The 71,866-nt window shown below is 46.5% G+C and overlaps 1 protein-coding gene across 3 annotated transcripts; it reads right to left on the reverse strand.

The window, feature by feature from the left end:
• Positions 1-24,174: 24,174 nt before the first annotated feature.
• CSRNP1 (cysteine and serine rich nuclear protein 1) lies at positions 24,175-43,416 on the reverse strand. Of its 3 annotated transcripts, none has more exons than XM_067542788.1 (5): positions 43,189-43,416; positions 33,835-34,033; positions 30,742-31,001; positions 29,791-30,087; positions 24,175-28,285 (listed from the first exon to the last, which is right to left on the reverse strand). In XM_067542788.1, the coding sequence occupies exons 2-5, from the start codon at positions 34,007-34,009 to the stop codon at positions 27,275-27,277; spliced, it is 1,743 nt and encodes a 580-aa protein (XP_067398889.1). In that variant the 5' UTR covers positions 34,010-34,033; positions 43,189-43,416; the 3' UTR covers positions 24,175-27,274. The 3 variants fall into 3 exon arrangements, with proteins under 3 accessions (XP_067398889.1, XP_067398890.1, XP_067398888.1); XM_067542789.1 differs by lacking the exon at positions 43,189-43,416 and adding an exon at positions 42,515-42,618; XM_067542787.1 differs by lacking the exon at positions 43,189-43,416 and adding an exon at positions 34,736-42,504.
• Between the last annotated feature and the right edge of the window lie 28,450 nt (positions 43,417-71,866).

The raw sequence follows: 71,866 nt of genomic DNA on the forward strand, positions 1-71,866 counted from the left end.
GTGCCATTTTAAACCAGTTCTCACAAGTTGCTTTGGAAGGGGAGCAAGATGCTGCTTCTTGAACCCAGACGATCAGATTCTAATCTGAGTCATGCCGGTGTCAGTGATTGAAGTCAGTGGAGTTATTCCAGGCAGACTGAGAGCGGAATCAGTCCCTAGGACAGCCAGGAGCAAAGGCACGAGGATCACAATGCAAGTTTCGTGGCAGAAGAATCAAATGTTATGAGAAAGTAAACCCTAATTCAGGGTCATTATCTTGTCATCATTACAAAGGGGAGCATTGCTTCTCAGGCTCCTGTGACAGGAACATATTGTGCTACTCCACAGCACCTTTGTAAGATGCACATTATTCTTCATATTATACTCTTGAGATGTCTCTCAATACTCAAGAGTTTTGTTGGAGCTACAAACCCCTCACCTTTTCTAGAAGCCCAAACCACAAACCTGTAATCATGTTACTCACATAAGCACAGGTAAGAAAGGCTGTAGAAGAAGCTCATCTAAAGTTACCCTTCTAATCACACTGTGGGATGATACTATGACCCAGTGGGGATATACTGCACCTTTTCTAAAGGTGGCAGGCAGTGGGTTGAGTTAAAACAGGGGATCCCATTAGATTTTGGAAAGTCTGCACTCCAGGGCTCCCATCTTGGAGTGGTGCGGCAAGAAAATGGCTGGCTTTAAAGAGATTGATCTCCAAGTGTTTGATCTGGCCAGATATTTGAAATATCTGCAAGGAGTTGAACACCCTCAACTGCTATTGATGTTATTGGGAGCTGAAGACATTCAGCAAGTCAAAGGAGTGCCCAGTATTGCTCAGCATAACCCCCTAATTACACAGAACTGTGACAAGAACAATGTCTGGCTGCACTGTCTGAAATGCAGCCCCCTAAAGTGTATGAGGAATATCCTGTACCGCCTTGGCTCTCGTCCCATCTGTCCCTGCAGTGTTGTGACTGATTAACTAGCCTTCTGGGTAGGGAGTGGTCTCCAAAGGCTCTAATAAAGTTTGCCTCTTCCTGTTCACCCAACGTCCACTGACCAGCAGGCAAAAATGATGGGCATCAGGAGGAATGACAATAACGGATTCTGTTGTCCCATGACAGCAATTCAGCCTTCATTACTGGAAAGCATTTTGGGATACTTTGAGTATGAAAAGCACATACGCTTCATTAGGTTCTATTTGCTATTAGTCCAAGGAGGTATAATAGTAAATAGTTTGCAGTGCATTGCAGTCTATTGCACCAGACCTAGCTATAATCTAGGCCAGTCTACATTATCCATCATCATTGTTATGTTCAGGGCATACGCACAGGGAAGTTAGCTAAAGACGTAAGTACCTTGCTGGAATCTTTGAATGCAACACTATTTTCTTTCTTAGAATTCAGAACTATACATACACAAGAAACGAAAACCAGAGCGAGACAAAGCAGGCTGCTCCCTAAAAACGTTGAGGCACAACTCACCCAACCCTACTCTAGGCTGGCTGACTGTAGACTGACTCTTACTAGGCCCAGATTGTACGGCATCCCCCACCCAGCAAGCAGCATCAGAACCCCCCCTGAAATTTAAAGTGATAGCTTACAATGTTAACAGTTTTCAATACACCTCAATCACTGTTTTACTTATAATGCTTTAGGTCCTGATCTCATTGAAGCCATTGGCAAAAGCCTATTCACTCGTGGTGCAGGATCAGGTGCTTAGGCAAGGTTTATACTAAATGATTCATTGAGCCCTCTTTAGCCAGGCTGAATTTATTTCAGGTTCTTCCTGTGCCCAGACTAGCTGCAATACCCTGTGAGCACCTATTTCACAATTCTTGGCTCAACTCCTGGTTTAGGAGATCTCACTGGCCCACTGGTAAACTGTTGGATGGTCACAGGAGGATGAGTTGAACCATTTCAGCTAGTCTGCGGCCAATGAACTGGTTGAACCTTTAACCGTTATTAAATATGCTGAAAGACAGGCTGCTCTAACTGGTCACTAGACCATACGGGGGCCTTACATGTGTAGATAAAGTGTTCTTACGAACACTGTACAGGCTGGAATCTCTGTAGCATAGAGCAGGCGCCATGGCTTGTGACAGGTGCCGGATCAACTCCTAGAACAGCCATAGGAGCAGTCATGTGCTTTCCACCCCATTCCCCCAGCAGGCATCTAGGGACTGATCTCGGGACACCCTCTGCCTCCAGAGAAGGCAGGTCAGTCTCTTGCCCCTTGTTTGAGGCTGCCAGCACGGATGCCAGTTACTGTGGTTCCAGGGTGGGTTCTGTGATATGACTGCCCACCGAGAACTGGAATGAGACCACCGACCTCATTTCATACAGCCCCCCAAACAGCCATCACCTGCTGGCAGCTTCTGACTACCAGCAGCCACAGCTGGATTTGAACTATGACCTCAAAGGTAAGACTTTTGTACCCCGTTACCAATGCCCTGAGCCTCCAATACATCCAGCACCATCGCGTGCCCTACCACAAGGTGGGTAGAAGCGCCCGCCTACAGACAGCCAGGTCAGGGAGCAAATAGAAGACACGCTCTTAGAACAGGGCAGGAGCAGCACAAAAGACCATTGGCTGGGCTGTTCGCTAGGCGGTGAGGTTGCTATTCAGTTAGCTGCAGTCTTCATATCTGTACTGCGATATAAAATCGATCCATCCAAAAACGTGTTAAGATATATAGAGGCATCCGTGTGAAAAAGGTCCTCTGAAGAGTCGCTAGCGATGAAGGAAACAAGTTAACCCTCCCTATTAACCAGTTCAATTGTGATTTCTTCCTTTAGCCTCAACTCTGGGAGGTGTGTGATTTTTTATCATCTGCTGCAGGGAAAACTCAATGGCAAAAATGCTCCATCCTGGGAGCCTATTTCATCCAAATATATACGTAGGGTCCTAAATTTTCTGAGGTGCTGAGCACCCACAGCTTCAGTTGACACGCGTGGGTGCTGTAGGTGCTCCGCCCAGCTGAAAATGAGGCTGTTTCCATTTAGGTGCCTAAGTTTAGACACCCAAGTTAAAAAACAAAGGACATGGGTTTGATGCTGTCTCCCATTGAAATTAATGGCAAAAATCTCCTGGATTTTGGTGCGGGGGAGGCTCAGACCCGCAAATCTGACCGTACGTCTCCAGAAGTAAGAAAAGGAAGAATGGGTTTGTTTTAAAATTAGCGCTGGGTCTAAGTCCCCTTTGTGCCGCTGGCTCTTAGTGTTTAATCTTGCAACTACCTTGAAGTAAAACTGTGCTCTTTCTTGGCGCGCTTTCCTTCCGCTATTTCTTGTTTTGTTTCTTTTCTACTAGAAGGTAAAGTCCATTGCCCCTGGCAGTGGATGGCAGCTCCCAGCCAGAAGAGTTTGGAAATATTTGTGCTGGTTAGTTCACTGTGGAGGTCCACGGTCGTGGAATGCACGCGAAGCACATTGCACTTGATTGGTAAAATATACCTTGAAATGGACACAGACTAAATTAGCAGCATCATGTTCAGGCTGACGGGCCTTCAGGTTCAGGCAAAGACGGACCTGGAGATTCATATGTGTGAAGACAATTTAGGCCCCGATCCTGCAGGGAGCTGTGCATGTGCAGATCCCTGAATTCCTGCAAGCTCAAAGCCTTAGCGATAATAAGCGCTTTGGGGCAGGGACAGTGCCTTTCTACGTTTATATACAGTGTCCACCGCAATGGGACCCTGATCTCGATTGCGGCCCGTGGGCCCTGTTATAATACTAGTAACAATGCAGAACGAGCGGAGCTGAAAGAGCACAATTTTCATCCCTGCTTTAAGTGCGAACATTAACTAATTCCTGCAGTAGCTTCTGCTTCCACACAGAGGAAATCGCTGCTCACCTAGAAGTTATGCTGAACTATGGCCTGGTCAGAGGAAAATGTACTGGAGGAGAACATTTAACTACTGCCATCAAAGCAGAGGTATACAGAGGAATAAAAATTTGGCTGCTTTTGGAGGGGCACGTTCTGTGCCCCCCGCCCTGCAGCTCTGGTGGAACTGGCTCTCCCCCTGGGACTGGAGGAGCTCGCTGGCTCCCCAACCCCCATCCCAAGGCCCCCGAGAGCTGGCTGGTTCTCCTCCCCGCAGCCCTGTCAGCCAGAGGAGTTTGCACTTCCTGCCCCATTGCCAGAGGAGTTTGTACTCCCACCTGATTATTGGGGGGGGGACTTGCCCCTCCCCCCTTGTACATGCCCCTGCTTGAAAGAGAACAACTGTCTTTTTGTATTAAACGTTTCAGGGACTCACGAAAGGTGCTGGCATGTTGGACTCTGTGATGAGAGGGGGTCGCTGCAGAGAACAATAATGGCTACTTAAATCACGGAAAAATCACGCAGTTTTCAGGGCCCAGACCCAAAATGGGGTCGCAAGCCTATTCGGGAGTCACGGTATTGCCACCTTTACTTCTGCGCTGCTGCAGGCGACGGCGCTGCCTTCAGAGCTGGGCGGCCCGAGACCAGATTTCACGGGCCGTGATGCAATTTTCACGGCCGTGAGTTTGGCAGACCCCCTAATAATGGCTGCCTCTCTGTGGAGGGGCTGCAGAGGAGAAAGACAACAAGGTGTTGGGGCTGGGGGGGTGGCGTCAGCTGCGTAATGAGCAGCTGGCAGCAGCAGCTAATGTCTGATGTTTCAGAGGAGTATGTCAGAAGCCACTTGCCCAGTTACACAGTGCTGTCCATGCCGGGGATGGCAGTGACATTTCTCCCTGAGCTGATCAGTTAGCACCTTGAGTCATGTGCGCTGATCAGCACTTGATGTGCTGGTTTACCCACTCATATGGGACCACATTGGGAACGTCTACACAGCAAAGAAAAGCCCACGGCTGGCCTGTGCCAGCTGACGTGGGCTCGCGGGACTATTTCATTGCTGTGTAGCCTTCTGGGCTCAACCCAAACTCGGGGATGCTCCCACCCTGTAGGATCCTATAGCCGGGACACTGGGCAGAGCCCAGATATCTACACTGCAATGAAACAGCCCCACAGCTTGAGCCCCATGAGCCTGAGTCGGATGACGCGACTCTTTGCTGTGTAGACACACCCATTCTTGTCTGGTGCAGATCGGCACCGCCTCATTGCAGTCAGTGGAGCTTGCCCGGTTCTCGCTCTCCTCCATTCCTCCCCACGGTGGGGGTGGTGGGTGCGGCAGGGAGCGGAAGTGGCAGGGCTAGCAGCGGGGGGTGACGGGCTCTGCCCTAGAATCTTGGCATTGGGTTGGTTGCCTGGCCCCTACGTGGCCAGGGTCCCCGCATCTCCCTTGTTGCACCCAGCACAGGCCGGAGGGGCCGGGAGGACGCTTGCTCTCCCGCAGCGGGAGTCTTCAGCCACCAGCAGGCCTGAGGTGGTGTCGGCGCAGCTGCTGGGGATGGCAAAGCCCAGCGTCGCCTGCAGCAGCGGGGCGGCACTGCTCCTCCAAGGGCCTGGCCAGCACCCTGCAGGCCGACACCCGGGGGCATGGCCCCGCCCGCCTCTCTTGTCAGTATACCATTGATGGCCTCTTTTGAAATCCTGCTCTGTGACCTAGAGGAGAAAAGCTCCAGAGCCTGGTTGCTAAATGCGTTGTTCAACTCTTGGTTTATATGCAAACACAAACTGAACAGGAAACAAGAAAGGAGGTGAGCAATCCCATACCTCAGAGCAGTAAAAGAAAAGCTTCCATGATGGCCGTGCACAGAAAAAGGAAAGCAATAAAAGTCCTGAGCAAGAAGTGGCTAGACAAGGAGCTTGCACAATAGAATGGAGAAGCTCAAGAAAGGAGCAAATGGCAGGGATCAAAGCACAGCTCCTTCTCCCCACAGGTGACAGCTAAAGCAGAAATGCATTCATTTAGCATCCCATCACAAGTTCCAGGCAACATGAAGATGAACCGCCTGTTGTCAAATGAGGCATAAATAGTTTATGTTGCGGGCTTAGGTGATGTGTGTGTGAGCTGGTGTGTATAAACTGTCAGGGGGTCCGATTCTGCTCTCCTCTACACCAGATTCAATCAGAAAGCACATCAGTGATTGCCATGATGCTTCTTTCCATTTACATCAGAGTAAATGACCTCAGAATCTGGACCAATGTGCATGAAGAACATGTAACTGGTACTCTAGCATTAATGGTATGGCAGTGTTCTCAGTGGCTCTAATTAATTGACGCTGAGAGACAAGCACGCAGGATAGGATAAAAGACAGAAGGCTGATTCTTTTATTTCAAGGCAGGAGAAATAAAAAAAATTAAAATAAAACAGGCAGATTTGTGGCCTTTTCAAATTCAGGCTTATAAAAATTAAGGGTCTGTCACTTTAAAGCTGAAGCCTTTCAGAGACATGATACTGAAGGAAATTCCTCCAGGGCCTTCTCTTGCATGCTATTCAAATCAAACATAAACTTCTCTTGGCACAACGAGGCTATTATGAAGTCTGCTGTTATCCTGTATGCTGCCAACTTCTGCTGCCACAGCCTTGGAAGAGTCTGAGAAAGAAGGGGAGAGACAATATCCTGAGAGCATATTTATCATATCGCAGGCCCAAGCCATCCAGTGGCTGAGCTGAGGTGGAGCCTAAAGGTTTACACCCACCGGACAAAATGGCAATACTCCCATTAACTGCAAAGGGAGCAGGATTCGGTCCAGCGAACTCTTCCACGCTGTAAAAGAAACTGTAACTTTGGTCACTTGAAAAGGCAGGCAGTGCTGTCAGAATGCAAAAGTGCTGGAATTAGAAGACTGCCTGCGCGCTGTACTTCTGTACAATGCCTTTTCCCTGGGAGCCAGCTGCAAAGCCCACGAGAGCCTTCACACAGACTTCAATGGGCTTTGGGGCCAGCCTTTGGGGCTCAGATACCATGGCGATGGGCATGGCATAAGACCATGACAAGAATGACAGAATTCTCTCTCAGCTTCAATGTATACACTGCACAACCCCATCATTACAGTTCTCCAATCCCTTCGGGACCGAAACCCATTACTCACAGTTCATGTGGCTGATGGACCAGTACAATGGGGTTTATTCTTCTCTCAGTGGGAGCACGATTAACCTAACGGGAAATTATCTGCATAGACTCCATGAATTAAAATTATAACTGAACAGATCCTTATGTGTCGAGGAAATGCATGCCATCCTCTCAGCGAACAATGTATTACGTAATAGCTATTAGCAGGTTTTTAGTAGTATTATTTATACAGCTAAGCAAATTCTTCATAATAAATAGTTTATTCAGTGAATTTAGCCTCTCCCTCTGTTCTGGAAACTGATCACGTAGCTACTCTTTGAAATTATGCAAAGGAATTTTCTGTGACTTTCATTTACGCTCTGGCTTGCTATTGGATGGTCGATTTTTATTGTTGTTTATTTGTATTGCTAAAGTCCTTAAGGGCACCAAATGAGGATCAAGGCCTATTGTGTTAGGCACTGTACAGCCACATTGTAAAGATAGGGAGATATCTTTACTCCTGCTCCAGACCTTTCATGCTAGGTAAAAGGACTGGATCAGTTGAAAGGGGTCCTAAAATGTAGATTTTTTTTTTCATGTTTAAAGCCAAATCAACCTTTATTTAACTTAAAAGGTTAAGTGGTGAAGGGGAGGTGGGGAAAGGAATAGATTTTGTAATGGCTCTGATTTCTTGCTGGAATCGGCTGATGTGCATTGTCAGTTACAACTTCACTATATGATCCATCCTGCTGTTTTGTTCAGGGATTAGGACACAATAGAAGCAGAGGCATTGTACTACCTGCTATAATGGCTGGGAGTGCCATGCATGAAGGGGATCTGCTCTATGTGGTGTAGGGGGGCAAAATTGGGACTATTCATTTCAGTGGAATCACTCATGATTTACATTAGCTAGATACCTTCTACTGGGAACTACACACCGATTAATATAGGAAGGGGTTACTGAATTAAGGTTTCTGCTTGAAAGAACAAATGGAAACTTTTATTAAAGAAAATAATGTATTGGTTCAGAGTTCAAATCTGTGCTTTGCAACTGGTGTCCAGCTACATGCTGGTTGTTGGCTTGGTGAGTGTAAATGCTTGATTTCCTTGCCTTGATCAGATTAGAACCTAATGTTACTTCAGTGTAGTCAGACTGAGACATTTCTATGTCCAACCCCTGCCTGCAAAATGAGGACATATTTATTCAGCCTGAGTGAAACTGACCCCAGGGCGGAGAGCTGGCACAAGACCTACGTGCCACAAAAGTTCCACTCAGGCCGGCCGATGGGGGAAAAAACAAGGTTACTTACCAGTAACTGTTGTTCTTCGAGATGTGTTGCTCATATCCATTCCAATATAGGTGAGTGCGCGCCCCGTGCACGAGCCTCCGGAAGCTTTTCTGCCCCTAGCAACCCCCTGCAGGTCGGCTCCTGCGCCCCCTGGAGTACCGTGCTCATGTCGCGGTATATAGGGACCCTGCCGACCCCGTGGCCCCCAGTCCCTTCTTTCTGCCGACTCCGACAGCGGGGACGGAGGGCGGGTTTGGAATGGATATGAGCAACACATCTCGAAGAACAACAGTTACTGGTAAGTAACCTTGTTTTCTCTCTTCGAGTGATTGCTCATATGCATTCCAATATAGGTGATTATGTAGCCATACCATGGAGGCGGGTAGGAGTCACTGTCGAGTAGCCCTTCTTAGGACGTCTCTGCCTACAGCCGCGTCGTCTCTTGCCTGTTGGACGATGGCGTAATGGGAAGAGAAGGTATGGACAGATGACCAGGTTGCTGCCCTGCAAATATCCGTCAGGGGCACCCGCTCCAGGAAGGCCGCTGACGAGGCCTGGGCTCTGGTCGAGTGTGCCGTCACTGTACTGGGAAGCGGCACCTTTGCCTGATCGTAACAGGTGCGGATACATGCGGTAATCCACGCAGAGATGCGCTGAGAAGAGACAGGTAAGCCCCTCATTCTTTCAGCAACCGCGACGAACAGTTGGGTTGTCTTCCTGAATGGCCTTGTACGGTCGATGTAAAAGGCCAGAGCCCTCCTGACATCCAGGGAGTGCCATCTCTGCTCCGCCTCCGATCCGTGCGGTTTGGGAAAGAACACGGGGAGGAAGATGTCTTGGTTACAGTGAAACTGAGACACCACCTTGGGTAAAAAGGCTGGGTGGGGTCTCAGCCGCACTTTGTCCTTATAGAAGACAGTGTAAGGGGGCTCCGAGGTCAAGGCCTTCAACTCGGAGACCCGTCTGGCCGAAGTAATGGCTACCAGGAAGGCCACCTTCCAGGACAGATGGGTGTCAAATGGGTGTCCTGTTAACATGGCGAGAACCAAGTTCAGGTCCCAGAGAGGTACCGGGTCACGAACCTGCGGGTATAATCTCTCTATCCCTTTCAGGAACCTACAAGACATAGGATGAGAGAAAATAGACCTCCCTTCCATCGGCCGGTGGAAGGCCGAGATGGCCGCCAGGTGTACCCTCAGGGAGGCCAGTGCGAGGCCCTGCATCTTTAAGTGTAGGAGGTACTCTAGGATCGCCTGTATGGGCAATGAGGTAGGTAAGATCCCCCGGGACTCAGCCCAAAAGGTAAAGCGCTTCCACTTAGCCTTATACAGCACCTGAGTGGAAGGTTTCCTGCTCCCTAGGAGAACCTGCTGTACTTGTGCTGAGCAGGCTCTCTCCCCCTCAGTTAACCACAAAGCCTCCATGCCGTCAAGTGGAGGGAGTCCAGGTCCGGGTGTAGAAGACAGCCCCGGTCCTGGGAGAGGAGGTCGTATCGCATCAGGAGCGGTATCGGCTTGGCAATGGACATGTCCAGTAGCATAGTGAACCAGTGTTGCCGGGGCCAGGCTGGTGCAATGAGAATAACGTTCGCCTTGTCCCTCTTGATTTTCAGGAGCACTCTGGGGAGTAAGGGGACGGGGGAAACGCGTACATCAGGGGCCCCGTCCAGTCTATTAGAAAGACGTCCGAGAGGGAGCCCTGCTCTCGTCCCCGGAGTGAGCAGAACCTCTGGCACTTCTTGTTCCACGCAGAGGCGAACAGGTCCAGTTGGGGAGTGACCCACTTGTGGAAGAGAAAAGACACCACCTCCTTGTGGAGTGACCAGTCGTGGCGGGGTAAGAACGACCTGCTGAGGCGGTCCGCCTCGTCGTTCCTGACCCCGGGGAGGTGAGAGGCAGAGAGGTGAAAATCGTGCCTCACCGCAAGGTCCCATAGCTGTATGGCTTCCTGGCACAGAGTGGAGGAGCGTGCCCCCCCCCGCCTGTTTATATAAAACATGGCTGCTGTATTGTCCGTGAGGACATGTACTGCTCTGCCCGTTAGGAACCTGAGGAAGACCTTGCAGGCGAGACGAACTGCACGTAGCTCCCTGACATTCATGTGAAGGTGCAGCTCGTGTGGCGACCATAGACCTTGTGTGCTGAGGACGCGGCTCATGTGGGCTCCCCAGCCCACATCGGAAGCGTCCGTTATCAGCGTCACTGATGGGGTTAAGTCTGCAAAGGGAACCCCCCGAAGAACCTCGCTCGGGTCTGTCCACCAGTTGAGGGATGTTAGGACCTGGGCTGGGATGGTGACCACCCTGGAAAGCGAATGTCTGGATGGGGTGTACACCGAGGTTAGCCAACCTTGAAGGGGCCTGAGTTTGAGGCGAGCTAGTCTCACCACATATGTGCATGCCGCCATGTGACCCAACAGCTGAAGGCAGCGCCTGGCTGTCGTCATGGGAAATCTGAATAACTCCTGAATGATGGCGGTCATGGTCTGGAATCTGGCCAGGGGGAGGAAAGCCCTGGCTTGGACTGCATCTAGGGTGGCTCCGATGAAGTCTATCCACTGTACTGGGGTAAGTGCGGACTTCTGCTCGTTGATGAGCAGGCCCAGCCTGGTGCAGGTTGTGCAGGTCAGGGCTAGACTGTTCTGTATGTGAAGCCTGGATCTTCCCCGTATTAACCAATCGTCGAGATAGGGGAAGATCTGGACGCCTCTGCGGCGGAGGTGGGCGGCTACCACCGCCATACACTTCGTGAAAACCCTGGGTGCTGAGGAGAGGCCAAACGGTAGGGCCGAAAATTGGTAGTGGACGCCCGCTACCATAAAACGAAGAAAACGTCGGTGCCCAGGGAGGATGGAAATGTGGAAGTAGGCGTCTTGTAAATCGAGGGCAGCATACCAATCCCCTGGATCTAGAGCGGGAATGATGGAGGCTAGGGAGAGCATACGGAACTTGAGGCGTCTGATAAATCTGTTCAGACGACGCAGGTCTAGAATAGGCCTGAGGCCTCCCTTTGCCTTGGGGATAAGGAAATAACGGGAATAGAACCCCCTGCCCCTCTCCGAAGGAGGCACTTCCTCTATCGCCCCGAGGCGGAGAAGAGAGTGAACCTCTTGGACGAGGAGTAGCTCGTGAGATGGGTCCCTGAAGAGGGACGGGGTAGGGGGAGAGTCCGGTGGGAATGCTGAGAGTTGGAGAGCATAGCCTCGACTCACTACGCTGAGCACCCAGCGGTCCGAGGTTATTCCCTGCCACTCTCGGAGGAAGGGATGCAGTCTGTTCATAAAGGGGAGAGTGGAAACCGGTGGGATGGCGATTGTAAAGGAGCTGCCCTCGAGCGTCCCGTCAAAAGGACCGCTTGTTGTTTTTCTGCTGCTGGCCCTGCTGGGAGCCCCCTGCAGGGCCTTGGCGGTCTCGGCGGTTCGACTGCCTAAAGCGGTCACGGCCTCGCCTAGATGGAGTGGGTCGAAGAGGCAGTCGAGAGGCAGGCTGCTGTTGCTGCTGCCTTTGGGGTCGCTGTCTGCCCTGGCGCCTTGTGGCCTGTGGCACATAGAGGCCTAAAGACTTAAGGGTGGCTCGAGAATCCTTGAGGGCGTGTAATTTACTGTCTGTTCTGTCCGAGAACAGGCCCACGCCCTCAAAAGGCAGATCCTGGATGGCCTGTTGCACCTCCAACGACAGGCCAGAAGACTGCAGCCACGCCGACCGGCGCATCACGATGCCCGATGCCATGGCCCTTCCCGCCGCGTCGGTGGCATCACTTGAGGACTGAAGGGCCGCTCCTGCGACTGTCGCTCCCTCCTGCAGGATGGTGTTAAAGTCCTCCGCCATGTCAGATGGTAGAGCGCGGAGGAACCGTTGGAGGGAAGCCCACAGGTTTAGATTATACCTGCCCAGGAGCGCTTGGTGGTTTGCAATGCGTAGCTGTAAAGCCGCAGTCGAATAAATTTTTCTCCCGAATAAGTCCAGTTTTTTGTTCTCTTTATTCTTTGGCATACTGGACTGGGCCCCCTGTCTGTCCCGTTGATTGACCGCATCTACAACCAACGACCCGGGGGGGGGGTGGTTGTAGAGGTATTCGAACCCCTGGGAGGGAACGTAGTACTTGCGCTCCGCAGTCTTAGAGGTGGCAGACACTGAAGCTGGAGTCTCCCACAGGGGCTTGACCACCTTCAACACCCTGTCATGGACAGGGAGCGCGACGCGGGAGGGGCCTGCTGAGCTCGAGGTCCCGAAGAGAGGATCCTCCTCCTCCGAAAGTTCTTTGAGGACTAGCTGTAGGTTGTCAGCTAACCGTCTGAGCAGTTCCTGATGGGTCTTGTAATCAGGAAGGGGTGTTCTCTGGTCCCTAGAGGTGGTGTCCGGAGGAGAGGAGGAGGAGGACTGGTGAAGGGGACCCGTAGAAGGACCCTCCATAGGGTCGGAGCCGTCGTCCGAGGAGTCCGGTCTGTCCTGACTAGGAGGTGGGGGCGGGGGCTGGACGGCCACTGATGGAACCGACGCCGTGCCCTGGGTCGGTTGTTGAGGCCATGGCCCCCAATAGGGCCATTGCCAGGGCCCCTGCATCCACGCCGGCACCGGTCCCGGTGCCGCGGACGTTGCCGGCCCGCAAGGTGCCGGGCTGCGCGATTTCGGGCGCTTCCCCTTGTCCTTGCCACGATCTGGCAGTGATCTGCTCCTGGAGGAGCGGGAGCGGCTGCGGCGGTATCTGCGATGCCGGCGAGGAGGGGAACGGCTGGAGCTAGACGAGTGTCCCCGGGACCTCCTGTCTCTGCGGCGGTCAGGCGCTGGCGACCTAGAGCGGTCTCTCCCTCGGCTGTGTCTTCTCCGGTGCCCCGGAGAGTCCCTGGGTGCCAAGGCATTCGGTGCCGGGGACCGCCTCGGGCTAATTCTGGGGGCCCTTGCCGACGGTGAGCGGTGGTAGGGCTCTGGAGCAGGGGGACCCCGACGGCTGCCAGCGGATCGGGAGCGGTGGCTGTCCCGGGAACGCGCGCGGGCCCGGACCGGAGATCTTGATCGGTGCCGAGAGCCGGAGCGGTGCCGAGAGCCGGAGCGGTGCCGTATAGCTCGGTGCCGAGAGCCCGACCGGTGCCAAGAGCTGGATCGGTGCCGGTCATCGCTAGGTGAGGGCGTTCGGTGCCGGGAGCTGCGCACCGGGGAGCGAGAGCGCCTCTGCTCCGCAGGCGAGCCGGATCGGTGCCGAGAGCCAGGTGACCGGTGCCGAGAGGTGCGCACCGAAGTGCGAGGATGGTCAGTCTCTCTCGGTGCCGGCTGGCTGTCCGGACGGTGGTGGGACACCGAGGATCTGGAGGCCGATGGAGAGTGGCTGCTCTCGGAACCTCTAGACCGCTCCCGTTGCTGCGGTACCGAGGTGCTCAACGACCTAAGGTCGGAGCGAGGAGGGGAGACTCCACTTCCCCCGTCCTCGACCATCTGGGGGGAGACGATGGTTCCTGTCTCCGCTGCCCACCGGGGTAACCCAGCGCGGATCTACCCCGAGACGCCAACCCTGACTCCCTCGGCCGAGGGGGGGATGGAGGCGTCGGCATGGCCATGAGAGCCCGTGCCGCTACAAACGCCTCTGGCGTCGACGGCCCTTGCAGGAGAGGTCCCCCACACCCGGGGTCGGGGGAGGCTCCCTGCGTGGCGACACCTGTGTCGGCTCTGGTTGTACCCCCTGCTGTACCGGTAGCAGGGGGAGTCCATAGACACAGGCTCCAGCCGCTTCTTTTACTTCGGCACCTTGTGCGCCGGTGCCGCTGCCGGTGCCGGGGGCGCGCTGTGCGCCGATGAGATGCTCGGTGCCGATGGAGACCCCGAGGGCTCGGAGACCGGATGAAGCGCCGACTCCATCAGGATCGTCCGAAGGCGGGCATCTCGCTCCTTCTGCGTCCTGGGCTTGAAGGACTTGCAGATATGGCACTTGTCCTTCCTGTGAAGTTCGCCCAGGCAGCGAAGACAGCGATCGTGCGGGTCGCTGATCGGGAAAGCCTTAGAGCATTCCGCGCAGGCTTTGAACCCCGAAGTGCCCGGCATGGCGCCGGGAGCCCGTAAGGGCTAACTAACTACTTAAACTACTAAAACAATTTCAAATTTTTTTTTTTTTTTAAACTATTAAGGTTAAAACTATGAACTGTAACAACAACTAACTAACAACTATAAAACTAGAAGGGTTTAGGAGATTGCTACTTGCGGTAAAGCAAGGGGCAGTGTTCCAAAAGACCGTCACTGGCGGAAAGAAGGAACTGGGGGCCACGGGGTCGGCAGGGTCCCTATATACCGCGACATGAGCGCGGCACTCCAGGGGGCGCAGGAGCCGACCCGCAGGGGGTTGCTAGGGGCAGAAAAGCTTCCGGAGGCTCGTGCACGGGGCGCGCACTCACCTATATTGGAATGCATATGAGCAAACACTCGAAGAGAGAAAGGACAAACACAGAATCAATGCCTTTGATGTTCTCTGAGCTAATCCTTTCAGTAGGCTTACTACCAGTCCCTTAGTCTCTAAGAGTGATACTTTTTACTTGGTGGTATCAAGTCAGTCAATGACTGGCCCGCCAGAGCAGAAATGTGTGTAACACTGGCTCTTCACCAAGCTACCTAATAATTCAGCACAGCCACCCATCTCCCTGCTCAAGAGACATCCAGGTTTGGTTATTGGAGGTCAGGTTCTGGCACATCCATCAATCATGTTATTAATTCATTAGTTTTATTAGTAGTAGTATTTTATGATGATGATGTGTATTATACAGTAGTAGCCCCCGAAGGCTATATCAAGATCAGACTCCCTTGAGCTAGGTGTACACACCAGTAGTGAGAGACAATGCCCCTCCCCCAAAGAAGTCATACTTTAAAAAGACAAGACAGACAAATGAGAGGAGGAGACACTGAGGTGAAGTAACTTGCCGGAGGCCAACAGTAGCTCATCAGTAGCACAGCTGAGAACACAAATCAGGGTTGAAACACTGGCCCCCCCCTGAAGTCAATGGCACAACTCCCTTTGGGTTAAGTGAGGCTAGAATTTTATCCTATGTCTCCTGAGTCCCAGTCTCATGCCTTACATAGTGGGCCACAGTGCCTCTCATGGAGAAGTTTCCCCAAAGCTGTCCACACGTGTCCCAGTTCTAACCCATGCCATCTGTCCCACACCTCCAGCGTGCATCTTGTCTCCTCCCAGACAAATAATAAATGCCTATCCCAAAGGCTGGCTCTCTTAGACTACCATAGTAGGTGCCACATTCAGAGAAACAGCCTTTAATTTCCCTTCATGAGTTGGTGACTCTAATCCAGACAAATAGCACAAATATAGCCACCAAATATTGCTATAGTCTGGCACTCGCTGCATTTCTGTTTTTCACGGGCGGAAGTTACTGAATCCTTGCACCTGTCATTGAATTCTCCTCCCTCAGCAGCGTGTTTTAGAGCTACAGTGTGTTTGTAGCATGTGCCTTTAACCCACTGCTGGGTCAGACAAGTCTCAACGTGCTGCTCTGTTCCTAACAATGCTTTTGGCGAGGAAGCCACACAGTAAGAGGCACATCTGTTAGTGGTTAGTGGATTTCTTCACAGGACAGCATTAAAAAAAATAAATCTTTAACGATCCTTACAACAGAAGGTTGGGCGTGTCTAAAGCTCAGCTGGGATTCATCCAGCGCTTTACCAGGGTAACTATATCAGCAAATATAGCTTGTTTCTATGGTTACTAAACCAAAGAAATGTTTACATAATAGAGACAGGAAAGGGTTAAGGCTTGTGTTTGCCAACATGTACACCTACCTGAGCTGTGTGTATTGTTCTTTATCACACCTCAGCTAGGTAGAATGAAAAACATATTTGCAAAGAACAGGCATTTGCCTTACCTCCACCCCAGCGTCTGTGATCGGGACTCTTTCCCCAAGTCTTTAATCTGTTAAATTACTTTTTTTAATCCAGTGGAAGAATGAGCATGATGTGTACATAACGATTACTGTCTCCAGTTGTTCACTGACACCACTGCTCACCCCAGACAAATAACCCACGGATCAGACTGTATTGTGTCCCACTCTGCACCCTTTCCGCAGGGCAGGTGACTCTGTTAGGTTCCTAGCTACAGTGGTGATTCTTTAGCTTGGACTTTCAGTTCTGGGGCTCCCTTGTTCAGTCCCCCAGTCATGGCCAAGATGGTGATCATCATACAATCCCCTTCCTCCACCCTTTCCCGGCCCTTGTTCTATTACATCTCGTTTAGACTGTAAACACCTCAGGGAAGGAATCTATCATTTTTATTGGTCCATAAAGCCGTGACCACCCATTGTGCTTGAGAAGTAAGTAAAAGTTGGAGCTTAGATACAAGGTCATGATACGCCTTGTCTACATGGGGAAATTGAACTGAATAGCTGTTCTGGAACAGCTCCCCTCTATAGTGGGGTTTTGCAGAAGTAAAAAGCATTAAAAACTTATTTTTGTCCGTAATTCAACAGCTATGATGCTGAACACAGACACAGAACCGATTGGTTGAGTAAGAGAGTGCCATTTGTATAGTTGCTTTTCTGGCCAAGCCAAACCTCGCTTTAATGGTACCATGGTCTGGAGAAAGATGCAACAGTTCGCTACAGTGTTTTCTGTCTTTTCCCCCTATCAGCACTTGGTTCAGTGGGAATTCTCAACACCAGGCCAAAGATGACATTTCCATAAAATGCTGTGTAGCCGGGAGGGGTGGTCCCCGTTTGAGGAGGACCCAGAGGAGGAGCCAGACCCACCCTGGCTGATAGAACCCCAAAGGGGAAACCCGGACCGGAAGCAGGTGGGCGGGTCCAGGCCTTTAAAAGCCCCAGGGTGCCCACTGACCAGAAGCAGTGGGCAGAGCTAGGCCTTTAAAAGCCAGGCCTGTGAGCCCAGTCAAGAGAGGATGGCTGAGAGAGAAGGATGCCTCTCTGCCTGAGCTCCCAGCTAAGGCCGGGCCACAGACCCACGCTGAAAGGGAGCAGCTGGCCTTAACCCTAGCTTGGGAACCGGAGGAGGGCCCACCGAGGTCCCCCACTGCCTGGGAGCCGGAGGAAGGCCCACCGGGGTCCCCCGTTGCCTGGGAGCCTGAGGAGGGCCCACCGGGGTCCCCCGCGGCCTGGGATCCTGAGGCGGGCCTGCCTGAGCAGTACAGATCCTGGGACCTGGAGAACTTACTGGCCCTGCCCGCAGCCTGGGGGCCGGAGGACCTGGAAGAGCTGCCCTCCGAGGATGAACCCATGGTGCTGCCAGAGCTGCCACCCGTGGATGAAGAGGGCCTCGTAGGATTACCACGCCCCAGCGACCCAAAGGAGGCAGGTACCGGGGATTTCGGGGAGGAAGAAGCCCAGGGGTAGCCACAAGTTTGTGGCTGAGTCGGGGGCAACCCGGGCAGCGTGTTGCGGCGGGAGCCCCGCCGACCCCGTAGCAAACGCCTTTTGCCACTGAAAGGGCCCTGGGCTGGGACGCGGTGGAGACGGGTGGGCCTGCGTCCCTCTCCCCCCTTCCCTAGGAGCCCCGAGAGAGAGAGCCTCACCCTCCATACCGCTCCAGAGAGCGGCCTGCTTACCTGGCCAGCCCTGCCTGAAGAGCCTGTCCCTAGACTGCTTATCTGCCAGCCCTACCCGAGGGCCAGGTGAAAGAGAGCTAGCCTGGAAAGGGGGCTCAAGACTGCTCCCAGCAGGAGGTAGCCGGGAGGGGTGGTCCCCCTCTGAGGAGGACCCAGAGGGAGAAGCCCGGATGCTGCTCCCCTCTTCCAGGGACACGTCCACATGCTGCATTCCTGAAAAGACCTTTGGCTCAATGTAAACTCTTGTTGTTTGTCTGCACACCTTTTTCCTTTGGCCAGTCACACGCTACAGTGCACAACTCTCCAAATCAAATGCCCACATTCACCTGTTGCCTTCTGAACTGGCTCTGTATATTGGATCACGCCAAACTCAGGCAATTTGGCAACCCGTAGGTCTAATTCTGCTCTCTCTGACACTGGTGCAAATCTGTAACGCCACTGGGCCTGATTGTCCTTTTGCTTACACTGATGTAAATCAGAAGCACCTCTATTGAAGTCAGTGGCATCAGAACAGTGTGGATATGGTGTGAAAAAAGCGACTCAGGCCCATTGGCGTCAGTTTACATTGGTATAACGTAGAACAGGATTTTTGGATCTTACATGCGTCTGCATGAAGAAGTTGTATTGATTAACTTAAAATGCAATCTTAAACATTTGTTTCATTAAACCAGTGGAAAAGGCCAAGTGGCCAGTATAGCTTAAGTCAATCAGAAATCAGTTTAAGCTAAATCAAAATAAATCACACTTAAACCGAAAGAAGTGGCTACCCAGACTGCTTTGCACCAATTTAACTATGTTTAAAAATCACACCTGAACCTCCCTTTTTGCTCACGCCTTTACTATAAATGGCGCGTCATTATAGCCGCGTTCCTGTGTGCTCTGCTACACACATACAAGTGGGCAACAATTTAATTACAGTCTGATTTCACACACACACACACACACACACACACACACACACACAGAGCCCTGGTTGGGAGACTGTTAAACATTAGCCTTTGACATGCACAAGCATCATTCCTGTGCTGTATTTTAGGGGACCGGTGAACTTGCCTTAGCACTGTATTCAACTGACCACCCGACGGCGGCTGTGTGTCATTCATCTGTAGCAACCTGAATGGCACAGTCTGTGAATTGTCAGAAGGCGCCAGGAAGTTCATACATAAAAAGCTTTGTTAACAGTAATGCTTGTTCTCTAGTTCTGGCCACCCAGAAATAATTATAGCAACTGGCTGGCTTTCAAGAAGCTGCCTTCGTGTCTGAATGAAATATGGAGGAAACAGGAGGAGCTTAAACAGGTCCCAAATTCTTCCTCGCTAGGCGAAACCAAAACCTCAAGGGGGTAGTCTGAAGCCTCAGCTTTGCTTTTTCTCTGCATAGATTCCCACTGAAGATGAAATTGAAAAACAAACATTTCATGGTGCTGGCCTCCACACCAATGAAATTATTTTTCTTGGGCTGTCACATAGCAGCCTGTGTGCCCCCCACCCTGGCTTTCCCTGCACAGGGAGCAGCCCCTGAATCTTTAGGTTTTGCAACGCACAGCTCATGCTACTGCACTGTGATTTCTAGGACAATGCTGCAGACTACGGCAGAACAAGCCAAAAGTTGTTCCCTAAGACAGTCTCACCAGGCCTCTGTTGTCTACTGCTTGGACCTTCACCCTTCCAAAGCTGGTAAGCTGAGTGTCATGCAGTTTGCAATGTGTTGCTCTTTCTGATGGGATGGTTGACCCAATGCCACCTTTCAAAAGAGCAGGTGGTTGGCCTGCTGAACTTGGCCAGTACCTGTACCTCGGGTGCGTGGCATTCTGGGTGCCAGCCAACTATTGCCCTGCGCACAAGTGGCCCCTGGGAAGTCATTCGCCAGGGTAAAATCTACGCTAAGATGAGCACTGTAGAACTCACTGCCCAGGGGAAAGGAGCAAAGGTGACTTAAGGTCACCTTTGAACTTTCCTGATCCTGGCTTGCTCTGTGGCCCCCAATATGACTAAGAGCACCCTGGGGGCCTAGGTAAGTTAGGGCAGCCTTTTTTGGGCTGCTCCATGGGCCACAACAGTGGTTCCCAGAATCGCTGCGGCATGCCACTTCATCATGTCCCTCCTGCACCCAACACCACCGTTTGCAAAGGGGCCTCTGATGGCAGCCTTACAGCTGACTTAGTCAGTGTCTGTGCTGAACCAATCCTCTCCAGGCGCGAGCTGGGCTTTTAGAGACCCTTTAACGTGCTCCAGTTTACAGGGACCAGAGCAGGGGTGAGGATCTTACCTCGTGTGTCTTGTAAACTCTCTTGTCCCTCAGGGTCCCCCTATCCCGAAGTGCCTATTAGGCACTGAGGTAAAACAGGCTTTAGCCACAAAGAACACTGACTTACCTTACAGGAAATGTGAGTCTTTAGGCTGTTTTCACTGCATCAATCTCTCGCAGGACATCTCAGCCCCCTCGCAAGCATGCGGGACTGCCTCATGAACTAGTAGTGTCTATTGCGGCCATGCTGCACCCGGCATGTCATAGGGGGCAGAGCAGCCTTGGCTGCCTCTCCATTGCCCCACTAATTGAGAATTCCTTAAAGAGGGCCTCCAAAGGCGCAAGGGTGGAGGACAGCTTGTGGGAGCTCCCTGGCCAAAACGGCTCAAAAAGCCACAGTAACTGTTCTTCTGGCTTCGAATCTTTGGCGTCCGACTTGCTAGCCACAGCTGACTAAGAAAGGATTGCAGACCTGCTCTCCTCAATTTGGCATCGGATCTAGTTAAATCCAGGGCATACCGCTTAGTAAAGCTTTGGGCTGGGCACCAAGTGGCTGCTTTGCCCTGCACAGCTCTGCCAGAGGAATATTTCTTCCTCTAGCTGAAGAAGTCGTCTGGGTTCTCGTTACGGTGGCCCTGCGGGAAGGGGCATAGCCGGTCGTGGGTTATAGCTTGTAATGCACTGAGCATTTGTTTGCCAGAGGCTGGGAATGGCTGATGGGATGGCGCACGTGATGATTACTTGTTCTATGCATTCCCTCTGAAGCACCTGGCCTTGGCCACTGTCGGAAGACAGGATACTGGGCTAGATGGACCCTTGGTCCGATCCAGTGTGGCTGTGCTTACGATCCACTTGGCTGAGCGCTGAGAAGAGGTGGCCTGAAATTAGCGTTCACGGTCTCAGCCCGAATAAGGTGAGAAGACCCCAAAGCCACACAGCAAAAATGGCCACTTTTGGAGAGACTGGCCTCCAGGAGGGTGGCACACTGAAATGGCCACTTACTGGCCCCTGAGCGTACAGCCACACAGCAAAAGAAGCCTTCCAGTAGCGCGTCTCAGAGCCCAGGCCTGAGGGGCGCATGCTGTGCTGGTAAAAGTGGCAGTGTAGACGTTTGGGCTCGGGCTGGCGCCCGGTGTTTGAAATTCAGCAAAGTGGGGAGGGGCTCTGAGACCAAACGGCCACACTGATATTTTTACCCACGTGGTGACCTGGGGTTTGAGACCCACTGCTGCAGGGTGTTTTGATTTGTAACCGTACCCGCCGAGCGCTGATGATGACATGAACTAGAGGATCGAAGCCAGCCTCTTGGGACTAGGGGCTTGCCGTAGATTGAGGCCATGTGAAGCCCAGATGGAAACGCTCGTCCAGGCTGCGCTATAGCTTGGTCTGCTGGAGGGTTTGCTGCTCTGTAGCAGGAGCTGCTGGCCTGCCATGGAGAAAGCCTTGGGGGTTATGCTCAGCGAGCCAACTTCTAATCAGTCACTGGGGGCCTCAATTCTGGGCGCGTGAAGCTGGGAGATTGGCGAGAGTGGCTGTGTGGACAAATGCAATTAGGGCTGTGAGCCAATACTGGCCAGGCCAGTAAGAGCCCATCAGAATCACTGTGGCTGCAACCTGCCTATGCTTCTTTATCACCTTGGGTAGCAGGGACATGGGTGGAAAAACAGGCAGACTTTGGCCCATATCTTTTAGGTGCCTAAAGGCACCAATGACATGTGGAAAGCCGCCACTCAGTTGCTGCCTGAATCCAGAGGAGCCTGAGTTTCTGCTGGACAGCATTAACAAAGCGGCCCAAGCCCTGCCTTGGCCCTGGCTCAAGCTGATGGCCCAGGGTATGGCTACATTGCAATCAAACACCCAGGGCCGAGCTGTGTCAGCTGACTTGGGCTCAGGCTATGGGGCTATAAAAAAAAATGCTTGTGCTCAGGCCAGACCCTCAGCTGTGGGACCCCTGCATGGGGAGAGGGGATCCCAGAGCTCAGGCTCCAGCCTGAACAGCTACGCGGCAATTTTACAGCCCCGCAGCCTAAGCCTGAATCAACTGACAGAGGCCAGCCGGGGGTGTTCCAGTGTAGTGCAGGCGTGGCCCCGCAGCAGGCTTCACAAACGAGCTGGGCGGGGGCCCGTGCCTTGCTCACCAGCCTGGCCTGATCCTGCAGGAGTACACCTGATGCCTGCCAGCCCCTGCAGCAGGAGGGACGGACACAAGCCACTGATGGGGAGAGCAAAGCACCTGCACAAAAGACAGCCAGAGACACTGAGAAACGTAGGCCAAGGATGAGCACGAGCCAGCGAGAGCCATGGTTTGGATGCTAGGGCACAGGCTGGCTGTCAACACCCACTGAGGTGCCTAAGCCCCTCCTCTCCCTCAAGCCCATTTCTTCAGCATTTCGCTCCTCGTTCATCTTGCTGGCTTCTGAAAAATGCTCCCCATACACTGCATAGAGAGCCTGGGGTGTGATTCCACTGGGCGGCGGGGCACCAGTGGGCTAGCTGTCGCAATGCTGAGTCGTGCACCTTTAAGTATCTGGGGCCTTGAGAACAGTGTATGAAGGACCCTGGGCTGGTACCTGCTCTGAAGCAGAAGCAAGGGCATTTGCTGTTGGCAAACAGAGCTATGGCGGGGAGCCGCATCTGTGGAATATAGGTTTGAAAATGTCCCTCAGTGACCATTCATAGCAGAGGAATCGTCTTCTAAGCCTTCCTCCTGAGCCTCTGCCTCCTCATGTTGCTCTCTTTCATTCCAGTGGGAGGTCTGAGAAAGAGCAATAGCTCATGAAGGGGATCTAGGAAGAGCCACTCCTAGGGGGGCCTGGGCCAGTTGGCCCACAATGGCAGGGCTAGAACTAAGGGATAGGATTGAGAAGATGCTGAAGCCCAAGGAGATGTCCGACAAGGGGCATTGGGGTGCTTAGGAGTTCTGAAAGGGATCTTAAGGAGGGCTCTTAAAGTCTGCTGGTGATGATCAAGGGCGTGATCTGAGTTGCTCTATCTGGGGAATCCCTGGTAGAAAGGTGGGGTTGGACATCTGGAGGAGAGTCCCTGCTAGATGCACTGGAAAGAAAGTGTTGTGAGCAAAGACGGGTAAGTCTGTTCTGTTGGGTGATGCTGACAGGAGTCTCCTGATACTGAAGGTTTAATTTTTTCTGATGCCAGAGAGATCGGTGCAGGTGGCACTAGAGCCAAGGCTGGTGCTGAGGGTTCAATGACAAGTATCCTGGTACAGCTGAGAATTCTGGTATCCCTACAAAGCATGTGAGAGCCGGTGAGGGGTCTTTGCCACAGCGCTGGGCTTCAGTGCTGGAGTAGACTCAGTTCTGCTCAGAGCCGGGTGACACAGGTAGCTTGTCCCAAGGTGGCCTGGCATCAGGGGAAGGGAACTCTTCTGGTTTAGAAAAGTCAGAAGGCTCATGACCCTTAATGTTTTTGGTTTCTCCTGTTCAAAGGAAGAGGATCAGCACCAAGAGTTTCCATTAGAATGGTGCTCAGCTCCGCACTGCCTCCACAGCATGGAAGTGGTACCACACTTCCCTGTGAGGCTCCCAGCTGGCACCGAATTTGCTGTGAGGGACCAAGGCTGGCTTTGGGAAAGGAGTTGCAATCCCTCTCTTGATACCAGCAGTGAACTTTCACGGAACAATCCCTTCTTATTACAGAACATGGTGGTTTATCCTGCAACAAATGTTTGGCGAGTTTCTAGAGTAGCCTTTATAAATGTATGAACTAGCTTGAGCTAATTGGCAATCAATTAGCTTGAGGCAAAAAGCCCTATTGTTAACACATGGGGTTAGTTAACACTGGTAACTAACACCAGTTAAATCCTTCAACAGTAAATCCCCCCATCTTTACCTCAACTTACTCCATGTTAAAACTACAAGCTGGTTGGTCTCCACTAGGATTTTGCCTCGTGTTTCCACGTTAGCGAACATGAGTAAAAAATGAACCTTTTTTCCTAATGAGGAGAGTATTAACGCAAGGGTATTATGAAGCCTAGTTAATATTTATACACTTTTCAAAAGACCTACCATTATCTGCAAAGGTTTATCTAATTCTGGACTGTTTTAAGAAAAGTAAGAGATAACGTAGGTATTACAGATCTGTCGCTTGAGCTCACAAACCTTTCGACTGGTTAATGCATTTCAGCAAACACGAGTATTATAGTAGCCAGGAAAAAAGGCAGAGGCACTATCATACTCAAACAAAATTGTTTTATTGAAAGTGTAAATGGAAATTTCTTCATATTGCTTTGATGAAATGACAGACAGCAGCTGTAGACAAATATGCTTTTTTTCTTTTTAAACAAATGAAAATGGATAAGGTAGAAATAAAGCTTTTTTTTTTTTTTTTTACTTGTACCTTTAAGCAACATAATCACAATATATACACAAAGAAAGCTAAAATAAAGCTATGTTGAAACCAAAGCGTTTCAATCAATACATTAGATAATTACAGATTGTGTCAATAAATACCCAGTTTTTAAACTGTTTAACAGGCAACTTTTTACACAGATACGGAGAGGGGAAAAAATATTTACAGTTCAGTGCCCTAAAAAAGGAAGCAAAAAGAACCACTTTTTTTTTTTTTTGGCACCAACACAAATAAAATGAATAAATTATAAGAAAAAAAAAATCTATGAAGGCAGGAATCTTTATCCCTATCATTCACTTTTAAAATTATATATATGCAGAGAAACCTAGGAATGTTCTAAAACATAATCTTACATTAGTGCCAATAAATGCAGGATGGTACCGGGCACTTTTTGTCAGTACTTTTGTTGCAGTCTGAAGAATAGAAACTACCACCAATGAGATAATTGAATTGGATTTTCAGAACAAAGAAAAAAATCCTTGAAATCCTCCATCTGCCAGTAGTTCACCTACAATGGCCCTCCTGCATTGGCAGCCAAGTCTCATCCAGCAATGTTTGCTAGATAAGACTTGTATACAAGTGTACCATTGCTCTGCACAGCAGTGCAGGGTCCTCAGTAAAGGTTCCAGTGTGGAAGGAATGCTGGGGCTCAGTCAGGGTAGCTAGGACTCTAGAGGCAAAGATGCAGGGTGTCCCAGAGAGGCAAGTGGAGTCTGATGAAGTTAAATCAGACAGCACTAATAGACTCCTGAGCAATGCAACCTGCAGCTATACTGAAACCCAGCCCTTAGTCACAGCTGCAGAGGGTCAGTTCCATTTGTTTGTTATAATGATGTCCATTTTAAAGTTGACCGGCTCAGTACAAGAGAAGATCTACAACAAACAAAATAGCTCGACTGGTATGTGAGAATTTCCTAATTGCTGGTAGCTGTGGACAATTTACCATGCCAATCAGAATACCAAATCATTTATTAACTAGCAGGTACAAACATTGTAATCTCTATAATCTGGTATATTTATAGTTCAGCCAGTGGAAGTGTTTTGTCTAAGATTTTTCAGAAGGGTTTTTGTTTTAGCCTAAAATCAGTCAAACTGACACCATCTTTTCTTGCTTGGGAGCCTGCATATGCTCTTAAGCAAAGCAGACACCACTGGGTTACGTTCAGTGCAGCACATGGGATTGCTACATGCACAACTTTTGTTTACAATAGCTTGAGCTGGATATTTAACTCAATGTACACCAGGCTTTAAAAAGAAATGTGTATCCCCTAGCCCCCGTTTGGGTATTGCTCAAGTACAGGTATCGCTGCATCACATAAAAGAACTTAATCTTTTAAGCTTATTTTTAAAGCTGGCAGATTTATACCATGATATTGGGATATACAAACTAGACCAACACACATTAGAACTGCTGGCATAGGCACTTAGTGTACTGCTAAAATACAGATTATGTCCAATTACATGTAATGGCCCGTGTCCTGTTTTCAGATCGATTTAAAAACGCATGCCTACGAAGGCCTCTGATCCCCTTTAAAATGATACTATTTGATTTCTTATTTGTTTTTTTAAAAGATGCTCCAAATTATTCAGCTTTACTTTTTCATTTTGGGTTTCTAAAACATATAAAAGCAATAACTAATCCAATACCTTCTTTTTGTCTAATTTACTTCTATCAATTTATTTATAAAATGCATATAAATGGTCTGGCCTACTATGTTTTATAATCGTTAGACCCTTTACATGTCAGTGTACTAAGGAGCACTTAAATTAGGAGCATGGGACAGTGTTCCTATAGATTGCTTTGCTCTCTAAGTTCTACACGCTAGAAAGGTCCTCCTCATTACATCTTCTGCTGTTAGTGGTTCCTCTGCATATTCAGGCACCATAATAGATCACTAAAGATCATGGCCAAATCCTTAGAAAATTAAATAAATTATCAAATAATTTATGACATTTGTTTTTAAATATAGCTAGTTCATATTATTTCTTGAATAGTTTAGGGGTTTTGTATTTCATAGCAGAATTATGGACATCACACAACATTGTATAATGATAATCTCATCCATTAAAGGATTTTTAGCTACCAAGAGGATTTTATTAGGAAAAAAACCCAAAAAATCCCCCACAAACTTCACCTGGTTTAGGCTCTTTTAGAAATGTTATACGAAGAGAGAAAAGGTATCTGACAATCTCTAAAGTTAACACCTTTTCATCTCTTTAAAAAACAGTGTTGGCGTCTTTAGCATGTGTGCTGCTAAAGACTTTATTGCACTTCCAGGTCATTAAGAAACCACAGTGCTACTCTCGTACTAAAAGGTAAAAAATAAATAAATACAGATATATTATGTAAAAAATATGATTGTACACATAATACATCTGAGGTATTACCAATTTAAATAAGGTTTCCTGCTAGTTCAAGCTTCGGTGGCTATTTAAATTCTGGAATTTGCAATAAATAGATGAAAAATGATTATGGAGATAGTGTATGGATCTTTTCTGTAAACCTCTTCAGATTTAAACATAAGGGCTTTTCAGGCTCACTCTTATGCAAATCATTTTTCACAATAAATACGGATTCAAAAGTTGTTTTAAAAAGTTTCTGCAACACTGAGTAGTTTCGAGAGGGGGCTGTTTTGTGTATGACTGGCAATGTTAACAAGGAGTATTTCTTAATAGGTCTTCTTGTACAAAACACAGATAAATTCATACTTGAAAGTCTTCTATTTTTTTTCCAAACTATGAAAGTTTATAAATTTTGCACAAACAGCAAGGGAACTGATTGTAGCTGCAGTATTTCAAAGTGTCCATGTTCTATAAAGACCAAAAATAATTTGTCTGCTTAGAAAGCATTTTGTAGTACTTTCTCCTTCAGTGAAAGTTTGCTCAGTACTTCAGTTTTAATTTCAGTTTTCCTTCTTTTTTAAACTTTCACTGTTTCCATTAGCGATGACTTAATAGCATCTTCTAAAAGCTGATTGTCTGTGAAAGGAACTGGGGTTTCTGGGACAGATTCACAAAAGCCAATTAGAGACTCCAGGAAACAGGTGCTCTGGTCTGCCGCCTGGGGAAAGGCAGGAAAATTAGGCAATGGAAACTGCAATGCTGAAAAGTTATCAAGGTTCTCATATTCCTTTAAGGAGTTATAAAGAGGTCCCAAGTTATAGTCAGAGAATGACTGAAAAAGATCCAAGGAGTCAGAGGAAAGGCTGAGATCAGTGTAGCTCTTTGAGCACTGCTCTGCTGAAGACGACATGCAGCAAGAAAGCCCATCACAGTGTGTATCAGGTGTTTCATCTAGGAAACAGCCAGTGTCCTGATTGGCGTTTTCATCCAGGCATTCGGAGATATTTGACAAATGGCCAGAGTAGTTTCCAGTGCCGAGTTTTTCAGCATTTGTACCACACTGGTCTTCAATGTTAGCACTAAAGAAGTCAGCAGGATGGAAACAGCTCAAGTTATCTTGGCAAGTATTACTGTTGTCATCTATGTCAGAATCATTAAAATGAAGTATTCTTGCCAGGCCGTCGTCGTCAACATCAGACTGAGACTTATCAGACGGGACAATCTCGTACTGTTCTTCCGAATCCTCGCTCTGAATGGATGAAATGGAAGAGTCTGTCATATCGCTACTACAGCTATTCTCCCCAACAGTCTCCAGGTCCATGTTGAACTGAAATGCTGGAGTCAGTGGGACGGCTCTTTCCTCAAACACGTTTTTCCCTGCCGAACAACCAAACTGATGGAGTCCGTCCCGGAATGGTGATTCGGGTTCTACAATCCTTTCACTGCTTGGCTGGTTTTTTTCCAGCTCCAATTTCATGATGGTGTGGATGTAGTGAGTTTGCACTCTAGCCTGGTTGAATTCTATCCTCCCTTCTGTATTTCCACAGCCATCTTTTGTGCAGCCACAAGGGAACGAAGTGTGATCCATCTGCCATGGAGAAGAGAAGACACAATGTCAGACCTATGAGATTCTACCTCAGTCTAGGTGCTGTTAGGCATAAATCCCAGCATAATGTGACAGAAAATGACAGCAAGCTGTGAGGAAACCCCGAAACTACAGCATAGCAAGATCTACAAAGTAGAAACTGCCTCTATTCAGTGATTCTGAGAAACCATCTTCATAATAGAGCATACCAGCTCGGAGATAAAAACAAGCACTCTTTAGAAGGATGGGTCTCAGTACAACTTCAGAGCATGAACTCCAAAGGAACTGAAAAGATCTAATGGGTAAAACATATACCCTTTCAAAGGAAATGTGTGTGGAAAATGTTGGACAAATAATATAAATAGCTATGTATTGATTATATCATATACACACATAGCAAGAGCTATCATGGTAGTCCCTGGGGATTGATCCCAGGACCTCCGCTGGTAATAAGAACAGCTTCTACCATTTGAAATCACGAGTAACTGTTCTAATTGGTACCTGCGGAAGATTCACCCTCTGAGGACCAGTCACTAGAGGGGGATGTGTAAAACGCACTGAACAGTAGGTTACACACACTTCCATCCCCACAGCCATGACATACCATGAATTAACATTTCAAAATTCGTGAACTGCATCTCGCAAAATGTATTTCAACAGGCAAGCTTCTCCAAAGGAAAACCAGAACACAAGTTCCTAAGTGCAATTACATCAAGATGGTGATACAGGCCAACTATGTCTATCAGTTACCTGCATGCAGAAACGGGCGGTTGGCATGCCAACCGCCTCTCTTGTGGGTGCTTAAAAATGGAGGACCTAAAAATGGAGGACGACTCTGAAGACTGTGTGAAGCTATGCACTACATCACATGTTGAAGGCTGTCAGCCTGGCTTGACCTCACTTCAGAAATATGATATAAACTAAGAAAACCCAAGAAATCCACAGGGACACGATCATGCCCTAACATGAGACCTAAAAGCACTGTTTAAGTTTGTATGCATCTGCCTATGGTGCAGCCTTCTGCTCTACTGTCTAGCAGAGACCTTGGAACTTTATCTGTATTACTACCCTCATTTTACCTTATGCTCTTGAGAGGAGTAAGAAGGGCCTAATTTTCTATGCTCAGAAATACAGGCAAGAAAGGTATGTAAACATACACCATTTTTAAGGTAGGTAGCCAAAGCTCAGCCTGTCAGTTTCAAGTGTCCCCTTAACAGTAAACATTTTTAATGCAAGTTAGAACTAGTGCATTTTACAATCTGGCTTCGCTAGCTAGTCTACACTGCGCTTGCTCAAAACCAGCTAACCTTCCCTGTCTGCTTTTCTTCCTGCTCATGTCAAGTCTGCAGATGCAGCCACAAAGCCTGGCTGTGCATAGTTCCAATCCGTGCAAGGACCCTTCCGATATTACATTTCACCCGTGTCTCAGTCCCAGCCTCGCTCACATACATCCCTCATGGATGAAATGCACAACGTGCAGCCTGGGTGGCACAGTGAGCTGCACGTACCTGACATTTAATGCCTGCTAAGCTACAGCTGCAAGTCTCTGGATCGCAGAACTCCTGGCAGTCACAGCCGCAGTCTTCACGTGACAGGCGAATGCTGTGCAGCTCCCGTTTCTCCTCTCTGTCGATCTTCTTCACCCCCATGGCTTTGAGCAGAGTGCGTCTCTTTTTGGCAGGGTATGGCTGAAGGAAGAAGCCATCCTCCAACTCCACATTGCTCATGTCCACGTCATCGTCGGATATGTCCTCAACAGTGAGCTGGCTGGCCTCCTCAGACTCTGCCGTGCCGTTCACAGTCAGCTGCGCCCAAAGAACAGAGGAAGACTGAGCCAATGCAGCACATCAACATGCATTTCTATAGTGTATCTAGCCAAGAGGCAGCTGCACCAGCAAACACACACTTAGAACTAAGCCACGACAACAGATTACCCCCCACCACCCTCACATATACTATTATTGCACCTTTTCCTTTCTCAAATGCGTGTTTGCCATGTGCCTGGGGTAGGGGAGAATCACAGAAAAGTGACTTAAAACTGGTGGCCATTATGACCCAGAGAGACGCAAGGAAAGGGACAGCTCTATTCCTGCTTCTGAAATGCAGCAGTGAGGCAGACACCTGGTAAATTACTCAAGTGGGAAGAGGAATATTTTGGCCAAGGAAACCAGGGGAAAACCTTTACTTTTATGAAGAGAGACATGAGACGGCCACCAAGCACACAGGAACAAGGTCTCCTCTAAAGACTTTGTACAGTTAATAAATCCATGGAATTCATTTTCTTTAAATTTGGAGGACAGAGAGCTGAGCTGCTCATATCTCCGTCTGATTGTAGGGAATCTGGATATGTCAGAACTGATACTTAGACCTCTGAGATGCCCCAATGGTAAAATAGCCATAAACTAATCATAAGGACTTGCACCAGCTATTTATAAGTGATGCCATAAGTTATTACTCACCTTCCATTTCAATGCCTCCAGTTTCTCCTCTTTTAACCGCTCCTTGAGTTTCTCCCGCCGAACATTCTCCTGTTCCTTTGAAAATTCTGCCAGTGTAAACTGCCTGGACAAATTGTGCTTGCCCGTCATCCCCAGGGTACAACCACCACGGCTAGGCACGCTGGTGAACCCTTGGCAGCGCGGAAAGTAAAACACAGTGACCTGGTCAAATGCCACATTGTTCTTCTTTAACCTCTTGGTTTTCTTCAGAATGGATGTAGCTAGAACAGCAGAAATGAAAAGGGCACATGAAGTCAACATTCCTCTCCTATGAACAGATGTACATTAATGTTAGCAGGTGCAAAGACTTCCAGTTAGCCTACATAAATCAACAAGTTAGCATTAGGCCAGTGTATCAGCAGATGGATTCTAACCTAAAGTGCAGTAAGCAAACTCATTTCAAGATGAGTGAAGGTGGTGCAAAAAATCGTAGCCAATATATGTCTGATAGCAAGGAACATTGATCATTCTTTTTAAGAAGCAATTGCTTTTCTCCTCCTCATATTGATTTCCTCAAGGAAATTTACACTTAACTTATTCTTCAAGTATAGGAGAGCATGACAAAATTGTGTGTGTGTGTATGTATGTGAGTGAGAGAGAGATTTTAAACACCTCAGTGTCCTCTTTGTATGTTGTTAGCATCACAGCTTTTAGGGATCTTACGTTTACTCCTCAGATTCCCTTTTGCAGACCCCCAAATGGTTTGGTTACTTAAGCTTATATGGGAGAGCACACAATTACCAACAGCTGCTTTCATGGTACTTCCTTTTACATCCACTGGGAGGAACTATGAATCTATAGTTTATTCTCAGAAGACTAATTTGAGAGCAGCTGCAAAGATTTTAATCTTTATGCAGGTGATCCCAATATAAACATTGGCAATACAAGACTGTGGTTTATCTTAAACTGCTATAACATGCTTTATGTATTTAGAAAGTTTAAAATGTAATCTCTCCAGAGACACCTAGTTCTACATTTTCTAGTGTGAATAAAAACATAACAGATCAAATTTACTAGTCTACAGGAGTAATTCCAGAATCACTCTGGTGCCCTGAACCTATCAGGACATATAAAGTGGAATGCAAAACTCTGGCAATATTGGTTTAAGGAACTACTTTTCCTGCAACATGAACATGTTAGGAAGAAGAGTCAGCGAAAGACAAATTTAGCATGATCTCGGCTAAATTCTCATAGAAAGTGAGTGAAGTCTTAGTCAGCACAAAGGTAATAACATTTTAGAGCCCAAACTATTGACAACTATATGAACAGACCTCACATTGCAAATGGAAAGTCTCCAATTACAGGGGAACATCTCTTCCCAATGACAATGGCCTCCTGTCCTACTCTCAGTTAAAATAGCAATTTAAAAACTTGCCTTGTCTGCATATGAAAAATTTGCACCAGTTTAACTGAATTTATTCTACATCAGTTTAACTACACCAGGGCAATGTCCTAGTGCAGACACACAAACTGGTATCACCTTTGTTTACATTGGTCTAGTTTAGATAAGTAGTTTATTGAGCCCTACTGTGCTGAGAACTATACCAACACAGAATAAGACAGTAAATATCCTGAAGGAGCTTAAAATCTAAATACACAAGACAGAAGAAGAATTATCATCCCCATTTTACAGATGGGAAACTGAGGCTGCAGAAAGATCCAGTGACTTGATTTTGCAAAGGAAATCACTGGCAGACTGTACTGAACTCAGATTTCTGCATTTCAAAGCAAGGCCTGAACCACTTCCTTCCTCTCCTGACTAGAACTACTCTGGATATTGAATTGTAATGACCAGTATAAACTCAAAGGGTGTTTGCAGAGGTGGGGTGGGATCTGCTGCCCCTGAAGCATGGAGAAATGCAGAACTGGAGTTGGTCATGTCCACTTTTAACAGTAAGCCTCATTTGCCAACATATAATGAACCATTTCTTAGTTTAGTCTAAAAGAGCACTGATGCAGCTATTTTAGCATCTTCCACTAAACATGCCAGCAAAGCTTTCGAGATCTCAAATAGATTTTAATGACATCTCACAGGGCACAGCATTTTTGTATAATTGTGGCTCAACCACTTAAAACATTTATTCTTTACCAGAACACGGCTTCCCCCCCCCCCCCCCCAAAATAAAATTAATATCAATTATACTTTGCTTCCTCCCGCCAAAACAAAACTGTTTTCTCATTCCTGACACTTTTCAATCGAGTCAGAGCATACAGAAAGTTTATTGTTATTTCACAAAACCCAGAAGACAAAAAAGAATAGGACTCTCTATTATTACAAGACGTCTAATGCCTTTTCAGATCAGTGCATGTTTGTGTATGTCTGCTAACTGGACCTTAACTGCAAGATATTTTCAGTGCTCAACTATAATTTACTTAGTAAAAACTATTTCCCTTAGTTGAAGACTGTGCCCATTGTAATTTTTGGATGACAAATGAGGGACATTCCTGTGTGTTTCCCCAAAGCAACCTGAACTGGTAGTAGCTGCTAGGAAAACAAAATAGCATTGGTCTGCACCAGCAAGCAGTGCCAGTGTCAAATGTTTCACATTATTTGGCAAATTGTCTGGTTTGCTTACTAACCAGTTCAGAAATGGTTTGTATTAACTAATTAAGCTACTGGTTAATCATTTGTACCCTACTTTTTTTTTAAATGGGCACCTATCACTAAACATTTAGGCCCCTAGTGGCCCTTTTAGACAGTTGAAGGTAGATATAGGTACTTAATTTTAGGGTCCTATCTTTGGAAATTGGGGCCTCTATGTAAAGTTATAAATTTGTTATAAAATACCAGAGAAAACAGTTGAAGAAAACTATCCATAAGATGCAGGCTAAGAAAATGGAACGTATTTACAAAATTATATATATGCACTAGATTTCATAAACTCATTCCATAGTTTACAATGAATAAATCAGTGTCTGCCAAAATCTTGGGAGTGACTGTAATAACTATCCACAGTGCTGTTACCATCTTATAAAAATTTGTTCGCAGAGTCTTTGCATATACGCGGGCTCCACAACTAGCTATAACAGCCTATGCTGTCAGGGGATACTTACGAGTGAAACTGGAGGTTAAGGCAGTCCTGGGCTTGCTGTCTCCTCGGGAGTTTTCTTCGTCTGATTCCCAGCCTGACGAGACCGAAGAAGAGGAGAAAGGGGAGCAAGAGGAAGAGGAGCAGTAGGTGGCATCATCCTCCAGTTCATCATACTTCCTTTTCAATACCCCACTCATGGTTATTCGGTATTTTTCATATAACTGAAAAATAAGAGAGAGGAAAAATAAAGTATGGCTGACAATGGATGTTCTTCAATAGGGGTGAAATTTGCTCCTGTGCAGGGAGCCAACACAAGACTTATGGGCCAAGTACCACATAAGCCTTACTTTGAGGGCTTCATTGGGATTTAAGTGGCTTCTGTGTCAGCTCTCCACACATGGGTAGATTTACCTCTATGCACGTCAAGACCAGAGGGAAAGATGTTTAGAGGCCACCTGTAAGAATTCACACATTTGCTACCTTCACATTTGCAGGACTGTTCCCTCACAATCTTGATAGCTGGTGGGACACACCATGATTTCAGTTTCTACATCAACTAATTTCCATGCATGAAAGCTGTCCCCTGGTTTCTACCATAATACAAATGGTTACTGCTTAAGATGCTATAGTTTTTTTAACACATCCAAGTCTCTCCTATTTTTGAGGTTAACACTTTTTCTTCTAATTCACCTTGCCTTCAAACCTTACCAAGATATTTCTGGCAACTCAACTGAATTTCCTTGCAGCATTCCACCCATATTAAGACTGTACAAAAAAGTGGCCTTAGGTTACCACACACACACACAAAAGGACAATAGATCTTCCACACACACACATTCAATCAACAGAAATGTTAATAAACAATAAGTATTACATTTTGCTCACTAAATCTTTTATGTTAACTCCTTACTCAAATCACTTACTATGCAGTTACAGCTGTAGCTTCTTTTCTTGCTAATTACAAAAAAAAGCCAGTTTGCTGAGAACAATCCGTTGGCATGATTTACATGGTTCGATCCCCTGGGGACCTATTAAATGAAGCACTGAAACACAAATATATCAAATGCAAGAAACAACCCTTCCTCTCCGTTTCTTTCAGAGTCAGCCCACTGTTCACTAAACCATTCGTTTATTTTGTGTTGTATGTCAGCCACAGTACCAATTAAAAGCAACAGAGATCATTAAAAAACAAAGTCGTTCTGCACTTGTCTGGATTTCTAAATTTTATTCATTTCTTTTTCCTACATTCAACCCACCAAACAACTTCACATTTAATCCTTTAGCATCTTTGGAATAAGAGTTTCCTGCAGCAAAAAGATACTATGCTTTGCATATAACATGCCAATTGAATCACATCACTTACTGTACAGCCCAGAGCCCACTGCGTCAGAACCCTCGTGGGGAGAATTCTCTTTGGACCAAAGACTTTTTCTTCCTATAATACTCTAGATACAACATACTGGATGCCACTCTATTTTTATAGAAATTACCCCTGGTCTATTTAGGTTTGAAGTGGGTGGACACATAACCAGACATCATGACAAGATTATTACTGGAAGAATGACTCACTGTGATTCAAACCAGTGTGTTTGTGTATTTATCAGCAACAAACAAGTGAGGCTACAAATCATGACAACCCAGAGATATACAGCTAGAGTTCAGAAACTTCCTTTGGCAAGGAAGTAAGTGCAGTTTATGAGAATCACCCACTCTCTTACTGATGGAGGGATGATGCAGTGGCTCCAGTCACTTGGCATGACACAAGTATTGCTGCTTCTTAGTAAGCGGTTTTAGCAGCCTATGATTCTAGGAGGCTATTATCAGAAAGTGTCACTGAATTTTAAGCCTGGAACTCGATCCAAAATCCACACAGCCAAACACAGCTGACCCAGGCAGCAAGAAAAGCAGCAGGCGGCTCTCCCCTTCTTTTTCCCAGATACCTTACAAAAAAGGTCTACAATTAAAATTTTAAAAGTCACAGTTTAAGAACCATTAGAAAACACCAAGTGAATGAAGCCTGGCCATAGACACTAACAGCTGCCCTGTGGCTTATTACTAAGTTACACAGAACTTCTTGACCTGTATGGAATTCAGGGATCTCATGGGATTGTTCCATTGATTCTTAATTCTAAAAACAAAGGCATCCTTTAAAGCAACACTAAATCAGAACACAAGGATGTGTCAGATATGTATTATATAAACAGGCTTGAAATCCTACAAAACCCAGGGTTATGCTGGCTGCCAGGAACTCTTCTCCCAACCACTCAGCACATCGAGGTTAGACTTTTCTATTAGCACAAATGTGTTCTTTGTGACCATAATTGTATTACTATCTCTCTCCTTTGCATGTCTATGTCTGTTAATTCTTCTTTAAGAATCTAAATGCTCCTGCCAAGTGTGGGCACACAGCATTCAAAAATGCATATTTCAAAACCTTTTAATGATGGGATTTTAACATTTCAATAGCACTGCATAATACTTAGCACATTTATATAGCTCTTTGTATCTTCAAAGCTTGTACAAACACTAATTAATTATGTTGATAAACAGCCTTCCATAAGACAATAGTCTCTAAAAGGTTAAAAACTGCTGGCTGAAATAGCCCTTTGGTTATAAGAAAGTAAATCATTTACTGCAGCCTGGCTGTATTGGCACTAGGCTATGCAACTTTCTAATCTGAAGTTGGGCTCAATAAAGAGCTTTTTTGCTAAATAATATTTTCTTACTAGTGAAAAAGTAACTGTTTCCCCAGCCTCTTTTTATATCCTTTGTTGACAGCCCTAACATGACAAGGAGACAGAACTAACATTGCAGGTGGTTTTGCCACAATTGTTTTTTTGGCCTTAATCCAAAACAGATGGGGAGGTGGTAGATTTGGATATCTTCCATCAGTAACACCACATGTTACTACCTGACACCTGGCTTAACCCCTTTGCTACTTTCCATTTAGCTCACCAATACTATTAAGCAAGAACTCACAAGTGACCAAATCACCAAAAGGAAGCTGTTAGTATAAATATCAATTCACTTTTGAATTCTCACTGTACTATGCGCTTTCTCCCATTTTACAAAATGAACATGAGCTTGATGGCTTAACCCCCCCATTCTCCCATCTTCTCAGTGTGCGGTTTTCCCCCCTCCTATTTCAAAGCATGAGGGAGAAAAAAAGTAGTTTAAAGCAGCCCCAGTTGTGTTAAGGAGAAATCATGAGAAGTCATTCTTCACTCCCTAATGCCTCTGCATCTGGGGACAGCTCATTTGTACAAGCACACTTGGACACGTGTGTACGCATCCTGGCAGCTGCTTGGTATGTCACTGTCACATTCAACCCCAACATGCAGACTTTGAGCTACATCATTTGCAAGGGATCCCACATTTTAACAAATAGGGATGAAAGCGACCCTCTCTTTGCTTGTGCCACCTGAACCGGTCCAAAGGCTACTGTGACAGATGTCAAGCAGCAAACACAGGAAACTTGTAGAACAGTCAAGGTTGCACTACAAAACAAAAGATAAATAATAGGGAAATAACACAGATCATGTCAAGCTCACTTAAAACAAGGCCCCTTTTTTTTTTCCAGAACAAGGAAGGTAAGCTACTGCTTTGTAAGAGTGATTCCCTTGGAAATTTGAGCTCACAGGCCATCTACCTACATTGAAATCAGCTACAACCATCTTCAACCCAGCCTAACCAACAGCCAAATTCTGACCTCTCTTCCATCTCCGTGCTCACTCAGTCACTAATTTGTGCCTCAAGAGAGACATTTGGCAGTGTGGTGGTACGGATAGGCTACTACCAGGCATTAAAGAGAACTGAGACCACGACAGTTTTACTTGCAGGCAAAAGATAGCACGTTAGAAATATTGAAAGTGAAGGCTACAATAACATAACTGATTACTTACAAATTACATCTGTTTTTACTTTGTTTAATTGGCCTGTACATAGACTTGCAAGATGACACTCAAAGTTGCCAGGTCTAAATGACTATGCTGACAGTGGTCTCATTATAAAGTGGGCAAGTACCAATGTAAAAATTAACAGTGAACGTAGCAACATATGAATAAGGCACAGACACTGGTTTGTTTATTAAGACACAGCAAATCATGTCACAGATAAACATTCTGTGTTAATGATTGTTGGACTGAAGCACAAAACCCTCATCAAGGTAGGTTATAATCTAGGATTACCTAATGCAATAGTGTCCATTATAAAAGTGCTCACCATGCATTAGATATTTTCCAGAGTGAGAAAAAGGGAAAAATACATTGCTTCTCTTCATAAGGATGAAGGGAACTAAACATTTAGGGGGAAAAAACTACAGGATGACAAAGTTATTTCAAATATTTTATTGCATTGTGAATGCATAAGTAGAGATCATGCAAACACAGTTCTCAATTAATGGGGAAAAGCTTTTATTGAAAATGTTCTCCCCTTACTCAAAACATTTTTCCACTTTTTCTTTTCTGCTTTTTATTTCAAGATGTAACATTTCTCAGGTACAGTTTTCAAAACCTTTTCACGAGCTATACAGATACAGTGAAGCTGCACCATCAGCGTCTAGCTGCACCCACCCCAAAAGAAAATCCTACAGAACAGAGTTAAACATCTGAGGTAAGGCCAATCACTTTTCTGTAAGAGCAGAATTCAGCCCAGTGATTTGAACACTGCCTTGAAACTATAATGTCTCTTAGGCTGTTGAATGCTCAGCCAATAAAACCTGAATGTCAATTTATACCCAGTGAGGATATTTTAACTGGAGTAATTCCACAATTCAAATTTCTATATAGGACATAAATATGGACTTAAGAATAAGCCACCAAAACTGTACACAGCATCTTAAAAAAGGTCCTATTCTTGCACTCACAAAGTCTGCAAATACCAGATGCTACAGGAGGGGTTTTTTCCACTTTTTTTTTTATATAACCTGAAATAATCCCATCTCCCTTTTGGTTGCCAAAAAAGACATTCTGTTCTTGGCTAAGACTCCTTACTCATCTATTTTACTGAAAACAGCTTTTTGAACAAGTACATAACGCGATGGATCAAACCCGCAGGAATTCCACCAGCACCGCAACTCCCACTATCCTGGGAATACTTTCTAACAAATATTTAGCCCAGATGTGCATTCCACCCCCCACCCCCCCTCTTTTTTTGAACATCAAACTTGGGAGAGAGGATGAAGGGTGGATGTCTGGGGGGGGAGGGGAATTGAAATAGCTAAATCCTATTTCTGGCTCTCAGCAAGTCGCAAGGCAAAGCCCTACTTCACTGGAATGCAAGGAATTAATGTTTTAACTATCCTTCTCTTGGATTACATGTCAACAGTAAATATTTCAAGTAATTTGGATTTAAGAAGATTTAGCATTTATTTAGTCAACCAAAGGAGGAAAAGCAACCAAAAACAATAATGTTCCTTTAGTCTATTTATAACTATCCCACAAAGCATTATGTGTTTGTATGCAAGTTGCTGGTCTTCTTACTACAGAATATAAATTATTTGCATTTTTACTTTGTGGCTGTTATACACAATTGTACAATTTATATAGTTGTACAATAATCAACAAAGTCAAACTAAAAACACTTTTTATACTGGATCCAGTTGCTGTAGGTTCTGCATTTGCTAGTAGCAGGCTGGACATCCATGCTTATAAAGAGCATCAGAATTCCATAAACCAACTCCTGCAGTGTGAACACAGGACATCAGTCTGCAATGACATTTTAAAGTCTGGTTTCATGTCTGCAGAGCCAATGCAGGGAGGAATTCAAGATTTGTGCAAAAGTAATTTAAAGTGCAGCTCAACTCTGAAAAGCAACTTTGTAAAAATGGTATCATGGACTTAAAAATTTGTTTTTCAGGGACTTTCCGATCAAATCTGCTCTGTTTACCATTAAAAAGATGCCAGCTCTGCAAACAACCTGGAATCTGAAAGTCAAGGTGGGTTCTTTCTGGCTCATGGATCAACAACAATAAAGAGTATGCAACTGGAAATTAGTTAGCAATTCTGTTGATCCATGGGTCAGATTAGAATCCAGCTCAGTCCTCCTGAGCTATGGTGAGTCTGCACGTCTGACAGGAGCAAATATTAGTTTAAAAAGAAGCACGATGCATTTTAGTCAGGAAGGACACTGAATACACTCACTTATAGAGTAAGTCTGGAGTAAGACATGCAATTTTTACAGTTTCTCTTCAGACTAGGTGGCACTCATTTACATGCCTTTGTTGACTGCAGGTCAGATGACCTTGGTATCTAGCATTAACAAAAACTGATGTAGAGCAGAGCTTTTAATGTAACCATCTGAGTATCAATTATCTAAATACAGAGGTTCTTTCACTGAAGCTTCTAGATTACTTAATAATCAGTACTCTACTGACATTGATTCACTGAGCATCCATTCATTTAACTATTTTAATTCTCTGGATATTTAGCTAAGTGGTTTCCTAGCACTACTATTCCATGCTCTACCTTTACAGTATCACCAGGTTTGATTTAGGCATTTTGATGAAGCTACTATAAAAAGAACCAGCCTCATATAGAAAGGAAAATGCAAAAAGTCTCTCACTCAAACATGGAATGTAAAGCAAAGGACAACCAGCCTTGTAGACAGTATTCCAAGAAACAGAAGCCTGGCTTTCCAGTTCAAACTAGATCATTTTAACTCAGCTGAGTCTAAGGTTTCATAACCTTACTCCACCTAAAAATAGACCCTGCCTATCATGCAACAGCAAAAACTAAACTAGTCAGTGCCTCAGAATAAAAGAATGAATCAGTTTACAGTGTGAGTTTATTGTTATGCCAAAATATTTTTCATAGGAAGAATTTAAGAAGTGCTTTCTCTAATCCTTTTAAAGAAACCAAGAATTAAAAGATGGGCCTTTACTTTCCCCACCATGCCATTATTTCTTGTTGACAACTGGAAAGGTAAATAAAAACAGCAAAATACACAGGAGATTATCTGATTTGGCCGCTAGAAATTAAGCTTCCAAGTCTACTTCACAGGGATCTTACTATAATAAATATGAAAATACAATGTGCACTTTGTCTAGGAAAATCCTCTATTTGATTACCCATTATGAATAATTCACAACAGGTTTCCATATTTGTCCTCCAGTAAGTACACACTGTACATTACCTTTTCTCCTGTGTGTGCACACTTTTCCTGTACTAAATTATTAAAAGGCTTGCCAGCAGCTGTATGGTCTATTAGAGTGAAACACACATCTACCCGATCCTAAAACAAACCTCTGGACCTTGATGGCCACACTTAAAATTGCTTAGCAGAAGGTCTGGTAGTAAAATGTTAGATGACTTGATAGTTCAATGCAACAAATTACACATTTACATTTGTAGATGGTTATTAACATTTTCTGTTGATTCCAATAACTTTTTTAAATTAGATATTTGAGGAGGACATCATTACTTTAGAAAAAAGTTGCATATCAGTCTTTTTCTAAGACTAGATTGTATAACACTTTAAAGAAACCCTGTTTGACTTAGGGAACAAAAATACTAATTCATGAAACTTTACCAGTTTTTCTTTCCCAGGTGTAAACTTAAAGAAAAGGCAGATTGTTTACTTAATAAATTAAGTCAAAGAGAGCGACTACTCGGGGAGGATGAGAGAAACTGATTTGCATGCCTTTCACAGAAAAAGTCACAGGCGGTGGGGGTAAAAAGCACCTTCCCATCCTGCATAGTGTTTGAGCAGCAAGACAGTGCCGCTGATCAATTTGTCTCTAAACCAGTAGGTGTTGCTGTGGCAATGGAAAAACACTGTCCGCTTTGCAAATTTGGGAGATATAACTACCAAGGTCCCCCGTTTCTTCAAATATCCACAGAAAAGTCAAACTGCTGCCTTTGAACAGGGAGAGCATTCTGTTCTTTTTCCCAAGACAAAAAGTGAGTGTCACCACGAAAGTAAAAAGTTAGTCTCTCTCTGCATTTACATGTGGAGGCTGAAACTGGCTTTGATGCATGAGCAGCATTAACAACCCCTTACGGAATGCCACATAACACTGTCCGTTTTTCTCCTCCTGTCAGGGATGTGAGATTATTGAACCACCCGGGCATCTAGAAAAGGGCCTGGTTTGAATAGTGAGTCACGGGCAGCAAACTACCGCCAATGAATCTCCACTCGGAGGGGGGGAAGGGATCTTACGCAGCAGTCTGTATGAGAGAATTCAATGGAAAACCCTCCGTTTGGTGGAGGAAACAATACAAGTGTCTTATCGTCCTTGCACGGCTGGGACCAGGACAGGGAGAACAGTAGGCATCACATTCCTTAAAAGCAAAAGAAGTCTCCTGCCTCGTTAATTTGCCCAGGGGGAATGTGCATTCCCCGCAGAGGAGATAGCCCAGCATGGAGCCAGAGATGATTATCTGCCAGGGCAGGGGGACCGGAGCTCCTTCATTCACTTCTTTTGAACCGTTCCGGGGCCCGTCACCCCGGGGCCGGGCAGGGGGCGGGACGGCTCCGCGCACCAAGAGCGAGATTAATAACTTCGGCCAGCGAAGTGTGACCGACCAGGGCAATGCGGGGCAGCGCGGCCCGGCCTCGGATCACACAAGGGCCCATTGCAATCCGGGGCCGGACTGGAGCCACCGGCGGCTCGGATTATTAGCACCCCATGGGAGACCCCCAGGCTGTCCTGGGCCCTTTGCCCTTCCCACGCCAGGTCCCGGACCCCCGGGCGCCCCACTCACCAGGCGCCTGCCTCACGCCCCCTCCTCCCGGCTGGCAGGTCCCTCCGGCGGCTCTGCAGCGCCCCCGTCCCGCGACTCAGCTCAGCTCCCGTCCCCTGCCCCCGCCGTCCTGCCCGGTCCAGCGCCCCCACGCCGCTCCCGGCTGCCTGCTGCCCTCTCCGGGCCGGCTTCCTCGCCGCGCCCCCCCTCCAGCTCCCGCCCCCTCCAGCGCGGACCGGGGCGTCTCTGCTGCGCCCCCCCCCCCCGTTCTCGTCCCCCCCCACTCCGGGGCGTCTCTGCTGCGCCCCCCCCCCATTCATCCCCCCCACTCCGGCGCCTCTGCTGCGCCCCCCCCCCCCCCCCGCTCCCGCCCAACTCCGGGGCGTCTCTGCTGCGCCCCTTCCAGCTCCCGCCCCCTCCAGTCCGGACCGGGATGTCTCTGCTGCGCCCCCCCCCGCAGCCCGGCTCCCCGCCCCCTCCAGCCGTCCGTGCACCCCTACCGCTCCGGCGCCTCTGCTGCCCCCTTTCCTCTCCCCAAGAACTGCAGCTGCGCTGGAGCCACCCCGAGCCCTGGAGACCTTCCCCCCCCCCCCCGAAAGTCACCCCAACCCCCCCCCCCACCCAGCAACCCCCTCCCCCAGCGCCTCCGGGAACAGGCACCGGCCGCTCGGAGAGCGGCAGCCGGAGACACCTACCTGCGCCTGGCTTTCGGCAGCGGCGGCGGAGGCGGCGAGCGATGGAGGCTGGGGGTGGGGGGGGGCGCCCAGCAGAGCCGAGCAGGCGCCGGCGGATCGGCCCCGGGCTCCGGAGCTCGCAGGACGGAGCCTTCGCTCAGCCTCGCATCGTCTAGACTGCGGCTGTGTCTGGAGCTGCGGAAGCACTGGCTGCGCCTGGCTCCGGCTCGGCTCGGCTCGGCGCCTCCCTCCCTCCCTCCTCCTCCGGGCTCGGCAGCGCTGCCCCTTTTCGTCAGTGGAAAACTCCTGGGCGCTGACGCAGGCGGTGACAAGGGAGCCGGAGCCAGAGACGGCTAGAGCCCTGCCTGCCTCCAGCCCACACTCTGCTTCCTGCCCCCCTCCCTCCCTCCCTCCCTCGGCAGCCCGGCAGGAGAACGACTCCTACCTCCCCTCTCGGAGAAACATGACAAGGAGCCGGGAAAGGGGAGAGAATGAGTCAGTGTCTGGCTGGGAGAGGCCCTGCCTGACATCAAGGGCTCCTGTGTTCCGAGGGGCACGGTACACGCCCCAGAACGATCGTAGAAGGGGACCGAGCGTCAGGACTCCTGGGTTCCGGCTGAAATGCCCGTGGTGATTAACAGTGTGTCACCTTTGACGTCATGTCATCTCACCCATTTATCCATATGTGGAGAATTCGGTATCAGGATACTGGGCTCCCTTCTCTGGCCATCCTTTGATCCTGGGGTGTTGGTGGCAGCTCTGTGCCTCAGTTTCCCAGGCTGTAATAGGGGATAATGATACCCCCCCAGCTTTGTAATAAAGGGTTCAGAGATCTACGTGACTGAAAAAGATTGTGTTATATCAATGAGACCAAAGTCTAGGGCAGAGCGCTTTGAGAACCACAGCAAAAGGTGCTGTATTTTACAACCGAGATGTACAATATCTATGAAAGGCAGCCACTCGGCAGGTGGAAAGCAGCAGACAACTGGCACAAAAAAGGGAGGAGGATAACTTTAGCCAAGGACACCAGGAGAGGCAGCACTGCTTATAGAGAATGTGCTGGAGTCTTTCATTGTCCTGGTGGCACATACAGGATCTTCATTTTGAAGGTCTCTTCCGAAAACCCCCACACCCTATGTAGTTCCCTTTATAAATGATTGAGTTAAAGCAGTCCAGAACTGAACTCTTGGTGCCAGGGAGATTAGGTATGTTCATTGCTTTGAAATACCATTAAACCTACGGGTAGGCTTGCTAAAGAGTGACACATCGGGGTTTTATTGTATAATGAAGAAGGGCGAGAGAGGAAGAAGGGTGTCACCTTTTCCAGTGAAGCTTCTTTTTGCTTGAGGTGCATTATTTAGAGGATTCCTAAAGACAAATGAACAAAGGGGATTGTTCCACTTCAAAGAGAAATGACCCTGATAAAAATCATGGACAGACGTTTGCCTATGCCAGACTACTTTTGTGGGGTAGCATTTCAAAATTCAAGAGCTAGGTTAGGGTATGAATGCAATTACCATAGCTAATCTGAGAGGTTCAGGGGGCTTCAGATTTTTAATACTGTATTTCGCGTTAATGAGTCTTGCCAGAATGACATTGCTGCTGTGGGTATCTGGTCTTCTTGGTGCCCTTTCAGATGGGTTGGATTGGATAGAGGCCCCAGCTATCAACAGACCAGATCCGAGGACTGGCTGGACAAACTTTCCCTCCAGCATTGCTCAGCTCTGCCATCATGCCCAACACTTACTCTAGTGAGACAATGACTAGGGGTTAGAATAGTTCACTCCTCTCAGTAGACAATGCCATGAAGAAAAATTGCTAGTTAGCACCGGATCTGATGTCCATTTACTTGGATACCCAATGATAGTCTTGGCCTGTATCCAATCCAACTGAAAGGGTCCCAGCAACAATACAACGTACTGACAGCAGTCCTGGCTCTCCAGTCCCATGGTGGAGACTGTACTGTTGTGCAGAGAGCTCACTGACTTATCCTGGGATCCAAACTTTGTGGCTGTATGTGCCCCACTTCCCAGACCAGGGGCTGCATCCCCAATACTGTTGTTTCTGCTTAATTCAGCATCGTGTCCATCTGTCACCTCTAAACAAGATAGACAGGAGTAGCACTGCTGGAGCACATCTTAATTTGATTATCCATCTTTCTTGCATACAAGGATCATCCGTGAAATATTCAGTGTTGAGAGGCTGGGTATGCCTATTGAAGTGAATGGGAACGTTCATACCTCTCTATTGTGTCAGATGTAAACACAAGGCATTTTGTATAAGGTGGCTTCTCACTTTGAAGGTTCTCTTTACAACCATACAAAACAGAGAATTACACTGAGAGCTTCAGAGTAGTATAGCCCTCTAGATCAGACTATTTTGAAAATCTTGTGTGTAATTCTTTTCAAAATGAAAGCTTTAGTTTTGGAGCTTAAATGTCAGTCAGATGGGAAAAGAGTCCATCACTGATCTGGCCTAGTCCAGTGTTGATGACCACAAACATTTCAATTCACATAGTCAATTAAAGAGCCAAGAGGTGTGACACTCATCTACTCTGTCAGATTTAGAAGTTAATATTTCTGCATTCCAGTACCTTGATTTACACAGCTCAGCACATCCACTGAATCCAGAGCTGGGATCCAGGACATCCAGTGTCCTGATCCCAGCTCTGTTCACTATGTAATCTTGGGCAAATATCTAAGGTAAACATTTCTTAAAATGTCCACTAATTTTGGATGCCTCAGTTGTTGGGTGCTTATCCTGACATGCTTGATTTTTCAGAGGTGCTGAGAACCTGCAGTTCCACTGACTTTGAAAATCAGGTTGGGGACCCGAACATCGAGGCAACCGAAATCAAAGTCTGCTCTGGAAAACATAGACTTTAATTTCTGTTTCTCAGTTCTCTCCATGCCCTGAGCCTCTGTAAAATGAAGATGACAGTTAACTACCTGATAGTAGTCTAATGAGGATTAGTGAAGGGCTTGTATAGCATTTTGAAGATGCAAATGTCATATAGGCAATATTTACAGATTCTAAGGCCAGAAGGAATCATTGTGATCCTGTAGTCTGACCTCCAGTAAAACACAGTCCATAGAACGTCCCCCAAAATAATTCCTAGAGCAGATCTTTTAGAAAAACATCCAGTCTTGATTTAAAAATTGTCTGTGTTGGAGAATCCACCACAATCCTTGGTAAATTGTTTCAACGGTTAATTGCTGTCACCGTTATAAATGTACGCTTTGTCTCCAGTCTGAATTTGTCTAGTTTCCACTTCCAGTCACTGGATCATGTTATACCTTTCTCTCCTAGAGACCACATCATTAAATATTTGTTCCCCCTAGAGGGCTGTAATCAAGTCACCCCTTAACCTTCTCTTTGTTAAACTAAATAGATTGAGCTCTTTGTGTCTATCAGTATAAGGCATATTTTCTAATTCTTTAATCATTTTTGTGACTCTTCTCTGAACCCCCTCAATTTATCAATGTCCTTTCTAGAATTGTGGGCTCCAGAACTAGAGACAGTATTCCAGCAGTGGTCACACTAATGTCAAATGGAGAGGTAAAATAACCTATCTACTCCTACTCAAGATTCCCCTGTTTACACTTTCCAGGATCACATTAGTTCTTTTGGCCACATTATCACACTGGAGCTTGTGTTTAGCTGATTATGCACGACCCCCCTAATTTTTTTCAGTCACTACTTTCCAGGATAGAGCCCCCCCATCCTGTAAATATGGCCTACTATGTTTGTCCCCAACATATACATTTACATCCAGCCATATTAAAATGCATATTGTTTGCTTGTGCCAAGTTTACCTAGTGGTCTATATTGCTCTGAATCAATGACCTGCCTGACAAGGTGGGCGAGGTAATATCTTTTATTGGATAGGATGAGGCACACTACATGTTGTGATAGGCATGTGTAGGACCCATGGATCTTGAAAGATGTGTTATGGGGGGCATTGATCTTTGTAGCAGTGGAGTTATGGCTGCAGGTTGCATCTGTTGTTTTGGCACGACCTGGTGCTGCTTTAGGTTGGTGTGTCCTGGTCTGTGGGGAGCTTACTTCTGATGAAGAGGTTGGTGAGGCTGGAGGGTTGTTTGAAGGCCAGGAGAGGGAATTTGGGAAAGATTTCTTTCAGGATGCGGTTCCCATCGAGCATGGATTTTAATTGTTGGATGATATCCGACATAGGTTCCAGTGTGGGGTGGCAGGTGACATCCCAGGGGTTCACCAAATAACCACCTTCACCAGACAAGGACACTCTGCCAGAGAAATAGATCACATCATGGCATGGGCCACCCTAATTCCCCGAGAGAATCTGCTTCATTACAGAAAAAACAAAGACAAAAAAACCAATCCACTGACCGCACATCCTAGTTGTTATTTTGAATGGTTAATTGCAACATGTGTTAACTCCTTATGCTTAACAATCGGTTCTACTTTCCATTTAGCTGTGACAAGTACTTTCCCCAGACCTGAAGAGGAACTCTGTGTAAGCTTAAAAGCTTGTCTCTTTTAGCAACAGAAGCTGGTCCAGTAAAATACATTACCTCACCCCTAATCCGTTGTCTTTCTCATACAGGCAATATGTCATTATATAGCTAAATTGATAGTACGCAAATTACAGTTCGTTCTTATCTCTAATGTACGTGGATCTTCCTGACTACGATGGCTCACAGTACTTGATCTCCAAAGGAACAATTTCCTTGAGGTTTCATTTACCATGTTTGGACACGGCTGGGATTAATATTTCCTAACAGGAAAACGTCACGTGTGCAGGCTTTCCTATGCTTGGGTTGAGGGCTAGTGAGGCTGGGTTGTACATTGGTTCCTCACTTCCTCCCTCTTTGAGACCTACTTAAACCTGTGGCTGCCTCTCTGTCTACTCCGCAGCTTCTGAGGCTATATTGATACCACGTGCAATGGGAGGTTTCATTTATATCAGTGTCTGTGGCTCTGTGTGTTGCTGGGCTGATGCTCTGTCCGTTCAAATCTCACTGCTCAAAGGGGAAGCTCAGGGCTTAGGAGCGTTTAATGTAGTGACACCAGGACTAAGCAAAGTTGCAGGTATACTGAGAAGACATGTTCATGAAATTCAAGATACAGGGCTTACTTTATCATTGTGGCCAGGCTGAGTTTGGTGCTGGACTTGGGGTTCGGAGAAGGGAAACCCTGGCCTCAGGCAAAATTAAAACTGCCTCAGGAGCTGTCAGTTAATTCTGCAATCAGCAGTGGCCAGAGCACAGTAGCTCTTCACAGCCACTCTCCCTTTCTCCCAGGAACACCCTTGTCGTGTGCTCCCTATCGTGAGGGCTACTGGGAGAGTTGGCTCAAAGCTAGCTATGCTGGCTCTATCCCGCGCTTTTATTCCTCCAGCGGCAGGGGGATTCCCTGTTGACCAGTTATGGCAAATTGAAGGGGCTTGGCACAAGTGGTAATCACAGAGCTGGCCCGGGGAGAAGGGTGCCAAAATCAGGAAACTAAGTTAGGGGAGATAATTGGTATGAATGATTTGGGTCCAGAAATAGAATTCCGAGTTGCCTACTATTCATATTCCTGCAGACCTCATTCTAATCAATGCAGTGTGTTTCTAAATATAAAAATTCTCTAAGTATTTTCAGAACTAACAAGAGAATTTGGTTCTACTTTGTAACATTTTTATGTGCACAGTGCTAAACCAGATTTTAAATGTTATAAAGCTTATCAGCCTTTTTTAAATCTCCTTTTATCTGATCGTTTATGTGCTACTGGACAGTGTAGTTACTGATTTCCAAATGAAGATACAGGAGAAAAAGAAACCCTTGATCAATCACATTTGGTAGAACTGCCAGCTGGCGTCACTGACCAGTCGCTTTTCAAATGCAGACAAAATGAGTTCTTAGTCTTTATAATGCAGTGTGTAACCTGGACAAATTATGCAGCTTCTACCCATGAGTTTTCTGTACTTTTACCCCCTTCCCCACCCACCACATTTGAAACAAAAGTAGAAAAGAGCCTCAAGTTGTTTCTTTCCTAATAAAACTTATGTTTCAATGATTACTCAATAAGCTATGTGTAGATTGCATTTGACTGCTGTCTGGTACACTATTTTGTTAAACCAAGATTTCCATGGGGAGTGGGTCCTGAAGTTGCCAGGATGGTGAGAGAAATGAGTGCAAACAAGGCTATGTCTACACTACAGAGTTTGGCCGACACAAATTATATAGTTGTTTGCAATGTTGTCGTAGCTGTGTTGGTCCCAGGATAGGAGAGAGACAAGGTAGGTGAGGTCATATCTTTTATTGAACCATGTGTACAGCTCGCACCTTCTGTATACTGCTCAGATGCGTGCACAACTGGCTGCTTGTGTCTTTACAGAGTGTATTCATCAGGAGTGGCTGCTTTGATAGAAACTATGGTGCACCACAGGTAGATATTCCCATGTGCCCCCTGCTGTCATCTGGTTCAGTACGTTATGGGACATTTTTGTGGTGCTTTGTGGAATAGAGCAATTAGCCCAGGGATTTCTGGGAACTAAGGGTCAGGTTCCCACAATGCCATTTTTTCCATCCCACAATGCTTTTTCCCTCCCATAATTTTCATGCTGTTTTTAAAACTCCTACAGTCCTGTGGCTATTTTTCAACCTCTGCCATGGCTCTGGCAGCTGCATGGACCCTGCAGAGCTCAGCGGAATTCTAATGACCATTGCTAATACAGGACGTAGGAGTCTCCTGTATTGGCAGAACTTGAACAAGTATTGCTACAATCGGGTGCGCGAGGAGGAGGAGGAGATATTCAACCATGATAGCTGGATGCTGATGGACACAGCAAATAAAAATAGCAGATTGCTGTTAGCATTCATGGAGCAGCTCCGCATGGTGGATCAATCGCCTTGTCTGGGCCTGAGAAACGAGCACTGATTAGTGAGACTGCAACACAATGCAAGTTTTAGATGACGAACAGTGGCTGCAGGACTTTCGTATGTGATTTACAGTCACAACAGAAAGGGAAGGGGATAAGCTTCAAAAGCCGCTTACATTATTCCCATAAATTCCTGTAGTAAGAAATATTAAGTGTCACTTTAGTTTTGAAGTGCCTTGTTACAGCTCTGCTTTGCAGCTCAAGCCAGGGTGGACATGGCCTCGCCTACTGGGGAGGAGGTTGGCTGTTCTATTGCACAGAAAGTTTAGATGGTGGGGCTCCAATGGGCACGAGTATAGGGAAGGTGGAGTGAATACTGCTAGTATATTCACAGGTAATGGTTATTCTGCCTGAGATCTCATTCCTGAGGATGACAGAGGCACAGAGAACCCAACTGCTACTGGCATCCCAAAGCCCCCCACACTAGTATGCTGCTATCCTGTTTACTGCAATAGTGCCAGGGGAACTCATCACAAAGTGGCATAGGAAAATCTTCTATTTGCAGGGGCAAAAACGAGGCTGCCATCCCTAGAAATGTTTGGGAGAGGCTTGCAGAGTATCTCCATGAAAGTGTTGTTGTGAACACTCAAGAAGATAGAAGGGGTGTCCCTGTTCAGATAAGCCACATACTCTGCATGGCCCTGCGCCTTGCTCAACAAGCCAAAGACTGGAAAAGCAGATGCTACCTTTACTTGTGTCTTCTAGCTGAGCGGAGACACTGATCTGCTGTGGACTGTGTAACGCGGGTGGCCATTCTCTTTTTTCAGATTGATTTCCTAACGTTTTACAAGTGACGTGAGCATTCAAAAGTCAATGCCCTGGGTCTGCAAACGCACAGATGGGATGGGTGCCCTTTTTTAATGGAGAAGAAAAGGGGGCTCCCCCCCTTGTTGTGTACTGCAGGGGTCTTTGCTTCAGGCTCCTGCAAAGTGTCCATATTCGAATGTGGGGTGCTGGTGGGTCCACACAAAGTATGACATGCCGTTCACTGTAGCAGAGGTCAGGGCAGCCCCAGATTTGTTGTTAGTTTCCCTCGCTTTCTGATAAGCCTGCTGAAGCTCCTTCCCTTGGATGGGGCACTGCTGATCATCTCTGGCATTCCCTAGTTTCCGCATTCCCAGTGCAATCTGCACATGATGTCTGTATTCCTTTGACTGCTCCTTAGCTGGGCTCAGACAGTCTCTTCTTCCCACAGCCAAAGGAGATGCAAGACTTCTTGACTGCTGTAGGGAGGACGCATTTAGTAGCTCTCTGTGTGTGGAGCTGACATGGTTGCATGCCCACAACAAAGGTGGGCTAGTAAGGTGGGCTATCAGGAATAGGCATTTAAAAAGATATTGGGAGTTTTTAAAGGGCAGGAGGCCCTTCTGATCTCTATGACCCTGGGCAGTGGAGTTCAAAATTATAACCAGAGCAGCCATTATTGCAGGGACGGGCATTGTGGGACAGCTGCTGGAGGACTGTTAAGGTTGACCTAAGTAGGTCAGCCATGGCTCTGTGTTGTTCAGGAAGGTGGTAGTGTTGTATCGCTGTAACAGGATGCTTGTGTTGACAGGAATAGACACATGTACAACTTAGGTCAACCTAACTTTGTAGTGTAGATCAAACCTAAGATTACACTGTGAAACTGACATCGTAGAGGACTTGATTCTCCTCCTCACTAACTTTACATCCATGTAATTCCAGGGGTTTCAGTGGAGTGACTCCTGATTTAAACTGGCATGAGAAGACAATCAGATCTGTAGAGTTTACATTGCATATATGGGGTGCTATTACTTTGCAAGCTGGATAATTATTTATCCACTCACTAAGGCATGTGCTAACCTCTCACCTTCTTTCATCTATGCTATTCCATTAGTCTTTGGGGCTATATACTGTAGCAAGCTAGTGCAGTGTTCTCCTGCATATAACCATATGCTGGTAGATCAGAGAAGAATAGTCTGTTTGCTGGGGTGTGCAGGTATAATTGTTCTGCACTTCACAAACATGCAAACTGTTCAGTGTGGGCAAGGTTTAGAAAGTTTCATTTTTAAATTAAGACATGAAAGAGAGCCGTGAAAGTGTCATATACTTAACTAAACCACGCATTGGTATTTGGCTAGTGGCAAGAAAAACGAGTAAGAGTACTGTGCAACAAAATGTTACACAGCCAACTGAATTCAAGTCAGTCATCTATGTCCTTAATTAACCTGATCAAAAGCTAACTTCAGAGTCAGTAGAAATCCTTACACCAGAAATCAGAGCTGGAAAAGCCCAGTTTGTGCACTGCATATTTAGTGCATTGTCTATTTCAGTGTTTAAATGTTTCAACCCATGGGCCTGCCGCCATTTCTCTTTCAAGGCGATTGCTCTCACAATAATTAAATCTGTCCCTTTCAAAGAGAGCCACCCATGGCAATGCTTTAGAAGTTGCTCTTTACACTGAACCGTTCTCTCTCCCCACATAAAGGTCTTCCAAAAAGCTGGTAGAACATTGTTAGTGCCAGCGAAGCCAACTAATAGTAGATTGAACTCCAGCCTTTGCCAAAGATAGCAACAGTAAACCATCTATAAGCAATCACCTAGAGCACTTAAAATATGTCGTGCTGCTGGATTCTTAGCAGGCCCTGAAGAAAGTGGAAGCTACAATGCGGCTTCTTCATTAACAGAGTCATTGAAATATGGTAGTTTTTCAGTGTGAAAACCTGTCTCTTGCTCCAGGTTTGTAATTGGTGTTGTTGGCAGCAAGCCAGGCGCTGAGAGCAGTTCTGTCTCGAAAGGACAAAACCTCCATTACTTTATGCTCTCTTAATTCTCACAAGGTGTGCTGGTGTCTATCAATAGAGTCGCCATGAGGTAATAGAAATTACAAGCCTCCCCAGACTTATTTGTCTGAAAGCGTTTCTTGTAAAAATAATTATGCGAGTCTCCGGAACTGTGATACATGAGAATAGCAGAAGAGAAATTTCACAAATTAAAATGCAACATAAGGTTCTTTATCATAAGCTGCGAGCGAGAGAAAGAGAGAGCGAGTTGTTTCCATTCTACTGTGTGGTAGCAGCTTGTGCAAAAAAAAAAAAAAAAAAAGAAAAGAAAAGAAAAAAGCAAATCCTGCTACCACTTTCCCTTTGCAGCAGAACTGGTCTAGACCTGATGCCCAAGTGAGGGTAAGATTAGAGAGAGAGATGGTCTTATGGTTAAGGTAATGGCCCAGGATGCAAAAGAACTGGATCCAATTCCTGCCTTTGGCACAGATTCCCTGTGTAACCTGAGGCAAGTCACTGCCTATTTCTGGGCATCAGTGCAGGGGCCTGTGAAATGGGGCTAATGCTTTCTGTCTTGTCTATTCAGCTTGCAGGTTCTTCAGGTCCTGGCCTTTGGCCTTGTCAATGTGCTAACTAGCACTGGTTTAGTTACTTGTGGCAAACCCCTGTGTGGTATAAGAGGGATTTACTGCAGCTTAGTTTAAACCTGTTCCCAATCAATTTAAGCTCAACTGAAATAAAAAAGATTTAACTAAATTACTTAAAGATAAACCAGTGCAACTGTTTCCTGTAGAGAAGGCCTTGCTCAGGGTGGGTGCTGGGGATAGGATGGCTCCATAGCTGAACAGTTGTCACAGCACTTGGCCTGGAGCAAGATAGCAGCGTTTTTATTATAATTATTATAACCTGATTGCATTAATCTGTGGCAAAATTTGCATGAAAAGTCCTGCTCCTGTGCCATTCATCGATCAATCATCTTGTGGTGTACATCACTGCACAATGACACACACCACAGCTTAACTCAGAGCTACTGAGTGTTAGTGTAGCTAAGCGCCAGCAGATAAAACCTACTTAAACAAGGAAAGCAACTAAAACTGCAGCAAATCTCCATTTGTAGATTGGTTTTAACTGTGTGCTGATTATCTGAACTCTATTCTTCTGCTGCTCACATGGTGTCTCCTGCCCTGTGTCATTCAGTTTCAGCATCATATGCTGACAGTGCAGAGGATTTACTTCAATCAGAGCTCTTAGCAAGGATAAGTGAAAGGCCAGAGCATGGAATGAGGTTCGGGAAGTTAATTATTACTTATACCTGTGGGCTACATTCACAATAGGATTTAGGGGTCCTACCTGCCACTTTTCATTTGTCTGGACTTTCCCAAGTGCTTGTATGCACAACAGTTTTCGGGCGCAACTCTGTCTCGAGATCAGCCTCTGAACGGGTCCCTCGGAAGGGGGATGTGCACAGAGAAACTAGCACGCCAGGAAACTGTGCTCAATTATTGATCTCCGGGTCATTTCAAAAAATTACCTGAATCTATCTGTCAAAATGTGGGAGGTCGTCACAGTTTGGGCTGGCAGCTCTGTAAAAGGAGGGAGGCTGAGCCCAAAGCTGAGCTCTATGCACCAGTTCCCACTGTACCTTCTGAAAGTAGGAGCCAATTGCATGAGCCAGTATTGCTAGACTAACCAGTGATTCTCATGCCTGAGCCTATCTTGCTCCTAGCTCAAAGATCCAACTGCAAATGCGAGTACTCCTTTGTACTTAAATTATATCCATAGATCAAAGTGCTCTACAGAAATAACAGGCACTGGGAGCTTCAATGACTTGCCCATAGTCGCACGGTGAGTTAGTGGCAGTGAGGCAGATCTCCCAACTCCATCCTCAACCTAGACTGCAAAAGTCATGGGAGGTAAAAGTGCTGGATTAGGCAGACTCAGAAGAGCTGTGTTCTTTCTGTTTGCAGATCTGCCACAGACATCTTGCGTGCTCCTCAACTCCCTGTCTGTAAAATGGGGAACAAAGCTGCTTCTTTTGAGGCTGCTTTTGTCTTGTCTATTTGGGTTGTTAGCTCTCTGGGGCAGGGATCCTTTCAGTTTGTACAGTACGTGATCTGGGCCTGCGCTGGGGTTTTCAGGTGCCATCCCACTCTAACTGAAAATGATACAGCCCTCAGGACAACACTCCCTGTCGGAATTTGGGTCTGGAAAGCAGTACGTGATTTCACGAGTTGTAAACATGTAGCTGTTCTGTGTGTGACGGCTGTTCCGGATAATCCGGGTTGCATTTTTAACTGACGTAAGAACACAAAATAGAAATTGTGTCTAGGAAATGGAAGCAGGCGTTGCATCATTCTGTGGCGTGTGACATGCTTTCCAGTGGCAGCCCACAGCCAAAATGTTAGCAGTGACGTGCCTTTTTACATGGCTGGAGCCATGCCATGAAATGGAGCACTACCCTACTGTAAAACAAGGCTGGGCGAGTGTAATCTAGCCAAGTAAATGGATTGCTGGGCTATTTAAAAATGGAATGCTTGCCATTCTGTGGTGTCTTCCATCTAGGGATCTCAAAGCATGTTATATATTGTACTACGGGAGCAGCTAGAGGACCCAGCCAGGATCAGGCCGCTTGGTGAAAGGCATGACACATGGGCATAGTGAGGGAGTCCTTGGCCCAAACACTTTACAGTCTAAATACACTAGCCCAGCACCGAGATGGAAAGGGAAATCAGAGACACAGCAAAGTGAAATGACTGGCCCCCAGGGTCATACAGCACATCAACGGGGTGATGATTGTGGGGTTCTCACTGTGATGATTTGGGGGTTCTGGCTGTGCCACTTCTGACTTGTGGATGATTGTATGAAATTATACCATAGGAAATTGCTGTTCCCCCATGAGGTAACAGGGCTGTGTCACGTCTCTGCCAGACCTGAGACAATGGCCAGTGATCAGTGCTCAACAACTGTCTGTTCAAAGTAAAACACCTTGAGACAATGGGTTTACCTCTAGCTGGGAGACACACTTCCTCCTCTTGTCTGAGGGTGGGGGGTTGAGAGGAATGGAAAGTTACTAGGAGGAGAACAAAAGAAGCAGGTGACCCCCATGGGAGTCCGTAAAGGGACTCAGGGGGCAGAACTGGGGGACGGGGAAAGACCCATTTTGCACCAGATTAAGATGAGGAAGGCTGTTCCAGGGGCATGGTGGGAAGGGGGAGGAGGACTCTGCCTCACAGAGAATCCCGCAAAGGAAGGGTGAGCTAGTGAAGGACGTTGCATTTAGGATATTCTATTATTTTGTAGGATCTGTACCCTCCTGTGCTTTATCTGTTAAGTAAAGAACATACCGGCATAAGACTGTGCAAAGTGTGTGTGTCTTGTCTGCTTCACAGCTGCTGTGTGCCCCTGCAAGAGTTAAACTGTAACCAGGGGCTTCGCTTTGGGGTGGAGACAATTCTGGGAGGGGATGTGTTCAAGTACTGGGGAGTCTGAAGGGTCAAGTGCTGTGCCCAGGGGGTCTAGGCGGCTGCACAGGGGTGCTAGATAGAAGGTCTGTGCCCTGAGCATGCACTTCGGGGCAATGGCTGGACTCCATCCAGCTTCCAGGAGCTTGAAACACCCCAGGGATCCAGAGAGGCAGATGCCTGGCTTCTCCTCCCAGTAGTCCTAGTGGGTGGCCAGGAAGCGACGCTTGCTAGGATCTGTGATCCCAAGTCTCCTGAATTACAGTTCACTGGACCACAGCACTTCCCCAGCGTTCATGTATTAAGCATCACAACATCCCCAGGAGGTAGCTGTTTTACAGACCAGAAAACGTATGTGCAGAGAATTTAAGTGACTTGGTCAAAGTCGCGTGACAAATTGTCAAGGCAGGAATAGAACCCAGATCTTCTGATTCACGCTTGTCTCTTGCCTACATCTGTTTCCAAATAAAATAATACAGAAGTAAGATGAGAAATGTATACTTGGTAGAGAGCTTGTTCCTGGTCATTCAAGGAGAAAGAGGCATGGCTGAGTACATGACTAGGAACCATAAACTATTGAGTCTAATTTAATCCCAGCTCTGACTCATTCCCTGACTGGCCCGACACCCTCTGCCTCTGTTTCACCATCTATAAAATGGGGCGGATAATACTTACCTCCAGGGAATTGTGAGGATTGGTTTGTTTGTAAAGCAGTTTAAGGAGATGAAAAACACCATGCAGACGTGCTAAATGCTGTTATTGCATATGCTGCATAAACTGTTTGGATAGTGCAGTGTCAGTTTCCTCACATGCTGCTAGTCATGGTTACTATGATTTATGTTGTGTGGTAGAGACGTGACTAAGAAGCCAGCTCTAGATTGGTCATACTGAATGAGGCAAATGCTAGATACAAAGCGGCGTAGCCCATATATAGGCAAAGAAATCGGAAGCGCAGAGACGGAAACCCTAACCACAGCCAAATCCACTCCCAGCTCTCCCATGAGAGCAGCAAGCAGCAGGAGTCCTACTACTCTTGTAATGCAGACACACACTGGCTTCTTCCTGGCAGGAACAGAGCCACCCGCTCTGCTCAGAACCTTTGATATGCGAAGCCTGAGCGGCATCAAGAAGGGGAAAATGGGACTTTTGTCTGACTGATTATTAGCCAGCCTATGGTAGTTGTCAGTATTAAGGATGCATGTAGGGTGGCTGACATCTGTGGGTGTGAAAGACCTGTGTAAGGAAATGTCTGACCACAAGATAAACACTTAAGACTACCCACTTAACAAGCGGCAGATAGGGAGGGAAGGAGATTGAGTGTTTCTTAACAAGCAGCACAACCCTGCTGCCCTTACCCAGGACAAAAACGCTCATTGAAGTCACAGATAAATAAAGTGCAGGCTCCAGTTAAGCATTACTGTGCATATGCCAAGCCCAAACATTCAAAAATCATGAGCCAGGTCTGCCCTCAAAATCATGCAGTTGGTTGACAAATCAAGAGATTAAAAGAAATAAATCTATCAATCTAGCTTCTGTTTAATTGCCTTCTGGGTTTGGAACCGTTTAAGGGTTCACATTTTCAAGCTTTTCTCTTCAGCTATAACGGCTGCACATTTACTTTTTGATTTTAAACCAAAGCAAAGATTCTCAAGACTCCAGGAGCTGGGGCTTTCAGAAGAAAAAACTAGATATGTGACACTTGCAATACAATCGTGTCTGCCTGTATCTCAGTACACATATGGAAACTGGAACCAAACTATGTCTTTATCACACCAATAGTTTATGTACATTTCAGGCCTTCACTCATGCTTTGAATCCATAAGAAAGCCATTAATATTTTTATGTAAATTTGCATGATTAATTAGCTCATCTTCCCACATGTTTATGACTAATCAGAAACCTACAGAAATGGAATCCCCGTTGTGTTCTAGAGTGCTCTCTAGGGCACTAGAACTAAATTAAAGTGTAATATGAAGTTTTTTTCACTAGCTGACTGTATTTATAAACACGTTCCTTAGTTAGTATCCTCTCTTCTGGTATTTATGAATGTGAGTGGGTGTGGCCTCCCTCAGAAACTGACAGGGAGAAACAGGCCAGGCCTGTGGGGACGGAGCCAGAGACTGCCTGTCCACTCGCCCGGAAGTGAGGGGGCGGGACAGGAAGTATAAAAGAGAGGCCCAGGAGCTCAGTTGGGGGCCAGCTCCTGGGGGGGAAGGACATCCCTCCCCACCCTCCAGAGCTGCCTGCGGTCTGGTACCCGGGTAAGCAGACCAGGGCCCGTGTCCGGGCACCGGCGAATGAGCAGTGCATGGCCTGGGGCCCAGAGGTACCCCCGGATCCGACCATCCCGCTGGACCCAGTGATCCAGAGGGGCCAGGACATGGAGGAGCTGCCGGACGCAGACGAGGAGAAGGTGACCATACCGGGGCCAGACTTGGAGGAGTTGCATTTGGAGTTGCCAGAGGACAATGACGAGGTGCGGGCCCCGACAGGGCTGGACCTGGAGGAACTGCCCCCCGACAACTTCCCCGACGAGCTGCCTGACCTACCACCTCCCAACGATATCGAGGGGTTCTGCAACCTGCCCCTGGGTGCCTACCCCGACGAGGTTGACTGGACGGTGGCACACCACGTACCCAAGGGAAGGGGGCAGGAAGTAGCCCAGGGGAGAGGCCACCCGGTCCAGGGACTGGGGAACCGGACCGTGAGTCAGCGTGTTGCGGTTGGAACCCCGCTGACTCCATGGCATACCCCTCTGCCATGGCTAGTGACCTAGGCTGGGACGCAGTGGAGTCAGGTGGGCCAGCATCCCCCTCCCCTGACCACTCCTCCTGGGGCCTCTGAACCGTGTGCTGCCCCGCCTGGGGTGCTAGACTGTTTGCTGCCCCGCCTGGGGCCTCTGAACTATTTGCTGCCCGTTGGGACTTGGGCTATCGCCTTTGGGCTGCCCGGCCCGAGCCCGGAGACTGTTCCCCTGCCCCGGGCTGGGCCAACCCCTGCCGGAGGTGGGTAGAGAGTGGGTGTGGCATCCCTCCGAAACTGACAGGGAGGGACAGCCACCCATCCTACAATGAAGTTTTCAGTTGTTGTATCCCTTAGTCATCAGAACATTTGTTATTCTTTCTTTAATGAGAAATTTGAAGGAGCAGTGAGATAGGAATTTACCAATGAATTTTATTTTGTGCAACTCTGCTGGAGGGCAAAGTGAGGATGTCCCATCTGCCCAAACATGCTGTCTCTGCATGTGCACACCATGCAATCATTAGGTCACCAAGTGGCCCTTTCTTTAGGAAGTTTTGCCCAAGGCTCCAGGGTGGAATATTGCTCTGAATTAGAGCTATTGATTGATCTGTTCAGTTCAACGGCTGAACCGAAAAAGAAAAATCATTTTGGGTCAAACAATGCGGTTTTGTTTGACCCCCCCCAAACTAAATGTTTTGTTTAGCATTGGGCGGTTTTTTACCTTTAAAATTAAAATGAAATGAAATTCAAAACAAAAAGTTGTTTTGAATAAAAAATTAAACTTGTTTAATTAAAAAAAGTTGAAATACAACACTGATTTTTTTTTTTCCCCCCCAACCAAAACAATTTGACAAATTCAACAGAAATTTGCAAAATATTTCAGTCAGCCTGAATCTGCAACTTTTGGTGAAAAAAGTTTCATTTGAAAGCTTTCACCCAGCTCTATTCCTAATTTTAAAAAGGGGGAAAAGTCTATATGTAGAGTTCAAAATATAATTAGCTGCAATAGTTATTTCTATTACTCAAGACACCAGGACCTATTCAGATTAGTTTGGGGGCATTTTTTATTAAATTCTTAGATGAACTGAAGATTGAGACTACACATCAATATGGTTAAAACTCCTTATAAGAACGTTGTAATCAGTATTAAAAAAACAAACAAACCCAAAACAAAACAAAATATAAAATAAAGAGCAGGAATTTAAAATTGAATTGATAAGAAACACAAATATTTAAAAGCATGAGAATTCATAGTTAAAGTATCCACAGTACCTTTTCTCTACCCCCGACAGCTGCCAGTTTCCTATCCTAGGTGCGGCAGTATAGCCTAGTAGCCAGAATACTGGACTGGCACTCAGGATATTGGTTTCTAGTCCCTATGGAATAGATAGCTGGCCTATGACAAGTCAGTTCACCTCTTTTGTGCTTTACGTCTGGTCTACACTACTGCCCTATATTTATATAACCATGTTGTTCATGGATGTGAAAAATACACAATCCTAAGCAACACTCAGGAATTATTCCCCATACTGGGGAATTATTAGTTAAATTGGAAAAGATGGGGATTAATACGAAAATTGAAAAGTGGATAAGGAACTGGTTAAAGGGAGACTACAATGGGTCATACTGAAAGGTGAACTGTCAAGCTGGAGGGAGGTTACCAGTGGAGTTCCTCAGGGATCAGTCTTGGGACCAATCTTATTTAACGTTTTTATTACTGAACTTGGCACAAAAAGTGGGAATGTGCTAATAAAGTTCATGGATGACAAAGTTGGGAGGTATTGCCAATACAGAGGAGGATTGGGATATCATAAAAGAAGATTTGGATGACCTTGTAAACTGGAGTAATAGAAATAGGATGAAATGTAATAGTGGAAAGTGCAAGGTCATGCATTTAGGGACTAATAACAAGAATTTCTGCTATAGGCTGGGGACACATCAGTTGGCAGTGACAGAGGAGGAGAAGGACTGGACGTATTGTTTGGCGACTCAGGGCAGAGTGGATTGGTGCTGGGGTGCAGGCCGGCAGTGCCGTGGAGGTTGGGGACGCTCAGGCCGGCAGTGCTCTGGGGGCTGGGGTGGGTTGGTGCTGTGGCAGGCTGGGCTGGCACACTGGCAATGTGGGTTGGCCGGCCACTGGCCAGCCTAGGGGCGGGGCGGGCCGATGCTCGGCGCTGGATGTGCTAGGGCTGGGGCACGGCATGGGCTGGTGGTGCCTGGGTTTGCGGCGCTCCAGGGGCTGGGGCAGACCGGCCAGACCAGGGCTGGGTTGGGTCAGAGTTGGTGCTGGGGCAGACCCGGCTAGCACTCCAGCAGTGGGGGGAGGGCGGGCGCTCAGATGGGGCGGTGCTCGGGTGTGGGCCAGCCTGGGGCCAGGATGGGTTGGAGCAGGGTGGGGCAGTGCTGAGGCACAGGCTTTGTGGGTGCTTGGCCTGCCCAGTACTGGTGCTGGGGTGCTCCGGCACTGGGCCCACACTTAGCCACCTGGCTGGTGCTTGGGCCACCCACGGTGGGCGACTGGGGCTCTGACGGGAGAGGGGATGGAAGGGACAGGGCTTTGGGTGGAAGAGGGGGGCCAGGGGCTGCCCTCCCCGAACAGGCGGTTCACGAGCTGCCCATGGCCCAGTGTCTAGAGCACTGGAAAATAGCAGAACAAACATCAGGAAGAGTCACCAGTGAGTCTTTGTTACAATTAACGTGATTTAATCATATTTTCCATTTAATCACAAAAGGTAACATTAAAGATTATTCAAGTATTTTATATTTCCAACCCTGTCACACCCGTGTGTTCCTTGATAGCTGTGTGAAATACACAACTCTGTTATAATCCTACTAGTTCACTTCATCTTTATAGATTAATAGGTCATAATCCTCTTGTAGTGAAATCATAAGCATTCCTGCGGCTAACAGATTCAGATATCGGAAGCAGGAGGATTATGACCTCGTAGTCTGAGCAAGGAGAATGAGATGGACTGTCAGGACAAGAGCTCTTTTTAAGAGGAAAATCATTGTGAAGCATTTAGGGAGAACACCACGGTCAGAGAAGATTTCCCTAGGAAAACCTATTCTGCTGAAAATGGTAATTGGGGCAGTAACCACAGTTTCAGCTTCTGTATTAGATATAGTTGTGGCTTCAAGTTACCTGGTGGCAGTATCCACCACAACCAGTATATATTTCGTTCCATATCTGGAAGGTCTGTACTTTCCAGATGTTTTTCCATTAAGGAGCAGTCTCTGGCAAAGCAATGAAATCTGCAAACTCCTCCTCTGGGGACAAACTCTTACTTTCAGCTGACAAAGGACCGACTGTTTTCCCCTCCCACTCACAGCCCTCTTTACTGTCCACAGGTAAGCCAGACAACACAAGGCCATGCTCTTTCTGGCTGAGTTACTATATTACCCTGCTCAGACATGGATAAAATATTGTTACCAATTAAAATATCAGCGGGAAGTAAAATTCCTGCTGCCCACAACAATATCTCCTTTAACATTCTCACACTCAAGATAGATCTTGGCCCAAGGTACAATTACATGGAATTTGGCCAAAGCTAATATATTTAAGTTTTTACCAGGAAGACTGTCTCCCTCCCTTACCAAACTTTCCTTGACCAAAAGGATACGGTACACAGTGTCCCTCCAGCCTTTGCAAACAATGCCATTTACCTTAACACTACCCTCCAAAGACTCAGTCCTCATATAGTTCACTAGGATTTCCTCCTGTCGTACCACTGCCACTGGGCAATGGTAGCAGCACTCACTGTGGCAAGTGGGTGTGTGGATAGTGGGGTTACCTTAAATTTTGGGCAATCTGATTTTATATGACTGGGAGCCTCACTGGCAGATTACTTGCCTTCCTTTTTGGTAGGGGCTTTAAAACCTCAGCTCCCTTGCGTTTTTGTCCAAGTTGGGTTTAAGTTTATATGCGGTCCCCTCTTCCCACATAACCTGGGTGACACAGGGTTTTATTTGTGCTTCCCCATGGACCCTTGATTCAATATATTAATCTACAATTTCTACAGCTTCTGAAACTGGAAGGTTTTTAGTCACAGATGGCTGCCTTTACCTCATCTGTAATTACTCATAAACAATTGCTCCTGGTCCAACAGATCAAACAGTTTTCCATAATCACCTTCAGCCCCCACCCCCATTATTCATTTTCTCATAGAATTATACATTTTACGAACATATTCAACAAGAGTAATGGTCAAGCATTCTGAGGTTTCTATACTTCAGTTGATAGGTCTCAGGGGTAATCTTAAACCTTTTCAATAGATTTTCTTTAAATTCCTTGTACACCTTAGCATTACCCTCCTCCATATCATTAAAAACTTGTCTTGCTTTCCCACTTAATCTGCATAAGAGGGTAGGCATCTATTTATCACCTGGAATAATGTGCATCCCAAATAGTCTCTCAAAGGTGGACAGGAACTCTTCTATACAGTTAGCCTCTTTATAAATTAGCAACTTCTCCCACTCCCTTGTGTAGTGTGTGGGTTGTACTGGCTGGATGGGAAAGCCCCTTCTGCTGCTCCATTATTCTGAGCTGCACTGCGTGAGCACTCCAGTATGCCCTCTCCTCAACTTCTTACTTGACTTTGACTGCTGCTATTTGTTCCATGTGTCTTCAGTCTCCCTGATCTGCAATTCCACCATCTGTCTCTGGTGCTCGCGTTCTCCCTTAGCTCTCAGGTGCTGCAGTTGGGCCTGTTTCCTGGTGGTGGTCATCTCTGTAGGGTCTGGGACAGGAGGGTTTTCACTCTCTGGATCGGACTCCAGCTCATCTTCTTTCCTTTGCACCTGATCAAAACTTATCAGCAAAGCTCTCCGCTCCTGATCTCGGGTTTTCATTTTAAAGGACAGTCCCCCTACGGCAATCACACACTTTCAAGGTCTTTTCTCTGAAGCCCATCATATGACTGTCTATTCTTTAGCCCTTAAAACTCTTAATATTACGCTTGAATTTTAACAGCATTGGAGTTATGGTCTGTAGGCTTAACTGACCTGTGGCATGTGAATCCTGCCATGACTATGCCAGTGTAATGCTGCCTGCAGTGACTCAAGAGTGTGAGTACCAACCTCAGCACAGTCTGCTAGGACTCAGGGCACAAACAGCAAATTTGTTGTGAGTTCTATACTTAGATTTCACCAACCAATTATCAGTATAAGCTCCTCAGGCACTGTAACAACCTTAACATGGACTCACAGACACAGTCCCCTTGGGTGCTCCGATCTGGCATGCCACCCAGGTGAGCGTACCTTTGTGATTATTCCTTACACCAAGAATCACAGCAATATTCAGGTTATTCCCAGTTCCAAAGGACCAATCGCTTCACCAAGGTCAATTTTACCTTAGATCCTACACCAAAGACAACATTTATAGTCAATTCTATAATAAACTATATGAAGATTTATTAAATAGCAAAAGGAAACAAGAGTTATTTACAAGGTTAAAGTGGGTAAACATAGATACAGAAGTGAGTTACATTCTTACGTTTCAAAGGTAATAGAAGCTTCTATAATCAGCAAGCTCTATATATCTTTTAAGGTTAACCCAGGTTAAGCAGCTGGGGATCTCTTGCTTATGTCTAGAAACACTGTGTCCCCCCCCGAGAGTCCAGGCAACATAGAGACAGCTTGTTCCTTCTGCCATGTGCTCTGAGCTACAAACTCAACTGATGGGAGAAGTTTGCTTGCATGATTTATCTTCATGGGTAAGAGAGCAGAACAACAAAAGTCGTTTGTCCTCTTGTTGATGGTATGTAGGAAAATTCCAGTTGCAATGTCCCACAATAGTCTGCCTGGCATCGATGGACCTGACCTTTTGAGAAGGGCGTAAATCAGCCCGTCAGAATAATTAATGTCTCTCTCATGTCTGGTGATTTACACAGTCACAAAGGCTCACAAGGCAACCCCTCAAATATTACCTTACAGAATGGGATACAGATATTATAAGTGAGATTAATGCAGGCCACAACTCACAGGCATTCAATAAAGTCTAACTAAACACATTATTATAATTCTAATACCTGTAACACTAACGTATGAGAGCCAGAATGAATCCAACTTGTATTTGTCAGAGTTAAACTGAGACACAGGGACCTTGCCATGAGCTGGAACCTGGTCTACCAGTGTCACAGAATCTATTCTGGGAACTAAGATCTGGGGCCCAGCTCCTCAAAGGTACTTAGGCACCTAACTCCCATTAATGTCATCATCTTGTGGTTGAGGCATTGGACTAGGTTTGAGAAGACTGGGTTCATGTTTTGGCCCTGTCCCAAACTCCTTGGTTGACCTTATGGTCTTAGTTCCTCATGTGTAAACTGGGAATGGTAATACCCAATATTCTGACTGTAAGATCAGCCAAGCATGGAATGGTCTCTTATTATGGGTCTGTACAGCACTTAACACAATGGAGTCCCAGTCTTGGCATGGGCATCTAGATGCTATGGTGATACCGTATTTGGGAGGCAACACATAATGTTCAGGTTTTTTTGCCATATTTGTAACGTAATCACACTGATGTCAATTTCAGAGCATGTGTTAAGGTATTTAAATACCAGTGATATTGAACATTTTACACGTGCTCAGAAATCAGATCCACCGAACAAGCCACTTCCACCATCCCTCTCCTTAGCCTTTTAGTGCGCAATAAAAAAGGTACATTGCTTTTGTTATGCAGCTCATTAAACAAGGTTTCTCATATCTGTAAAATTCACCATATCTTTTCTGGGATTTCACTGTCAGCAAGATGTTATGAATCCCAGATGTTAAAACATGGATCTGCTCATGACTAGCGGATTACAATGTCACACTCATAAAAAGTCACAATTTTTATTTAAGAAAGTGACAGGTTTGTTTGGTTTTGTTTCTTGCTAAAGTGTATTGAGCTGACTTTGCCCATTTAAGGGAGAGTTAATTAGGATGGTTTTAGGGTTGTTGTGAATTAGCTCACAGCCTGTAATGAAATGGCAATTTTGAGGGCTGAGCAGAAAGCATCACTGCTAAGAGCCTGGAGGAGCGAGGGATAAGGAGGAGAGGCGTGGGTGGAGCTGAGCCTCAGGAGTTCACGGGCAAAGCAAGTGATTGAGCAGGTGAGCAGTTCTGGGCACCTGTGAAACTAGGAACTGGAGGTGTTTGGTATCTGTTGCAGCCCTTAGGAAATGGTCTGGTTAATAAAAAACAGCTTCTCACAGCTGGCAACCATTACCCAAACATGGTGTTGGACACATGCAGCTGCTCTTCTACCAGAAGGTGGAAATTTTTCTGGAAATCAGTTATAAAGCATTCATCCTATTAACACATTGTCCCCCCCTCCCTCCCCATCCTGCCCCATATCTTCCACGTTACTAAAATAAAGCAATTTAAGCGAGAAGGAAGGTTTCATTTCCCCCTGTAGGGCCAACTCCTCCCTGCACAGATACTTAGGGAGAGTTAGGGTGGAAGGATTACCTCAGGCCGCAGAGCATTAAAGTCCTAGACATCCCAGGTGAGGTCAGGGCCCTGTTGTGCTAAATGCAGATTGTGAGAGACAGTCCCTACCTCAAATATCTTACAATCGAAATAGACAAGACAGGCAAAGCGCGGATGAACAGGAATTAGTAATAGTCCCATTTTGCAGATAAGGCACAGACGATTAAGTGACCTTTTTAAGGTCGTGCACACAAGAAATCTCTGTCAGAGCAAGGAACTGAAATCAGGTTTCCAGAGTCCCAGCCCCTCTGACAGAACTACAAGACCAGCCCTTTTGTTCAAGGCACTCTCTGGCTGCTATTGCAGTAAGACCCTCTTTAGATGTTGCTTCCCCTTCCATAAAGGCTGGTGGGATTACAGACATGGAGGCACCATTGGTCCTCATGGAACTCCTCTCCCATAGAGCTTTAACAGCAACCTACTGAACTGGCTTACTATGCACTCCCGGCATCTTGCAGAGAGGGTGGGATTTACCCTTCAGACTTTTAGAGTTTATGATCCAGGTTTCTTTACCTCCTTTCCAAAAAAAAAAAAAAACCAGTATTCAAGGGTAATCAGCAGTTCTCCAGCTGAAAAGTCCTGGTTTTAAATGGAAAAAAATTGTAAAATTGTGATTAGGTCCTGAGCCTGCCTGAGCTTTGGGGTGTGGGAAAACTAGATCCCATTTCCACCGCTCAGACTTACCTCTGGGTGAGACAATGCGACAAAAGCCAGGAAATTCAAAGCTAAGGTTGACACTACGCTTATCTCACGCAGCACTGTGAAAAGGAACGCAAACAGTGTGACTGGCAAGAAACAGCCTGAGCATGGCATTTCCTGCTGTTCATAGGTCATCAGCAAAGGGCCAGATATTCCTCAGCTGGTGTATATCTGTGTAGCTCCTTTTGTTTCAAGAGGAAAATCTTTTGTGGGTGTTTACGAGGCATTTATTAGCTTGTAAATATTCCTTGGCATATGGATTTGTGTCCTGAGATTTTTAAAACCCTCCTCGTTCTAATATTTTCCATCCTACAGTGGAATTGCAATACTCTAATCTGAATATAAAACACACACAAAGTTTGCATTAGCTTGTGTTACTGTAACAAAGCTTGTTAAATGCCTTGCCTAACTACAATATCTTGTATTTGTCCAAACCACATACCTATCTATTACAAGGTCTTTCTGATACAGCTCTAGACAGACTTCAGGTCATGAGATCCTGACCTTGGTGTGTTTTTACTCCCTTCCTCTCATGAATTAACTTCTGAACTATTGACTCTCCCCTGAATGGATAGCAGAGTTCAGCCACATTTTGCATGCAGGCTTTTACATCCTGTATCTCAACCATTGTGAACCCCAAGGACGAGTAAATACTTCAACCTCAGCCATAAAACTGACATGTTGCAAAATGAACAAAATGACTTTAGTAACTTACAAGAGAGATAACATCAAATCTGTAATGAGCTGGAACTGAAAATCAGCCCGTCCCTTCTCTCTGCTTGCTGTTGCTGGAATAGTGGGGGCAGATTACCCCTTTCCATCTAGATTGCTTCTTTTCCCTCTAAAATGAGTCCCTTTAAGTCTTGTCTTCATTTTTTTTTTCTGTTTGATTTGTGAGGGAATCTGTAAGCAGTACTGACAACTCCAAGCGTTTGGAAATCCTGAGTCAGGCTCCCAGAAAATCATAAGATTGGCTTGAAAAAATAAACAAACTTTAGATTCTTTTTTTTTTTTTTTTTTTTTGCCTTCTGGGTTTTGAGCCTTTACAGTTATACTCCAGTCATGTTTGCTCCACAATTATGAAGTCTGGAAACAATTTTAAAAAAGTGAAAGCTGAGATTCTCACATAGTCACAAGATTGCAGGAGCTCTGTGGCTTTAAGAAAAATACCAAATATCAATCACTATACAATCGCCAGAGAGGGCAACACTGTTTAAAGGAGACACTGGGGCATTATAAGGCCTCTCTATACGACCAGATCGTCAGCTGGTATCAAGCAGGATCAATGAAATTCAGTAAAGACAAGTGCAAAGTGCTACAGTTAAGGAAGGAGAAAATCAAATGCACAAATACAAAATGGGCAATAACTAACAGTAGTACTGCAGAACAGTATCTAGGTGGGGGGGGGGGGGAATTAAATATGCCCCACCAGTGTGATGCAGTTGCCAAAAAGGCTAATATCATGCCGGAGTGTATTAATAGGAGTTTCATATATTCTAATTGAGTGGGAGGTAATTGTCCCACTCTGCTTGGCAGGGGTGAGGCCTGAGCTGCAGTATTCTGTTCAGTTTTGAGAGTCACACTTTAAGAAAAATGTGGACAAATTGGAGAGAATCCAGAGGAGAGCAACAAAAATGATACAAGGTTTAGAAAAGCTGGAATTTCTTTTTTTTTTTAAATTGTGTATGTTTAGTCTGGAGAAAAGAACACTGGGGTGAGGGGTGGAACCTGATACAAAGAGGATGGTGATCAATTGTTTTTCATGTCCGCTGAAGGTAGGACAAGAAGTAATCAGCTTAATTTGCGGCAAGATTAGATATTAGGAAAAGCTTGCTAACTATAAGGATAGTCAAGCACTGGAACAGGCTTCCAAGGGAGGCTGTGGAACCCTCATCACTAGAGGTTTTTAAGAACAGGTTAGACAAACACCTGTCAGGAACCGTCTAGGTATACTTGGTCCTGTCTCAGCATCAGGGCTAGGCTAGAGGACCTCTTAAAGTCCCATCCTGCCTTACATGTCTATGATTCTGTGATCCAGGGAAGTCAGTAGAGCTATGCCAAGGTACATCAATGGAGGATTATGTCCAATGTTGTGTAAACAAAACAAAAGCCCTAAAACCCCCTGCTATTAAAGGCAGTGAAAGCTGTTCTTGCATTGAGCAGAGTCCTTAAGAGGCTGGAACATGATCAGCCTGGAATCCTCCTTTATCTGAGTAATGTCATGTGACACTTCCAGCCCATGCTCAAAATCCCTCTTTAAAGCAGAGGTCCTCCCTACAGCCTGCTAACTCTCACCCCTCTCTACCTTGGGAGTTATCATAGGTGAGAGAAAAACAAACAAACAAAACAGGGTACCATAAAACACACACTGACCATCACCACTCACTCAAACCCTCGCCTTCACTGCATCCCATCCCCCAGTCCTCTCCTACTCATCATCTCCTGGGGACAGGGACCTTGTCTGTTCCAATTGTGGTCTCCTAGCACTCTTGGGATGCTATGTAAGGGCTAGTTTTCACTAGTGCCTTGCTCTTCATGTAGCCCCCCTGAAATCAGCTGGACTCCTTGAAGACTAAGGTAAAACTTCAGATGAGCAGGGGTAGTAAAATCTGGCTTTGGATAGTCATTCCAATGCACTTTTTTGCACTTAATTCCCTGCAAAATGGATCTAGAAAAGAGAGGGTCAATGGACATACATCCGAGAAGACATGATGCACTTTGAGTCCCGATTATCATGTAACCAGACAATTTTGAAGTCTTCTAGTTCTTTCTAACCCGCTATTGATTACTCTGAGTATCTGCGATGAACAGCTGGACTATGCAGAGAAGGGCTGTGCTGTAAAACTCCAGCTGTGCGGATTAGCAGCTGCACATGCACAATAGAAGCCTTTCAGACACATCTAGAGCATTAAGCATTTCCTAGAGTCCAAGGACACATCAAAGAATCCTCCCCACGTAAGGGGAACAGCAGGACTTCCGTAATCTCCTAGAAGGTGCTTACCAAGTCTTGATCTGAAGGTTTCATCTGACTTTGATTCCATCACCTGCCTTGGAGGCACATCCTGGTGCTCAGTTGCTTACATGCTAAAGCTCTTCCAGCCAGTTAATCGAAACCTTCCTCCATTCAGTTTAAATCCATTGCATCAGATTTCACACACAGCAGTTCCTCTTTTCTCCTTTGCAGCATATTACAGTCTAATCAGGTGCAGAATTAGGGTAACCAGGCATCCCATTATCAGCAGGACTGTCCTGATATTAGGGGCTTTGTCTTATATAGGACGCTATTATCCCCCCACCCAACCCGATGTTTCACACTTGCTATCTGGTCACCCTCTGCGGAACTGCCCTTTCTTCAAACCCAAGCAGCTGAGTTAGTCAACATTGGCCCTGGGATACCAGTATATTCACTACAACTGTATACATTCCATCCAAAGCATGCTTCTCTAGTAAGAGACAAAGCAGCTGCTATTCAAAGTCTGGCTAGCGTCCTAGGTGAGGCAACTTGGAGGACTCTCTCCTCAACAGCTTGTATTTTGCATCTTTGCTGTCAGTCTCAGCAGAACAGGGCCAAGTTCTAGCTGGGAATGGAGAATTAACCTCACTCCCAGACTTGGCCTTTCCAGGCCAGGGCTAACTTTCCGTACTGGCACTGCCCAGGGCAGCGTAGAGTGGTGGTGTCTGAAGTCTTATTTCTCCACAGCCCTGTCATGGACACCAGTCACTCCACCTACATATTTTTTCAAGTTTGCTTGCTCTTCCAATGGCTCCTGTCTCCCCATCGGATTGTCTGGGTGCTTTGGGGGTGGATTGTTGTAGAAATATTGTGCCAGACCCGCAGCTGGTATAAGTTGGTGTAACATCATTGATTTTGGTGCAGCTACACCTATTTATGCCAGCTGAGGATCCAGCCCATCATCTATATTGGTGTGACGGTATCTCCTCCTTGTGCTGCACGGCAATTGCTGAATTGCCAGCATGTGCACATTCCCATGCCCTCTGGAAGAGGTACTCCAGAGCCATCATTCACAGGCTAAAGTTCAGTCTGCAGTTAATATCATTTTTATGAATGAGTTTTTAATTAGCTGGGGAAAGAGGAAGAAACACTGGTAACGAACTATATGTTAGTACATAAGCCTTCACTTTATTCTGTGGAGTTGGCCCAGGAATCAGAGCAAAATGTGCTGGGTCAGAGAAGGGGTGGATCCCAGCAGCATAACATGGAGTGAGGCCTGGGGGAAATCTGCAAAGGCAAAAGGGGAAGCCGGGTACCCAATTCCCCGTGGTTTTCATTTGTGCTTAGCATTAGGAGATAAATGATTTTGTGCTCTATTGGAAGGTTGTCATTTCCTGGTTCATATTAAATTCATATGCCTTATAAAAGGCACTTTAATTTGCAGATAATTTGCAAGAACTTATATATAGAATTTTAAAATGCTGTTTATCACAGCCCCTCCCCACCTCAACACAGAACTTAATTGGCTAAACGTAATAAAGGTCTTTGGTGGGTATTTTTTTAAAACGGGGTTTATACTTTGATTTCTATCCCATGCCCACATCCAATTCCCAATTACTGTTTCAGACATTAGCCACGCTCTAAGCTAAGTGGAAGAACAAAGATTTGTACGTTGTTAAGAAACAGAGCTGTGGGCTAAATAGCTATGAGAATAAAGTAACCAACC

Source organism: Emydura macquarii, unplaced genomic scaffold, assembly GCF_026122565.2.
Source record: "Emydura macquarii macquarii isolate MOO-44397 ecotype Brisbane River unplaced genomic scaffold, CSIRO-AGI_Emac_v2 contig_719, whole genome shotgun sequence".
NCBI classification, from domain to species: Eukaryota; Metazoa; Chordata; order Testudines; family Chelidae; genus Emydura; species Emydura macquarii.

What these genes read in the sequence shown, in the direction of transcription:
- CSRNP1 (XM_067542788.1), bottom strand. Translation starts at nt 34,009, where the DNA reads ATGAGTGGGGTATTGAAAAGGAAGTATGATGAACTGGAGGATGATGCC. An exon ending in CTTAACCTCCAGTTTCACTC is followed by an intron (nt 31,002 to 33,834) that starts GTAAGTATCCCC and finishes CTGCTGTTCTAG; the next exon opens with CTACATCCATTCTGAAGAAA. An exon ending in TAGCAGGCATTAAATGTCAG is followed by an intron (nt 28,286 to 29,790) that starts GTACGTGCAGCT and finishes TCTCCATGGCAG; the next exon opens with ATGGATCACACTTCGTTCCC.